The sequence below is a fragment of the Borostomias antarcticus genome (genome assembly GCF_949987555.1).
Source record: "Borostomias antarcticus genome assembly, chromosome: 28".
In the NCBI taxonomy this organism is placed as follows: Eukaryota; Metazoa; Chordata; class Actinopteri; order Stomiiformes; family Stomiidae; genus Borostomias; species Borostomias antarcticus.
In genome coordinates, this window is record NC_140261.1 from 4787600 (window position 1) to 4848547 (window position 60948).

Below are 60948 nucleotides of genomic sequence, written 5' to 3' on the forward strand. Positions count from 1 at the left end.
AATGATGAATGTCACCGAATGTTTAAACTGCACCTAAGAACAAAAATCTGTGTTGAATGGATAGGCGGCTGCCATGCAAAGGCGAAATATACAGGCAGCATGGAGGATAGCGGACCGCGGACACACACACACACCCCGTAATGACAGCCAGCTGTTTCTGAGTGTAGCCTGGAAAACAAGGCGGCGAAGCAGAGACGACAACACACGCAGCCTGCCTCCAGCCCGCTCGCCGGTGTCTGTCTGCTGTCACGGCCCTGGGAGGCGGCGCTGGCGTGACAGAGCCTAATGAAGACCGAGGTAGAAAACGTCACCTCTTGCACAGGCTTTCAGGGGGAGAAATGGAATTTAATCTGATCTCTCGCAAGCCCTGTACTTTTCCACTCCGCCCTGGGGGACCCGGAGCACGGGAGAGGGACGTGTAGACGGGGTAGCAGGAGGACGCATGCCCTCCTGGGACTGCTAATAGAGCTAACCTGCTAAGGCTAGCCCTGAAAGGTTGACTTCTAAGTGGATAAGAGAACGCTAAACAAGCATTCCTATGTTAAAACCTCTCTTTAAACCAATCAATCGATCAATCTTTATTTATATAGCACAATCCATACACAGAGGTAACACAATGTGCTTCACAGAAAAAGGGGGTTGGGGAATACATATACTGTGTACTAACTGACACTAATTTTCCAAAGGGAAGCAAAAAATCAGCCAATTTGAGCCAATATACTGAGACTGATACTAAGTGTAAAGAAAATCCCTGACCTCTGGCAACAACAACAAGTTCCTGGAAAATGTTGACTACTGTGTGAGCTACTGTATATCATATTACAAAGCACATATACATAGCATAAATACTACATTAGAAGAAACATCCATCTTTTTTTATGCGTTACCTGAATGGTAGGTGACTGTACTGTATGTTAGCTATACGATAGTAACACATTATAGGACACATACAACATTATACAGTAAAACATATTAAACATTTATCAGCAAGCTGGAAAATGTTGAACTAACTGGCCTATATACTTAACTGCCTACAGTATATGGGTCTATATACTGTACTAATCTGAAAGTTATGTTGACTGGTAGTATAGACTATTATATCAATGACAGCAGCGGTAAAGAGAAACACTACTAATATATATTACTAAGAGCTGCAAGTGCTGCTGGCTTCTAAAGCTCGCTTAGCAGCCATGATAAGAAACACTACAGACTACAACATACTATAGAGCCACTACAGACTACAACATACTAGAGAGCCACTACAGACTACAACATACTATAGAGCCACTACAGACTACAACATACTATAGAGCCACTACAGACTACAACAGAGCCACTACAGACTACAACATACTATAGAGCCACTACAGACTACAACATACTATAGAACCACTACAGACTACAACATACTATAGAGCCACTACAGACTACAACAGAGCCACTACAGACTACTACATACTATAGAGCCACTACAGACTACAACATACTATAGAGCCACTACAGATTACAACATACTATAGAGCCACTACAGACTACAACATACTATAGAACCACTAGACTACAACATACTATAGAGCCACTACAGACTACAACATACTATAGAGCCACTACAGACTACAACATACTATAGAGATACTACAGACTACAACATACTATAGAACCACTACAGACTACAACATACTATAGAGCCACTACAGACTACAACATACTATAGAGCCACTACAGACTACAACATACTATAGAGCCACTACAGACTACAACATACTATAGAGCCACTACAGACTACAACATACTATAGAGCCACTACAGACTACAACATACTATAGAGCTACTACAGACTACAACATACTAGAGTTACTACAGACTACAACATACTATAGAACCACTACAGACTACAACATACTATAGAGCCACTACAGACTACAACATACTATAGAGCCACTACAGACTACAACATACTATAGAGCTACTACAGACTACAACATACTATAGAACCACTACAGACTACAACATACTATAGAGCCACTACAGACTACTACATACTATAGAACCACTACAAGACTACAACATACTATAGAGATACTACAGACTACAACATACTATAGAGCCACTACAGACTACAACATACTATAGAACCACTACAGACTACTACATACTATAGAGCCACTACAGACTACAACATACTAGAGAGCCACTACAGACTACAACATACTATAGAGCCACTACAGACTACAACATACTATAGAGCCACTACAGACTACTACATACTATAGAACCACTACAAGACTACAACATACTATAGAGATACTACAGACTACAACATACTATAGAGCCACTACAGACTACAACATACTATAGAACCACTACAGACTACAACATACTAGAGAGCCACTACAGACTACAACATACTATAGAACCACTACAAGACTACAACATACTATAGAGATACTACAGACTACAACATACTATAGATCCACTACAGACTACAACATACTATAGAACCACTACAGACTAGAACATACTATAGAGCCACTACAGACTACAACATACTATAGAACCACTACAGACTACAACATACTATAGAGCCACTGCAGACCACAACATACTATAGATCCACTACAGACTACAACATACTATAGAACCACTACAGACTACAACATACTATAGAACCACTACAGACTACTAGAGAGCCACTACAGACTACTAGAGAGCCACTACAGACCACTAGAGAGCCACTACAGACCACTAGAGAGCCACTACAGACTACAGCAGAGCCACAACAAACTACAGCGAGTTTCTGCAGACTGCAGAGCCAGAACAACACTGCACAGACTACAACATACCATACTACAGAGCCACAACAAACACCAGTGCACTACAGCCACTCCAACAGTCCCACTACAGACCACGATTACAGCCTACAGCCAATAGGTTCACTACAAACAACAACTTGCACAATAAAGGCAAGATCAAAAAGGTACGTACGTCTTAAGATCTTGCTTAAATATTTCCACAGTTTCAGCGTTCTCTGGGAGGACATAAGAGCTGGGAGCTGCCTACTCAGAGCCATACACCTCATGTTCACAACTGCTATCGGCAGTCTCAAAACACACATTTGACAGGCAGGTTCCTTCTAATCTCAGCATCTTGAAATTTTTTAGATTTGACAAAATAACCTTAATCCACATATCATGGCAATGCATAGCCAGCAAAATAGGCATGGGGGAGGAGGGGGTTTAATCACACATTTCTTTTGAAAGAGACAAAAAAAAAACGCCCAAACCACAAACTGACCTGTGAATCATGCAGTCACAGGAAATGCATCACTGAGCAATGGGTTTCTGCTACTTCCTGTCTGTTAAACCACAATCAGAGGCAAACTTCTCTGCAAGAGTGGAAAGTTCTCAAACTCCCCCTCCTTCCTTCTAACTCTCTAAATTGGTCCTCCACTTGTTTCTACCCACAATGAAAAGATGACTTTAATGTTGATTATGCTCAGTTTAATGGCCTTGTCCTTTTTGAAAATCCACAAAAAGAAGAGACTCCAGAAATAGACCAGACCCTCTGAATCAGCAGAAACGACGGTGAAGACCACCCTTCTACCACAGAGACATCCCACGACTTTAATACACCTTATAACGTGTGTAAAGATAAACATGTAGCTCCGACGACAAGGTTACTGTTAATGACAGCATTGGTGAATTTAAATGGAGACAATGGGACCATTTTTAGCCTGCCATTTTAAGATCGGCACCCACCCACCCACCAAACACACAACCACACACACACGCATGCACACACGCATGCACACACGACCTATTCCTGCCAGAGGTGTCGCATCAACACCCCACCACCGCAGCGGGGCCCCATTCATTGGTTCCGCACCAATTCTGAGAAGAACCGCAAAAGATGTTCCTGTCACTATGTACTCAAAAGAGGTCCTACAGCTAGTTCAACAACATGATACTAGTTTTTCATGACAGTTAACAGATAGTTATCTGTGTGCAGAGTGCAGGCCACCAGCTTGTTTTACGAGCCATTGGTTTATGCAACAAGAGGAACTTCCCATGAGCAAGAACTTTACAAGACTCACAAAACTTCTACTCACAGTCTCGCAGCGATCGCCACTAGAAGCGGAGTAGAAACAGAGGGGGAAATAAAAATCCAGCGGCGCTCACATCTCTCAGTTCCCCAATGTGTAACAGCCAAACCGCCTAGCCCATTTCTCAGGGTGCAACCCATATTTCACATAAGCAGATATATTTAAATAAAGGCACACATACAAGACAAAACGATGACGGTACACATCCACGGTCAACATAATCGCTGTTCTAGGTCGAAAGATATCAAGGTTTCCAATAAAGATCTCACCTGGCGGCAATGTCCTCGGTCAAAACTACTCTGATAGTAATAGGGCCAAACAGAGTGTGGGTACTTTACCCAACTACCCCCAGCAGTCTATTTCTACTATGTGGCAAGAGGCCACATGCCACAGATAGGAAGAGCCATCAACGTTGAGAAAAGAGGAAAGGAAATTGCAACAAACGCTAGAAAAGACATCAGTCCCTCAAAGAGCTCGGCTCATCGCACACAGGAGTCGACACGTGCTGTTTTTTTCCAAACAGGTCATTTCACCTGTCAATCATGAAGAGTGATTCACGTCAGCGATGTCGCCAGGAGGTGCTCTGTATCCATCGCATCACGTCTACACTACAGATATGAGTAAATATGAGTGAAAGAGAAACCTTGCACGCCCCTCGTGGAAGGTCTGAGTTCACTATGGCCCCTCAATCGTTCTGGTACAATGTATTTACGTTGTATTACTTGTATTTTGCACTGTCCTGTCACATTGCACCTTGCACTTTGTTTAATGTTACACCGGCAGACCAAAGCAAATTCCTAGTATGTGAAAACAATACCTGGCAATAAACCTGTTTCTGATTCGCTCAGGAAAGCAAAACAGTCAGTGTGGATCAGTTCCTCTTCCATTCCACGTACAGTATCAGGCCCACCATAGAGAGCCTGTGCCTCAGAAAGAGAAGCATCTTTCATGGTTCGCTAACATCATGGATCTGAGTTGATTATTGACTTCGGATCTGTTCAGGTCTCCGTCAGAGCTTTTCGGGCTTTCAATGTGACTCGATGGTCTCAAGCGGAGGAACGCACAGAGATGACAGACGGCAAAAGTACGCAACCACCCTCACCCCAAGCCACCCACCCCCCTCCCCCACCCCCGACACAACCCACCCCACCCCACCTCTACCGCTCCTAACTTTCTCCCCTGAATATTTAACATGCTTGGGGTTGAAGACGCTCCCGTTGTTTGGGCTGCTGAGAGGGAACAGTGTGTCGCATGACCAGACCGGAGCAGCAGAACGCCTATTAACATCCAAACCACTCAAGGATTCACTGAACGCATATACGTTCTCTCTCTCTAAAACGGTGCAAGTTCAAACGCCCTCGCAAAGTGTTTTATGAACTATGCTACCTGGTGGCAGATATGTGAGGTTTTGAGAGAGCACCACCCCCACCATCTTACACACACACACGCACACACACACGCACACACACACACATCTCTGATGTGTTTACATTCATACCAATACAGACATGTCACAGCACAGGTCGGCAGGAGGAGGAGAACAAACTACCGTGCCTGAGAGGCATACCAACACACACACACACACTCACACACACACACACACACACACTCACACACTCACTCACACTCACACTCACACTCACACTCACACTCACACACTCACACTCACACTCACACACACCACACACACACACACTCTCTCACACACACACACACACACACACACGCGCACACACACACACACACACACACACAGCCTTGGAAAAAAACTAAACCAGCTGCGGGATTCCTGGCTCTTCACCTCTGCAATACACTACATACCTCCAGAATGTGGTGTGCATTCACCAACAGATACCAACCAAAACACCCAGGTCTACAAATGATGCAGGACCTCCACCAGGAACACAAGGTTTTCGGATTACAATTCCATAGAGTGGGCTTGGTAATATCTGAGTGGGAGTGAACACAGCCCAAATACTCGTGATATTCCATTGGCTGCTGGAGACAAAATGACATACCATCGGCACGCCGAGCACGCATGTTAAGAAGGAGATTGTGCCCTGGGATCTCTGTCATCTGAAAAGCGAGGCTGTTGGGAGCGGGGGGACCGGGTGTCTGGGATCCCCGAGCAGGGCGCATACCAAACAGGTCTGGACACAAGCAAGCTGGTGTGTCCACCCACCACCGAGGCGGACGAGCTGCAGTTCACAACACAAAGCACGCCCAGCGACCAGAGCTGCAATCATCTGCCTCCACCGTCTCCACAGACTCGAGTCCAAACCACTGAAATTGGGCCCTGCGTTACGCGGAGTCAGCACAAAAAAACCAGCCCTTGTCAAACTGAATTGTGAAATGGTGGCGTATTTGCTGGCGACGTGAGTCACTTCGGTTACGGCGACCACAGATTACAGTTCAAACTTAATTTGTAATTTAAATAGAGATTTGGAGGATTAGGACAGAGTGAGCTGTTGGTAAACACCCAAACAATCACCACACCACCTCCCACAATCTGATCCCCTCCAAAGCTCCACTGATAGGAACTTCTCACCTTGAGAGCTGAGAGGGGAGCTCAGTCTCTTCAAGTGGGCTTATCTCATTTCAGACGGCTAAATACCAGGTTAGTAGGGTATTAAATATCTTCGGTCCGGGCCTCAATCTAATCAAGGAGCCAGTAAAAGTGTGTCCCATGCCCTCGTTTCACGATGAGCATGACGGGTCATTCCTGAGTGACATAAGAGAGAAAAAATCCTGTTTGAGTGAACTAACCAGCTCAGAATACCAGCAGCGCCATGCGTCTACCAGGGCCGTTTGGTATTGCTTGCTTGGAGGTGTTACAGCATCAGTGGCGCCGGCAGGCGTTAAGCACTGCCGTCAGAGTCACGTGACTCTATCAGAGGCACGACAGCGAACAGTTAAGAGTGAAGGTCAGTGTTGCATAAACGACATAAGCTATTTTATAGCTTCTTCACATCAAAACCTGATCCCACAGACGGCCGACCTTCCAGCTCCTCTACTCCGGGCGTTGTTTGGGGCGGTGTGCTGCGCAGGTGAGAGAGACGGAGGTTAACCAGTACGGGTCAATATTTGAGAAGCAGCATGGCGCTTTATGAAACGAGTCGTTTGTTTATGATAGCGGGGCGATGGGGAAGGCGGCCCATTGAAGCAGGAGATGAGGACAATAAACAGCAAGGCCATAGAGACGGACGGAGCAGACCTGGAGTCAAGAGCAACGTCACAAAGTGCTATTGTTCGTGCGCTGAAGGTGGGTCGGAAATGTTAGGCCACATGACCAAGCGGTTGATCGATACCGGTCAGAACAATGTACCGTTTCGGTTGTTTGTTCTGTGGCTAAACACGGAAGAAGGCAGAGTCGAAACGCGTCTGTCAGGTCTGTCCACCATCATGTATTAAAAGAGCATAAACATAGTTTGAGTGCGGACCCTTCTTTATTATTGATCAAAGTTTTTGTATATTGATCCTGCACCGGTTCTGAGCGTTGTGGCCCCGATTATTCTCCATTTCTGTTGTTTGGAATAATACGTACTGTTTCACAAGATCCCAGATCCAGAAATGGTTATTGTACTGTAGCATGTGGCACCTAATTTTACAGCAGGCATGGCCGCCGCTTGGCTGCTACTTTGAGTAAAGACAACAGACGAGGATCTCTGGGGGAGGGGGGGGGGGGGGGGGCTGTGACTTCTCCACCTGAGGTTCACAATGCAAAAACACATAGGTAAACAATGAGCGCCTGTTGCTTAGGAACAGGGCCAGGGAGAGGGTTCGTAAAGCAGACGTAGTGATATGACAAGCGAGCAGGGGCCTCATTGACGGGCCGTGCGTTTTAGAAGACACACTGCAGACCAAGCCAGACAGAGAGGAAAACGAAAACACACACACACACAAAACACACACACACACACACACACGCACACACGCAAATCACAAAGAGAGAGAGAGAGGGGGGAGGAAGAGAGAGAGTGAGAGAGAGTGAGAGAGAGAGAGAGAGAGAGAGAGAGAGAGAGAGAGAGAGCATGACTATAGAGAATGAGATTATAGTGAATGACTCCCCTACGCTCTCAAAAAGCTACTCTCTGTGAGAAGAACTTAAGTGGATACGGATGAATTAAGGAAGTGACTGAGAGACACGCATGTTTTCAAGCTCCCAAATACCGGCATCCATTTCCTGACTTAATCTCACAGAGAGGCAGATAATGATGTAAACGGTGTCATTATACACAGTGACGTGAGCTCAGACACCCATTTTAACAATTGAATGCTTAGACAGAAAAGGAAAATTACTGTTTTGCTGCCAATGGAGTAGAAGTGATGTGAGTCACGTGGAAAGAGGTCGTCGTGAAGGTGAAGAGAGAAAGGACAAAGCTCCTCTGGGGATTAAATCGATGGGCAATTTTTCAGGGAAAAGAAGTGTTACAATAGAGGTTAAAATACAATAGGTGTTAAAATACTGATGCTTCGGTCCAAATGTTGGAAAAAGTGTGTGTGTGTGTGTGTGTGTGTGTGTGTGTGTGTGTGTGTGTGTGTGTGTGTGTGTGTGTGTGTGTGTGTGTGTGTGTGTGTGTCCTCTTAACCTGCCCTGAAATACTCGCTTGAAGGATGTGAGCCTCAGTGAGAATGTGCCGTCATCCTCACTCTCCTCTCAACTCTGTCACTATCGATCTCTCCGCCAGTCTGAGCAGCATTACACTATTAGCAAGGCCACTCTAGAAGACCCTACTGTCTCTCATGCTCCGGCAGCAGCTGCACGCCGGCCGACCTGTGATGCAATGTTCTTACTGCATTAACATTGAACATCGCTACGTGTCTAGAGCCGTGCAGTTCCCACGGCGATATTTCTGCAGCAGCACTTCTGCTGTTGGGTGCACCGGAACTGCCGACAACATCGTTTGTTCTGTCTAGAAACAGCTAGAAACAAGGTCTCAAACTATTTTCAGCACAACACACAACGCAGTCACAGGAAAAGGGTTGAGAAGACTTGCTAAGCTTCTCTCTCATTCGGTGTTCGCGCTGTGTCCACCACAGCCTGTGACATCTCTCACGTTGTCTTGTACTTGTGATTCTTCAGGCTTGGCTTCGCCACAGAGCTTCTGAGCCGGGGTCCGCAGCTGAGAGAACTCATCTAGTCTGAGCGAGGAGCTAACGGGGCACACGGGCGGTTTTCCACATGGCCGACTACCGAAGCCCTCTCTCCAGACACAGATGCCGGTATAGCCGGGAGTCTGGGAGCAGAGCCTCTGAAAACCGCATGCAGAATCCATTTCTCCCAGCCGGTGGCTGGTCTAGAACGCCTGATTGTATTACATGGCACTGCAGCCGGTATGTTTAAGGGTGTAGTGTGTGGACGTGTGTGGGAAGGATCTGTGAATCTATACTGGGTAGTGAATTGAAGTCAAAACTGGATTTGGGAGGGCCAAACCAGCACCAGCCCTCCACAGTTGAGGCCCTCCAATGGCCTTTTGAGACACGTTACCTCATGAAGGGAGGGACTGATAGAGCTGGAAAGAAAAACATGATGTTGCGCGTGTCTAGAGACGCCACAGGATCATACAGCAGAGCTCTGGAGGTGTCAGCTGGAGTTGGAGGAAACATAAAGGCAACCACTTAACATCTCACAGAACATTTAAAGTTACCATGTCGAAGTAATGTGAAAACAAACCCGTTTTCACCTCTGGTAAACTTGTCGGTTAATGCCCCCGTATTTAAAAGCTGAGAAAAGGTCCCGACTCCACACAGCCTCCTACTTACAAGTAAATGTGATGTTTCCAAGACAGTTAGCACATCACAGCTCTGTTGAATCATTCGGGGTTTCAACGGGAAGTGGAGTGAGATATCTTTTATCTTTACCAAGTCAAATTCGCCGTACTCATACAGCATTACTGTCGCTATTGGCTCCCCAACAAAGGACCGAGCATAATTATGTATACCATTGCTCAACAACACTGTCATCGACACCCAACTATTTGTCATCGCGCTAACATCCACGGAATTTACCGGAACGGTTGGTCCCGCAGGTACAGCAGGCTGGTACATCGGCCCGGATCCTGTTGACAGTGTCAACCGACCTGGCAGTTTGCTGGGCTGGTCTGTACCATCCCCACGCAACCCTGGTGTTGCATAACCGCAAGCGTTATCAAAAGAGAAGGTGTGACTTGATATTCCACACAAACGTTCCATGTCTCTCCCCCGGAACCCGACTCTCTCTTTTATTACAACCATGCCTGCCTGAGGGGGGGGCACGGGAGGGGTGGTGGGGGGGGGGGGGTGATTGGAGTCGAGCACACCTGCCCACTCCTGGGGGCTTTTGGGTGTGGTAGGGGTGGGGGGGGTTGAGTAGCGTTTCCTCAGGTGGGTTTTACGGGTGGGGGGAGGAGATAAAGTGTCAGGTGATCTCACGAGGCTGTGTGGGAAAGCTAGGCCGGATCGAGCGGGCCTTAACTTAAAAGAGAAAACTATACCAGACATGAGAGCTCGTTGTCCTTCATAACCGGATTAAACTGATCCATGCCAGACGGCAATCCTGCGACGGAGCCAAATAAGATAGGGGAGCATCGGTCCCGGGGAATGAAATCCCATCTCATCTCAATTGTCAGGATGAGCTGCGATCTCTCTCTATGGTCCCAGGGTTGGGGTGAGGAGCTGCGAGCTCATATCTCTGACTCCTTCTCTACCTGTGCCTAAACACAATGAGGCCTGCCAGTCCCAGCACGTTGGTGTGGATCTGCTGGTTGCAACACAAGTGTGTGTGGGGGGGGGGGGGGGGGGGGGGGGGGGGCCTTGGTTGCTCAATGGAAATGGGGAGAGGAATATGGAAAGGTGATGCAAATCCCCCCCCCCCCCCACCCCGGGTCAAGACAAAGAGCCTTCAGCCGGTCAGGAACCCCGCAGGAGACCTGAAGCGTCCACGTGACCACGTGTGTCCACAAATGTGGCGGGAACAAACACATTTTTCCCCAGCGATAATTTGCGACAACGTACAAAGCTGATGATGCCACCGGGTGGCTCTCTGGTCTGTCTGGATGGATGGATGGATGGATGGATGGATGGATGGATGGATGGATGGATGGATGGATGGATGGATGGATGGATGGATGGATGGATGGGGGGATGGGTGGATGGGTGGATGGGTGGATGGATGGATGGATGGATGGATGGATGGATGGATGGATGGGATGGAGGGATGGATGGATGGAGGGATGGGGGGATGGGGGGTGGGTGAATGGGTGTTCCATCCCACCTGGCTTGTTTGGCCTGAGCTCTGTGGCATAGGATTACAGGAGGGTTTAGAACTGGGGGTGTAGAATTCAGATCCCCTCTAAGCAGCCTGCGACCTTAGATGTCTAAAAACCTCAACCCTGAACTATACGGCATGAGACAAAAGAATGACGCGGGGGGGGGGGGGGCACAGCCCACCCTAGAGTTACCTACAACCCCCATCCTCCCCCAGCACCAAAAGGACAAACTCAACCCCCACTTACTCCAGAGAGTGACAGAACAGCACGAGTGACATACCAGGCACAAAACGTTCTTATTTACCCATGGACCCAGCTGCGGCCCTCGGCCGTTCAGTGCCAGTCACCAGCCTGAATAGAGACCCAACCCTCTACTGTTCCATAATATGCAGGCATGCCAAACCCAGCGCTGATTAAATCCAACCCTCTTCCTCCTCCTCCTCCTCCTCCCCTTCTCTCCTCCTCCTCCTCTTTGGCCAGGCCTAATTATCTAATTACAGGCCAAGACTTGTTCACTGTATTGTGTGTGGGGGAGCCAGCCTGACAGTCGCCCTCCTCCATCCCCCTCTCTCCATTTTGATATCCCTCTCCGTGTCTCTATTCCTTTATCTATTTATCCCTCTCCTCATATCCCTCTCTCTCTCCCTTGTATCCCCCCCCCCCCCCCGATAGCCCCTCACAAAGACTGCCCTGGTGTGTTCATCTCATGGCACAGCCAAACATCATCCATCAAGCCGCATTTACAAGTCAAAATAGGGGTGAGGTGGGCTACGGCTGTCATTAGAAAGTTACGTCAAATGCAAACTCCTATATTATGGGCACAACAGAGCCATTCACCAACGATGAAACTTAGCCGGGTCATCCGCTCAAAGAATTACAGGTGTGTATTACTTGATGTACATCACACTGTACCTCTGCTATAATAAAATAATCAACATTCGCTAGCTTGTGCTCGGGCCTGGTAATGCTATCATCACCGTGGCGTAATCAGCATGGATCAGGCAGACATCCAGTGACAGAGATGATAAGATCATCGTACAAGATGTAGCGCATGCATCTCCCATGGGCATCAATATGGCAGCAGGAGCATTCAGTGAAAAGGGCTTACATGTCTATTTACAATAGATCTGCATGTACAACAGAATGATTCGGCACCCAGGACTCTATTATTTCTGTGTAGCTCTAATGGAAGAAACTCAATAAAGCCTTCGAATGATGTATGAACACTACTCAAACAGTCCCATGTTTGTTCAGTGGTAAACGCAGGCTCACAAGAGTCTGATGTGGAACATGGTACATGTGTGCGGCTTTCGTCAGTGCAGAGCGCGCTTCTAGCGAAACAGGAAGCGCGCCTTTATCTCTCGTGCTCTGGGGGAGCTTTTTAGAGACAGAAAGCCACCAAGTTTAGGCACAGAAGATTAACCCTTTACGAGCGTCGGAGGCGGGGGTGTTGTTGTGGAAGAGTAGAAAGGGGGGATGGAGATGGCGTGACCCCGGTTTGTCCTCCCCCACGCGCCGCCATCGAAACCTGCTGGTCCTCTAGCCTACAGGATGAACGACATTCATTCAGAGCTCCGATGAACAGATCAGAGCTGGATAAGCAAGCCTGGAATTGAACAGCACCTGCCTGCTGCCAACAACATGGCCACAACAGGTTCTCGGCTCCTTGGTACTACGGTATTTAGGTGTTTTTGGGAGGTGAAAGACAATACACCTCTCAACCACAGACAGGAATGCGTTTCTCAGCATTGTTCTCAGACTAGTGTCTGTTCACCGTGACAGATAATCACTGGTATTTCTACACCATGACAAGCTGAAAATCTTTCTGTGGGCTTGGTCAGGGGGCTTGCAAAACATCGGCCAGTTCCCTCCCTTGCAGAAGCACGCCATATAAGGCAATGATCCTTAGGAGAGAAACAACAATCAAACATGTGACAACAACAACAACAGAAGATTCTCACAACACAAGCGTGAGTTTGAATACTGCAGTGTGTGGAGGGCCTGTCTTGAGAGAACAAAACCAAACCCATTTCTTGAGCTTACTTGGAATACCTAAGCATGCGCACGCAAAGTATGTCAAAGGTGTGTCATGAAAACTGAGCATCATAAATTCCCGAAATGTGAATAAGAACACCACACCACTGTCTAGCTAGTAAAGAACAATAGTTACTTATAAGAGCTATAAATGGTGACCTGGTTTCTAGAAAGATGGTAAAGTTTTAGTGCAGTCGAAAGTTGATAAGAGTATTGTGTTGAGTTTTGCTTTCTCCATCAAACATCAAATTGTGTCATGTGTGAGCCGAGGCAAAGTTTACCATGAATTGTATCAGTGTACTTTTTTGAATAGCCTACTTCTGCTTTTTACTGGCCACACTCACAGCATCCAAAAGAAAACTATAGACAGATATAATCTTGATCTTAGGTTGCTTTAACATCAGGCCAGGGACAACAGGTGAAAATGAATTCGCTAATCCTGGCACATTTACAATTGTAAAATTGTTGATTAATGTTTACATGATGATTACAATGTCCCTGAATCAAATAAATCAATAAAATGATGAAAGCACAAATACATGTTTGAAACAACTTGTATGTCAACAAAAAACAACTGACTCAATACTAACCTCAAAGACAGGATAGCTCCATATCAAAAGGCAGAAGTGTCAGATCTGAACGCCGCAAACAAAAAAAAACTACAGAAGAAAAACAGACAACAGCCATGGAAAGAAAAAAGTATCCAAGGGAGTGTCGACGGAGAAGAGGGGACAGAGCCGGATAAAGGTGTGGGACACAAACCTGCTCTGTACCTCTCCCTCTTACAGCCATAAAACACAACCGAAAATGAGCAAAAGGAAAGGCAATGGCTGCTGCCCGAAATTAAAAAAAGGAGAAGTGTAGTGAAGCAACTTGCCCTCTCCCCATGAGTCACGCTGCACAGCAGCTATTGGCAGGGGAGCCCTGAGGCAGGGAGCCTGCACCTGGCCAATCAGGGGCCAGGGTGGGACCTGTATGCAAATCCCTTCAGGTAAGTTCTGGCCGTGGTGGAGACTGGCGGGGGTTGGGGTGGGGGTGGGGGGGGAGAGCAGGGACCAACAAGCAGGCCACACCTTGAGCAATGTGAAAGACGTCAGACTAGTTTCTGCCGCGAAGGCGTGCCCGGTGCGAAGGAGTGCTCGGTGCGAGCTGTAAACGCACAGTTGGAAGGGTACGGGTTTGCTTGAGGACTTTGACCCGGTTATATAGAGCAATATACTCACAATGGTCCAAATCTGTGTGTGGAAAACGAGTGATGCAATCAGAAAAACATCGTTTTGAATCATTTATAATGAAATTTTGATCCTTTACATCCCGTTAGGCAGTTTAAAATTCATTTACGTCCCTTTAGGCAATTTAAAATTCATTTACGTCCCTTCATTCGTTTAGGTGAGTGAATGAGCCTTTTACAGTGGTCATTCCAGGGGAGCGGCAATGGAAACCTCCCCTAGTCTCAGCTTTACAGTCTCAGATGGACAACAATGGGAGGTTTAAGAGTTGAAGGCCATAAAGACCAGAGCGTCTACCTGACTGCATTGACAGATATCCCACTGGCTGAATACAGCACAGGTGGGTTAACCAAGGCCCCCCATCCTAAAGACCCCACTGGGATGATACGGCTTATTGGTGGTAAAACTGAAGCTCCTATCCAACCGGCAAGAGTTTAACCCAGGAGCAGGTGCACCGATCTGAGGGTAGGCTATATCACTATTCCTGACGGCAGGATTCTCCCTGTTCACTCACCCTTTCACGCACGCACGCACGCACACACACACACAGAGCCGGAGAGACAATTTACATCAATCTCGCCACGAGTTCCAACCCCATCTATCCCCCTGCAGGGGGACTCAAATACAAATCCTAAAGGTCCACCAATTTCCCCCCCAGTAATCCAAAGGTCCGTCATTTAAGAAAACAATTATAATACAAATCACCATTTCCCCACAACCCCCCAGCAAAGGTGAATCAAACCCTTTGAAGTCTCCTCTCCTATCTCCTCTCCTCTTGTCTCCTTCATTTCAAGTCCAGTCTCCTCTCCTCTCGTCTTATCTCCTCACCACCGGTCTCCTCACCTCCTGTCTTATCTCCTCACCTCCTGTATCCTCTACTCACTTCCTGTCTTCACCACCGGCCTCCTCACCTCCTGTCTTATCTCCTCACCTCCTGTATCCTCTCCTCTTCTCCGATTTCTGGAAAGGTCGCTTCAAAATGACTATTTTGTTTCATAGTGGCGTTTCAAACTGATACTTCACAAGAGCTACCATTTCGTGGTATATTAAACACATCAGTTTGGTGCTCATTGGAGGGAGGATGAAGGCATATTTTTCGATCCATTCATCTGAATTGCCCATTTTCATTGTCGACTTTTCTTTTGGCCACCTTTTAACATGTCGGCTACACTAGAAATAACTGAGACTACAACTAATGTCAGGCTAGCTACTACTGCGCTGTCACCTCATCAATCTGGGGACACTGCCGACGTCAACCCCTGAAAGCAGAGGACAGTCGAAGTGTTGCTTGCAGCAGAGAAAGCAGAGAATTTCGATAATCAAAATAATACTTTGAGGATGGATGCCTCCCCCTCAACCCCTCCCCCAGCCCCTGCATGTGCATGTCTGTGTGTGTTGAGATAGCTGACGCCTGACAAGCATCTTTTTCAAACATGATAGGAGAGCTGACAAACAGGATGTCGAGGTCTGTGGTGATGACTCTGTGTGTGTGTGTGTGTGTGTGTGTGTGTGTGTGTGTGTGTGTGTGTGTGTGTGTGTGTGTGTGTGTGTGTGTGTGTGTGTGTGTGTGTGTGTATGTGTGTGTGTCTGTGTGCATTCACGCATGCGTGTGTGCTTCTGGGTGTTTGTGTGTGTGTGTCAGAGACGTTTCTGCTACATGCTTTCATGGGGGGCTGAATCTGGAGGGCTTTAGCCGAACACCTTTCACTAACCCTCTTTTTTCTTCTTTTTCTTTTTTTTAAGCAGTGCACTAGTTACACTAGAGGGAATAGCATTTTTTATCCCAGCTGGCTCAGGCCAGGTCCACTTCAACATACTGTATAGTAGCAGAAAGAGAAATTGTTTTCAGAAGCGCCTCTGGCCTCCAACCGAGGAAACTCACCAAACAATACTCATTTATCACTCCCTGTGGAAGTACTGTGTCCACACAGGCCACTGTTCAGGAGACCACACCCCCTTCAGACTCCAAGCTGCTGATACCAGCTGACCTCAGATGTCCTGGAATCAAGGGTTGTTAAATGGCAATAGGGGTAAACACACCAAAACACAAACACAAACAGGCTTTATACACATTGCTCCCCTTATCTAAACCTCATGGATAAACCATCCCTTGTCAACAATTAATTACTGAACCATAGTCGAGGCCCTGTGAGAAGTTCCTCGCCTTCGTCATCCAGTAGATATCAGTGATGAGCTGGTTATTTTGGAATCATTTATAGATGATGTGCGATGCACGTGGTCTTCTCCTGGGTAGAGCTTGGCGGTGTGTCTCTCTCTCCCTGGAGAGAGCTCATTGAGGCACGCAGACATCGCCGCAGCTGACAGAGATCCCAGACAAGCTCAACACCTTCTATGCGAGGTTCGACGCACTGAGCACCAGCACACTAGCCAACACGGTCCTACAGCCATCTGTGGCCGAGGTGCGCGGGTCCTTCGGGAGGGTGGATGCTGGCGAAGCCGCTGGTTCCCGATGGCATACCACCCCCGAGTCATCAAAATGTGTGCCACATAGCTGACTCCTGCCTTCACGGACATCTTCAACACATTACTGTCACGGCAGGTCATCTCCACATGCTTCAAGATGACTACCATAGGTGCCAGTACCCAAGAAAACCAAGGTAACCTGTCTGAATGGATACCAGCCAGTGGCATTCACTCTAGCGGAAGCACATGGAGAAACTAGAGATAAAACACATTGACACCGTCATTCCAGACTCACTAGACCCACACCAGTGGATGTGGAGCTATGATACCATCTCACTGGCCGTCCACTTCGTGCCGGAGCACCTGGAGAAGAAAAACACCTACGTCCGGATGCTATTCATTGACTACAGTTCTGCCTTCAACACCATATGCCCATCAACCTGGTCCTGAAGCTGAGATGCGCCCGAGATGCGCCACATGTCGGCCTGAGCAGCTCCATACAGTATGCAACTAGACTCTGGACTTCCTCAGTGGTCACAATAGGCAGCAACACCTCATCCACACTGAACATCAGCAGGGGTCCCACAAGGCTGCTGCCTGAGCCCCAGGCTGTACTCACTGTGTACACCCACCTCAGCCAAGCACAGCAGCTGTTGAATCATCAAGTTTGCGGACAATAGGGATGTGCATAACTCCCATTTTTCATAGTCGATTAATCAGTGGGTAGTTTGAACGATTAATCGATTAATCGTTTTTTGGCCGACATTCGAAAGATTTGATTCCGACATTTTATAAGTGTTTATTTGAAAGAAAAAAAAGGAAAGACCACAATTCCATTGATTTTAACAGTAATTTAGCCCCCATTCCAATCAATATAGCACTACGTAACAGATGATTTAAGTTCAGTTCAATTTGTAAAAAAAAAAATTTAAAGGACAAGTTTATTTGAATGAAAAAAATCGATTAGTGACCAAAAATCGACTTTGACCAAGAACGATTAATTGTAATCACCAATAGCGGACTACAACACTGTGATCAGACTGATCACAGTGTTGTAGTCCGCTATTGGTGATTACAATGACTCATCTGAATAAGCCTTCCTCTGGGAGGTGTCAGAACGGTGTAAACAACCTGACCCTGAACACTAGCAAGACAAAGGAGATGATTGTGGACTTCCGGAAAGGAGGAAAACGCTCTACTTCATCCCCATCATCATCAACGGGGAGGAAGTGGAGAGGGTGAGACACTTCAAATTCCTACGGACGCAGTTCTCTGGTGACCTGACTTGGTCACCCAACACAAAGGCAATCCTAAAGAAGGCACAACAACGACCATCTCGCCGGAGAGACAGAGGATGGCTGAGCATCAAGACTGCAAAGGGGAGGTTCCACAACAGCTTCTTTCCTGACGCAGTCCACAAGCTCAACGGCCATCAGCTGCAGTAGACTGCCATTGAAGACCCTTGGACAGACCCCCCCCCCCCACCCCCATTATCCCGCCCCTCCGCCCCCACCACCCCTCTGCCTGGACCATTAACCGCCCCCACATGACTGTTCCGTTCTGACGGACCAGTCTCTCAAACCCCCACCCCCCTCTCACCGCCCCTGGACCAACAACTGATCACTTGACACATTGAGCACCTTGCACCTGTATACTTGGATGTCATTTAATAGCACCGCCTATATCCTGGACACAGACCCTGTCATCCATGATGGGATAAGTAGATAAGGATGACACTGATAGACTGCAGATAGTAAACTGATAGTTTGGGAACCTTTAAATGTCTAGCTGTGTACCTAGGACTGCAAGGGGGAACTGATTAGTACTGATAACTGACCAGCACTTTGGTCAACTTTGTTGTTTTTAAATGTGCTCTAAATAAAGTGGTATGGTATGATAAGATACTGTAAGGACAAGCAATGACAAGAATTCCAATGTACCTGTACCTGTACTTGTTACACATGGCAAAATAAACTTTCTATTCTGTACTATTCTATTCATACCAAAGTGGCCAGTGTCATCATACAAAATTATGAAGACTTTCCACAATTATTACTTCTCTGAAGACACTTTATCCATATAATAGGTAAATCCTCTGTTTCATGGGTCATTCATATTGATTGTCTGTCCAAAATAAAAATCAGTCCACAGGTTCTGTATACTTCATTTATATTTTATGCTTAAAATAGATTATGTGTAACTAAACTTTAATATCTCCAATTCTGCATTACTGGGAAAACTAACATTTCTGTGTTCCCTCCAACTTACCCTGACAAAGAGCCCAGTTCAAATGGCATAAAACTACATTGCATTTTAATTGGCTGTTAATTGCTGCAATTTGTGCAAACACTAATGGTTGGTAAGGATGGTTGACTTAACTGACAAAATGTCTCTTTAAAAAGGCAACAAAACAAACGAGGGGGCAGCTTCAATTGACACTGAGCTCATGGTTGGCACAGATAGCGCGGCATTATTCTCTCCAGCAGTCTCAGTGAATACTAAGGAGCACATTTTGTTCTGCTTGCTGCCAGCGACCGTGCCAAAGACTACATTCTCCCTGTGATCCCATTGTCAACCCAGAGAATAGGATGACTAGAGCGGAGGATGTACTCCTCAAAAGCATCGCCATTTCATCGGCTCAGAGTGGATCTATGTCAAAGTCGTCTGTGGGCTGATGTCAATGGATAGGTTAATTATTAAAACTTAACTGCCGTAGTTCACACCTCGTACTGTATAGTGGCTAGAATCATCATACGCTACATGGAGTTTGGTATAGAAAACCCATGAGGCCGTGGAGAATCTACAAATGAAATATAAAAAGGTTAATTGTACTCATACGTCAATACCACTGAGGTAAAAAATATGCCCAAACCACTTTGAACAGAGACATACTAATGCTCTCTCATGCAGCCCAGAGCATACCTTCGCCTTTCCCCCAGAGTGGCGCATTAGCGAGCGCTACAGCCTTGATGTGAGCAGAGCTGCGCCACGTGACCCTGCTGACTGCATGAGGAGACACACCTTTCCTTTATGGCCTAAAAATAAAGGCTGCTCACTCTCATGTAGTGCTGTTGCATAGCAGAGTCCAACCCAAACAGAGCACAGCCACAAAAAGGCGTCATTTTCTGCAGCGCACGTCCCCTTTAGAAAGGCAGACGCAGCAACACAGCCGCACCACCAAGCTGGTGCAGAGCTCATGTCTGGATGAACTTTTTTGATTCTTTCAACCAGGAAAATAGCATAGCAAACTTCAATAGGCGAGGCACAGAAATGACTTTAGAATCTGATCTGATGAAGATCGAATAAGATCGAAACGTCAATATTTAATAAACTATTAGGAATATTCCATTTTTCGATATGCTCCAGTGTGCAGACTCTACTCTTTGTCTCATTCACACTCCGGTTTGTCCTGCACCTGGTCTGCATAGTGGATGTGCAAGCCCTTTTTTCTTTACAGAAATTACTTTAACCACAATATTATATGTCAAAGTTTAACTAGGTCTGGTGCATTTTCTGCCGTGTTTTCTTCAGTTCAACTTGAACAACCTGACATGATTATCTTGACCTGAGAGTACAATTCTCCCTATGGCAGCCACATAAAGGCACTGCCCTCATTGAATGAGAGAACTCGCTAGCTAGTTCAGTTCTGTGGTACTCCAATAACCCAACAATGACTATCTCGGGGCCAAGAAAAGTCTAGAAATAAGTCTGGCCTTGAGGGTGGGAGATATGGAGTCTTTGGAGGACAGACAGAGCTGTTTGTGTGGCTCCAAGGTCAGGTGATGGCAGCTCTGTGAGTCACTGGGAGCCAGGAAACCCCCCAGACTGAGCAGACAGGGGCAGGATAGCAGCCCTAATGGGGCACTTGGATTCAGGGGAGTTAAAGGGCAATAAGATGTTTTAATTAGCCCCGCTGCCATGGACAAAGAGGTTTAAGTAAATATTGTAAAACAAGTTGTATCTGGGATGCCTGAGTCGTGCCCATGCAGTCAGGCACTTGTCAAACCTGACCTACTATGGACAACAGGGGACGATAGAAAAAGTCAAAGAATCTCTTGGGATTATTGTTTTTTTCTTTCTGGAAACTCCAGTTCGTTTAAGGCCTACCTTTTCTTTTCCAATGACTATTCCATTAGGAGCAGACAATCCCTTTTGCTTTCACACTGTCAAACAATCAGGCCTTATTGCCAACCAATGAGATGAGGGATTATGCTGCTACGGTCACTGATAATACATGAACATCCTCAGACGGTGACCAATCAGAAATGGCCTATGGTAAAACTTTAGTCACAGCAATGAGTGATGATCTCAACAGCACAAAACTAACAGAGACTCATGTAGGCAGTCAGCTACATCAACATGCATCCGCTGCACATAGTATAGCTGATTCACTCCTTCATCTGCCTTAGAAATCAATGGAGCGATGCAGTGACCATTCGACCTGAGCTGGTAACAGTAAATATGAGTCATACCCTCAGTCTGGTATTCAAAGCTAACCTGCTGATGTTTTGACCAGAGAGCTGAGTTGGAAAGGTTAGGCAGAGAATGAGGAGGTGAAACTGCAATCCACTGATTTATATTCCACAGAATATCACTTGTTACTGGACATATGCTAAATAATATGCTAAATTATCATCCAAATTTTGGAGGGAGGCCTCATATGTAATTTGTACAGAAATTAGGGCAATGTTACCAATTTGTTAGCTAACTATGGCTAACTAGCGTAAAGGTACTCAAACTGCAAAACATCAAACCTGCTATCCAAAACTAATTTTTCATTTTCATTTTCATTTTTGGAAGCATGATTTTTCTTTAGGAAGATGAGACATGCTGCTCCACACCAGCACTCTTCACTCGCAATTCACTGCTGCTAGCAAATCCACCATGATTGAGGGCAGGTACATTTCATGTAAATGAAGGGGGGGGATTAGGCTCTCTGGATGTTTACTTTTGGCCAAAAACAAGAAAGAAAAAAATAAACCATTAATTTTATTAATACACTGTAAAATAACTATTCTATTAATTATGATAGGTTAATAATTTAATATTGAAAAAAGTGTACCTAATGTTCTAATAATTTTTATGGCCCCTGTCAGTCACAGGCCCCTAAGAATCATCCTAACTTTTCTCCCCCATAAGGCGCCCCTGCACACAAGCATACACAAACGATCCGTCACACAAAAGGAATCCCATTAAACATTAAACACAGAACAAGGCTAACATTCCAGACAGTCCACATCACACCTCTGTGAACAGTATCAGCTACCTGCAGACTGGACAACCAGGCAAAGACCATCCACACTAACACACTCACTGTCACCTGGAGACAACCCCTTCCTGTTCAGATGATAACATGTTTCACAGCTCTAAACATTTAAATATCTAATAGAACAACATACAGGATGGGTTGCAACAATACAGTATGCCTGACTGGGCAATTATAGAACAAAGTAGCCTATTTTGTCTCCAGCTTATTCTTTAGGAAACGCCGGTGGCATCGGGAGCATATTATTCACATAATATAATATGAATAGCTGTGTCTGTGTAGTTAAATAATTCAAAAAATCAGCCCTGAGGGATGGACAGCCTGTCACTCTCTCAGTCCCAGCTACGAAAACCCCACTAATCCTTCTAGCTTTCAGAGAGGGTGGTGACAGAAACCATAACTGTTTTTCTCTGTATGTGACGACCTGCTAACTTAACAACTGTAAAGACACTGTCTCAACGTTCATTCATGTGTTGACACTGTAGACAAGCTGAATGAGGCGCCGTCATCTCATCCCCTCCCCTGGGAGACACTGAGTTTTAGTTCGATCTCAGTATCATCTCTGCACATCAAGCCTTAATTGTATTTACACAGGCATTAGCATAGACTGACATTTATTTAGATGCATGGCAACGCATAAAGCATCAATTCACAGTGAAGGCAGAGAGTGAAACACTGCTATTTCAGTAAAGGCTGCTATGTGGTCACCTCCTGGCTGCTTGTCTGAACATCACACTAGTCAACCCACCCTTAATCTAATCAGCCAATGGGTACACAGTGTGCTTTCTACATCTCTGAAAAATAACCAGACAGACTTTGCATGGACCACATCGGTCGTAACAAAACTCTCCAGGCAGGCAGGGTGGTGTAACCTTGACATTGCACCAATTAAGTGGAGCCAACAGATAATGACACACAGTAGCAGAGACAACAGCCATTTAAATCAGTTCTGGATTCTCGTCATTGTTGTGCCAACGACTAGCCTAGTCACTGCAACTATCTGTAGTCATGCATGCTTTACTACAGAGTAATAGCAAACATATGATAAAGATTAAGTAATGATTCATATGCAAAAGAAAAATCTTTAAGATTGGTGGCTGGTTTACAGCTTGTAGTCAGTTGTTCAGAGAATAACAAACACTATATGAGTCCAGCCTCTTCAGTATGACATAACCTAAGCAACCAGCTAACGCATTTTGAAGGAATCCACACTGAGTTTATGGTATGATGTGATAATAATGCAGATTAATGTAAGAATGTATGAATTAAGTACAGTCAATACCACAGGAGTTGTCATATGCTTAACACTGTGAGAGGCAGCATGCAGGTGGAATGAGGTTACAGGTGGAATTTCCCTAGCCTCTCCCTTCTCTGTCGTCACTCAGCCAGTCAGCTTCAGAGCTGCTGTCTGGCGACTGGAGACAGTAGTGTATCAGAGGACATGAAACTCAGGTGACGGAGCCGTGGCCGGTAAAATGATCTCAGAGAAAATACGGAACTCTACAACGCAGTTCCCCCTACTTTGCTTTCAACACTAACAGACATTGTTATGTATTGTTTCTAAAATAGGAAGTCAACAGTTTTGTTTCTTTAGGCCGTTTTTTAAAGTGTGTTCCTTTATTTTTGCTCAACATTTCAGTGCCCCTGCACATTGTTTACATGTTATATAAACATTGCCATCTTGTGGTTACTTGTGGGGTGTCAAATTACACTTATTGTGTCCAAATGAGCATACTGTATACTGGAAATGAGGAATACATACTAGCACAAAATGCTATGCAACTCAAGAGAGACATCAAGATGTTTCGCAAATATTCAGTAAACAGAACACCTAACTTAACCAGTCAATCAACTGACAAAATAGGATATTGTCCTTGCATTCACTCACGTGTTTCTCAAGGCCACTGTGTGTAGTATTGGTCCATTGTCAGCTCTAGTGGTGCTTCAGATGCAGCATAAAAGCTGACTCCATCTCCAATATAGTGCCACCAAATCAATATCCAGACGCCCATTAAAGTTGCACTTGTGCACTGAAAGAGGAGCCTCAGACTGAGGCCAGGACATTGATAGCAGCCCTCGACAAACGAAGCACAAAGAAGCACAGCGACCCATTGTCCATGGTCATCGTCACCCTCCTCAGCTGCTCAGACTGCTGATCGTGACATCACTGTCACACGATAAGGACCAGGGATTCCATAAGCCCCGGCCGCAGAGACCTCTGTTCCCAGTGCGCAGAGATACACTACAGCGGACTGCAACCTAACGCCTGTTTTCATCCTCTCGTCCTCATCCCAGCCCTGTCTCGTGAGAGGCAGGGGAGTTCACTCTCTAAACGTCCTTTTGTGCAGACCAGGGGGAAAACTCCCTCAAGCAACAAGGTTCAAAGCAGAGTTGTGGAACATGACTGTGAAGGCAGAGGGAAGGAAGTAAGGGAAAGATGGAGGGATACGTCGAGGAAAGAGTAATCAGGGGATTTTTCTAAACACAGGAGCCCGGACAACAAGTAGGAAAACACCACAGCAGCAAACTATATTTAGAAGCTCTTACTGAAGATAATTAGTTTCAGAAGAACCTAAATGTCCAATTAAGTACTCCCAGCCTGTACAATGAGGGGTTGGGGTGGAAGGGGCGAATGGGACCAGCTGATCTCCTCTCAGTGGGCTGGACTGATACCCCACCCCCCATAAGTATCCCCCTGCCTTGCCCCTCCCATGCTCTGGACGACAGCAACCACTGCTAGCCAATGAGATGTTTCAGCTTGTATGTCCCTGAGGGCGAGCATCTTAACCCAAAAATGTAAACAGCTGGCAAACATTGAGATTAGACACAGATGGCTTGATCTCGAGTTATTTGAGGAAATCCATGTTTTACACTCTCTTTAAGGCAGTGAGAGCCGTTCAATCAATGTTTGCTAATCCCCAATTAGGCTTTTCAACAATAGTTCTGGGGACTAAACTATGTGGACCTCCTCTTTACATACATAAACAACACATGCTTTCAGGGGCTATATAATTGACCTCTCACACTCACATAAATCACAAATGACCCTGGAGACAAACTAGCTCTGTCCTCACCATACAACAGATAGCTACAAACATTGAACACAGCAGCACCCCCGTCACATGACAGCCATGGTAGAGTCACAATGAGTAGTAAAGCAGTGGGTTAGTTATCCTGAAGGCTGCTCACATGTTCATGGTGCGTCTTGTTGTGGCATGGCACAGTGCACTCGTACTTTTGAGTTTCAATTAAATCCTAATATGTAGGCCTATCTAATGAAAAAGGATGATAGTCTGAGTCAACGTTATGTTTGTTTGTTTTGTTTTACTCTGTACAGTTTCGGAACTTTGTAAACCAGGCTACAAGCACTACAATCACCTCCTTAGAAAGGGAACAACCCAGATAGGCTGTAGAGATGTCAGGAAACTGATAAACGCGTTAATTAGCCTATCCATCTATTTGTAAAGAAAATGCACTTGAATGATAAACGTAGGCGTGTGCTTACCTTTAGTCCTTGTATTAGGCTACACAGCCACGCAGACTATGCTCTTTAAAAACAATTTAATCGAAGTCGATAACAAGGCAAGTCTGCATAGCAAAACAAAAATATTCCTCTTTTTGGAGCTGGAATTGGGACATCCTCTACACAACTGAGTCTCCAGTGGTTTCACTACTTTCGTAGTTCCACTTTTTCTCTCTCTTACCGAAAGCCGATGCGTGGGGAATTCCTAGCGGTCACATTTTCCCTTGGAAATGATTGGTCCAGCAAGGGGTTCTCAGTTCGCCCAAACAGCATAGACCCACTGCTGGATGACAACACATTAATACTGGTTCTAACCTACTGTCAGGTGAAACTGGGTAGTTTTGAAACACAATTAACAAGTTTAGGCTTAATTGAGGAATTAAACCGTCTGGTCCCAGTACTGTCATGTACTAGACCTGCTACTCCGCCTATGAGGTGGATCCCGGGTGAGCGCAGTTTCGGTCGGGCTGATAGTCAATTAAACGTGGGAGCTATTTAGTCGACATGCGCTGTGGCAAATAACCTATATTACTAAATAATTTAGAATAGGGGAGTTGAGTTATTTAAAGCGATATGAGAAAGCTTTGAACGTTGAATACCCAAACTTAGCTGCGCTTCCTATTAATAGGTTATGGCTAGGATATTTGTTATTCCTGAGAATCGTGACGGACACTGCTGGGCAATTCTCATGGGTAGGCTATTCATCCCCAGCTAGTGTAAAACAGTGTTAGACTGACACAGCAAATGAATTGAAACAAGATAAGAGCATAGCCTATCATTGGAAAAAGGTCGTTGGCAGTGGCAGGGCAATCTTATGAGAAATTCAAAATACAATATTATATTAGAGTTTAGTCAATTAGACTGAGACATACAGGAAAATACAATTCTAAACTTCCCTGGTGAAATTGACGACGTAAATTCACCCAAATGTGGATTCTAAAAATGTGACGTCTTTACTTTGATTCGATTGAATTCTCCATGAACAAAAAGGCTTCCAAGTCCTTGTATCTGCGAAATGCTTTTAAGGTCTTTATGTAATATGTGCTTTTCCCCTGGTGTATTGTGTTTTGTTTATGTGTATGTATGTATGTATGTATATATACATGTGTGTGTGTGTGTGTATATATATATATATATATATATATATATATATATATATATATATATAGTTATTATATTTTGTATACATTGTTCGCTTTCTATACTTCTGCATCTTTGAATAAAAAAAAAAAAAAAAAGTGACGTCTTTTTACAGGAACGTCACAACTTCTCAAGATCTCACAGTCACATGACATGTTTCTTCAAACATTTGGAGTCAGAAAGGTCGAAAATGTGTACATATGTATTGCTTAAATAAAGAATATCGGTATATTTAATTTAAAACAAATATCCATGTAGTAACATATATTTAACACATTTTTGAATCGGGTTCACGAATGAATTGTTGTCCCTTGGTAATAAAATCCCCTTCTCTGGAATGGTATCGCCCTGTAGCGGTGACAGCTGTGAATAATATACAAGATAACAAGCTAACTAGCTAGTAGCCTAACTTCGACAGCTTGAAAGGAATATATTCACCGTGAAAATAAGTTATCCCCAAACTTAGCCTTCATAAACATATGTTTATGTTTTCGGTGTCCCTTTGAACATAATGTCAACACCAGCAAGACGACGTTTAATGAGAGATTTTAAACGGTAAGCGATGAAGAGAAAGCAGACCTCGGGTGGCTAGCTAGCTGAGTTAGCTCGACCAGGCTGTTGAATGTTTGAGCAGCTTGGTGAGATTGCTCTCAATATCTAGTTGGATAAGCAAGACTACTTAACACGTATTTCTCTGCTGAATTCACCTTGTATCTACATCTAGACATCTTAATTGTGATTCCCAGGCTGCAGGAGGATCCCCCAGCTGGGGTGAGCGGAGCCCCATCAGAGAACAACATCATGATGTGGAATGCTGTCATTTTTGGGTAAGTGACTTCAATATAATTTATAAAGCTCAAGTGTCCAGGTACCCTGGGATTATTGATCTTAGTTCATGTTTTACTTAAATGTATTGGGATTTATTTTGCTCTTCTAGTTAACACAACTTTTCTTTTAATCTTACAGGCCAGAGGGAACCCCTTTTGAAGATGGCAAGTCCCCATAAATCTATTATCTACAGCCTTCTCTGAGCTTTTTAGCTCTTCTAGTCTCACTGTGTTAGGTGATGGTGATGAAACTAAGTGATAATACGTCTTGATGATAGGAAAGGGCAACAATCCATCTTATTGACCTTGAATATGTTGATGGTTGTGCTGAGATTGTTGCCTGCCAGCTGGTGATCTTACCTGAAGCTAGAAATACAAACATGTCTTTTGGGGGGGTCAAACTATAGGCCATTAACCTGTATCCTGTTTCGTTGCAGGCACGTTCAAACTTACCATAGAGTTTACAGAAGAATATCCTAATAAGCCTCCAACAGTGCGCTTTATCTCCAAAATGTTTCATCCAAATGGTAAGTTGTTTACCCAGTGTCCGCAGCACCATGAGATAATGACCCTCGCTGTTCTATTCCCCCCGGAAAAGGCAGCAGTCACAATATCATTTTTAGGGGGGTATTGCAGTGCAAAATAACTGAGCATATTGTCTGTTTTGGGCAGTCTATGCAGATGGTAGTATATGCTTGGACATCCTTCAGAACCGCTGGAGTCCTACTTATGACGTTTCTTCCATTTTAACTTCAATACAGGTACGGTTAAAACAATGTTGATGTACTTTTTCATTAACTATGCCTTTGAGCATGAATTTACTTTCAAAATAAAGTAATGGTGCTAAGAAGTCACCATCATTGTGTATTGTGTTCCATGTCCTAGTCTTTATTGGATGAGCCTAATCCAAACAGCCCAGCCAACAGCCAGGCAGCTCAGCTGTATCAAGAAAATAAGCGGGAGTATGAGAAGAGGGTATCTGCCATCGTTGAACACAGTTGGCATGATTGTTGACCTCCCAACTGTTCACAAAGTATGAACAATGTCCAGCCTCAGATCAGAAGAAACAACAGAACAAGAAAAAAAAATCTCACAAAGAAATAAGAAACACGTTTTGAATTCTTCTCCAGTTTTGATTGTCTGCTCCATAGCTATTGCCGAGTTTGTATCCAGTTGTTTTGTGGTATCCGCTCTTGCTGATCTCATCCTGGAAGAGTACCTCTTTGTCAAAGTAAATGTACCTTGTTATATCTGGGTTACTTGCAGCAACATGTCACCCACTATTTTTGATCTTTTTTTCTTTGGTCCAAGAGTGTTTGTTGGTTGAATGTTGAATTGACACATACCGGTAGATGTGATTTGCGGTGTATAGCCACATCATAGTTCTGAAGTAGTGCTTAGTCTCTTTTTTATAATCTGTTTCTAGCTTTTCTTTTTTGCCTAATTACGCTTTGGTGTGGGAAAATAAAGCAAAAAACAACTCTTGGACATCCCCCCCCCCCCCCCCTTGATCAATCACTTGTTGCCTTTTAGGGGGTACATCGGGTTGGCAGTAGTTCAACATGTAAGCGATGCCTTTGTTGGTGTTTTATTTATCAACTGTATGGCTGTTTGTTCATGAACATGGCTGAGAACACACAAGGCCAGAAGGGTTTCAAAGTGTAAAGAACCACTAGTGCTCCTTTAAAACTGTCCTGTATTAAGCACAGACTGTCCACACAGAAAATCAACGAGCTCTTCCACCGTGTGCAGAATGTATGTTTTGATGTATTAAGTTGTATGAGTAAAGTCAATCCTGTTACGTTTAGACCATAAATACTCAAGAAACTGCATTCCATTAATGTTATTTTTACCCAACATTTAGTTAACACTACTGGAATTGCTGACAACACTGCCCTGGTGTGATGTTTTTTGTGCAGTGTCCTCTAAATTGCACAAGGCTCAACTGTTTTAAGATGATAAAATGCACTGGTAACCCATGTAACAAACTGTACATTTCTTATTGTAAATAAAATAATTATACATCCAAAGTGTTTTTATTCAAGGAGAAAAGGTTGGGGAGGGAGGTTGCACAATATTAAACAAAGATGATACTCCACTACAGAATGATTTCTAATACTAGAATAGATTTAACACTGGTACAATGGTAAACTGATAATTCAGTCAAATCCAGCCAGTGAACGATTATCAGGTTCCATTTATTCAGTTATTACAACTGTGAAGACAAGCAGAAGAGTTAACTGTGCCCACATTGAGTAATACATCTGACATTTCATACAGGCATAGATCACAGCTTGCCCATTTTCCATGGGAAGGAGATTGGATTTCCCACTCAAGGAGCCAACTAATAATTTTAAAGATGATCTCCCTCAATCCAAGGTTTAAAAACAACACAAGTATTTGTTTTGTGTAGCATCTTGAACTGGTCTCCATGTCATAAGCTACAGTATGACAGATGCGAGCAAACAAGTAACATAGATGTTTACCTCATATCTTGCCCGTTCATCTAAGGTGATCTATAAACATTGTTCAAGCAAAGAACCAGTGAAATAGTAAAGTCCGCTAGAATAAGTTTGGAGTCATGAAAAAATTGCTGATACATTATTGTCAAATGCAATAGCCACGAAGCCTGTGGACAGCAAAAAGCACCTCCAGTCAAGCTAGCCGTGTTGAAACGTGAATCTGACAGAAGAAACAGTTGTGGAATGACGAGAGGCAGCAAAACAAAGACACCGGAAAATATGTACTTGTATTCAAAAGCTGAAGCTAAATAGGCTTAAAACTATTCATTATGGGAAAGGAATGCAGAAACCACTGGATTGTTTCCCGGTCTACGATCGATACATTTGTACAGTATCACCCAACAAAAGTATAAACACTTAGATGAAGTGTATGTTATTTGTTCGGTAGTAGCAGTTATTTGAAGTTTGTAGGAAGTCTGCCATATCCACTCAGTGAGAGGCCTGAGGTTTCACAAGTTCATATCGTCCCACCTGCCCTTCCTGCAGAAGCTGGCCAATCAGCTGGTCTTTGTGCACTTTGCGGCTGACGATAAGAAACCGTTGCCTGCCCTGTCCATATGACTTGCTCCGTAGTCCATACTTCTGCGATATCTGGTGAATCTGCTTGCGTTCCTCGTTGTTCAGCTCAGTAGAGAAGCGCAGGTCATCCTGTCGTTCCGAGCTGGCATAATTGCGGATGATGTCCTCAATATCCCGCTTGCTGAGCTGATGCCGATGTACCGCTCTGTCCGTATCCAAACCCAGCCCCTCTCTGGAAAATTGCTCTTTGACTTTAATAGGCTCTGAAATGCCGTCCCCTTCACGACCCAGTCCGCCACCCTTCCAGCCCATCTTGCGGAGTAGCTGGTTCCCGATGTTGTCCTCCTTGATCTCCTGTTTCATGGCCTCCTCGCCAGAGCGGGCCAGGATTTGGTTACGGGATATTCCGTCGACATGACCCTCTTTCCTGAGGTTTGATTTCACCACAGCCTGTGTCTGTCTCAGTGTGGCTAGTGCCTCTTCTGCTGCGACGTGCTTCACCGTCTTCTTGAGTCCTATGCCTGCAGCTACGTATTGGCCTTCCAGGTACACCTCACACCTCCAACGGTGGTCTGGCAGCACGGTAAACTTGTAATCAGCGGACACCTTATTAAATTGAGCTGTGTCATTGATGATGCAGATGGCATTATCGGAATTCTCTAGGATAACTAACTCGCTCAAGTGCTTCTTTCTGACACCAAAACGCCCAGTCTGGGGGTCTGAGTGATTTCCTCGAGAATATTGTTGTAGTTGTTGTTGTTGTTGCTGCTGCTGCTGTTGCTGCTGCTGCCTTGCTGCCTGGTTCGTACGGAGTTTCCTCAGAGCCTCTTCGGCCGCTGCGTGCTTGGAGGTCTTCTTGCTGCCCCTGGACTGGGCCACCAGCTCGTCCTGCAGAAACACGCTACACTGCCACGCGCTGCTATTGGGGACTAGGTCAAACTTGTAGTCGATCTTCATGCGATTGAAGGCTGCAGAATTGTTGAGAATGCAGATGGCGTCGTAAGCGTTGTCGACTATGACGAACTCTGTCCAGTGCTTGCGCTTGTCCGGCTCGTACTGCCCCTTGGAGCTAGGCGTCGGCTTGTCTTCTGGATTGCGGAGGGCCGGTAGAAAGGCGGGGGTCGGGCAGTGCATCTGGCATACGACTATATCGCTGACCAAAGAATGTTTGTATTTGCGCTGCACGGCACGCACCTCCACCGGTTTCAAGAAGAGCTTGACCGCCTGCTCGGACGCACGGTCTCTGGCTCCATTTTTGCTGCCAGAGTATCCAGTAGCAAGGTAAACACACTGGCATCTCAACTCACAGGCGTAGCCGTCCGTCGGTACTTTTCGGTTCTTCGGGAGGTCTGCCGGAGGAATATCCTTGAGGTTAACGTAGATGTACTCTGGGTTAGTCTTACAGGCCTGGATGCTACGGCTTAGGATGAAGTTGTAGTTCGGACCGTCGGATCCGCTCACGAACGCAGGGTCTCTAGAAGTGACAGCGACAGAGGCTGCCACTCCGGAAATCAACCTCTGCTTCTCCTCCAATGTCGCTTGGGATATAGCGAGGGGCTGGGACGACCCAGCGAGAGCGGAGGGAGTAGGACTGCTTCTCCCCGGGCTGCTGTACACCCTGCTGAACGGCCTACTGGAGGAGGGTCTGTCCTGTTGCCCGAAGCCTAGCCCTTGTCGTCCTGCGTCCCAGCCCCCCGAGCGGCTCCCCGCTCCATATCCGTCCGATCTGTGAGCCTGAGAGTAGGAATCTGAGCGCCGGGCGCTATGGGCCTCATATCTAGCCGTGTAGTTCTGCTGCACTTTTGTCATGTAGTTTGAGGTGGAACCCCTGCTCCCATAACCCCCTACACTGGTCGAGCTACCCGTGGGTATGTCTCTGTCCCTGTTCCTATCCCTGTCCCTGTGGTCAGCCCAGGAGTCAGAACCGTAGGACGAAACCCTGTCAAATGCAGGTCTTGCTGTGGACGAGCTCTGAGCCCGACTGCTGCCGTAAGAGGACTGGGCAGAGTCCCTCTGCCTGGTGCCGCTGTATGTGTCACCTCTTCTGCGCTCCTTGTCATTTTCCTTCTCATCATTGCCGGCCCCTCCACTACTGCCACCACTGACAAAGTGCACAGGCTCAAACCTCGGTCTTGTACCAAATTTGGAAACAGGCATTTTCCTCATGGGCTCTTCTCCTACATTGAACAGACACAAGGAACCATTGTACATTACTTTGTCAGCCCCGAATACATCATTAGTCCTAAAATAACATTGCATATCTCTTTACTTAATCCCATGTAATCTAAATAGGTGTGTAGCTAAAATGTGGCCAAATCTATTGCATTACTCACTGCCATCTGATGAATTAGGTCTCTTTTTTGCTTCAGAACTTGGAACCGGCTCAAAGGAGGGCATTTCGCCTATGTCAATCCCTTCTGCCATCTCCAGCTCCTTCCAAATCAGATCCGGCCCATACCTGCACACAAAACAAGCATCATCATCAGTCGATCAGCTGCATATAACTCACATGGGGTGGTGTTAGCGTGCTACTTGTATCAATTAAGGTCTTAAGTTAAAATATGAATTAAGTGTACAGGAGCACTACTTCCAGTGGCCACAATACCCCTCCGCCTGGTGAATAAACCCTAGGTTCAAACGTTAGGTTACTATAAGATAGATAATCTAATATAGGACCCCCGGTGGATCATACTTGCTGTGAATGCAGTCATGTTGCAACATGGGTTTCCTGGCATTTCTCAAACCAAGAACTTGAGATTGAGAAGAGATTGTTAGCAGTAAACCTGCTACATGAGTGACGCACGCTGCAGTGTTCAGTCCTTTTCTCATAAAACATCCCCCATCAACGACGTTTAATCATTTAACTCCTAGTCGCTTCCCAGGGAGGCGTCTGCACACATGAGCACGATTAGTTACCGACCAACTAGTTATCAAAACAAATAACGACGATAAGTAACCACGTTAGCAGTTGACGCAGCTAGCTCACGACATGGCTGTGTGTGGAGATGGCTGCTGAAAAACGACTAGCTAGCATTAGCTAGCATTAGCATTAGCATTAGCTAACATCGATTACAATGAGGAATAGCGCTAGCCAGTTAAAGCTAGCAGTACGTTTATATGAAGTATGAGATAAAAACACTCTTACTACCTCCAGTTTCGATGTTTCTGCCCCTGGGTCGGCCACTGCGTGTTTGGTGAACGGCCCGTTATTGGGACTAGCTTGCTCGGTAGCCTCGGAGAGAAGCCGTTTCCTCGCTAGCTGCTAATGTTAGCCAGCCTGCTAGTGCGCCTCGGTTTCAGTCATCGTGATGATATCCGCTGACACCCAGCAGGGACTCTAAACATTACTATCCGGTTCACTTGGGAAGACGGAATTGTTAGGTTGCATTAATGGTGCGTTCGTTTAGAACTGGGAGGTGGCAAATTGCGACTTGCTACTAGGAATGATTAAATAAAACACCTCATGAACTCGCACTTCCTCGTCGCAAATTCGGATATGTTTCTCAGCTCCCAGTTGCTCGAATGCACTAGATATAACTAGGTAACTGTGATATAATGATATATAGATATAACTAGGTAACTGTGATATAATGGTATATAGATATAACTAGGTAACTGTGATATAATGGTATATAGATATAACTAGGTAACTGTGATATAATGGTATATAGATATAACTAGGTAACTGTGATATAATGGTATATAGATATAACTAGGTAACTGTGATATACTGGTATATAGATATAACTAGGTAACTGTGATATAATGGTATATAGATATAACTAGGTAACTGTGATATAATGGTATATAGATATAACTAGGTAACTGTGATATACTGGTATATAGATATAACTAGGTAACTGTGATATAATGGTATATAGATATAACTAGGTAACTGTGATATAATGGTATATAGATATAACTAGGTAACTGTGATATAATGGTATATAGATATAACTAGGTAACTGTGATATAATGGTATATAGATATAACTAGGTAACTGTGATATAATGGTATATAGATATAACTAGGTAACTGTGATATAATGGTATATAGATATAACTAGGTAACTGTGATATAATGGTATATAGATATAACTAGGTAACTGTGATATAATGGTATATAGATATAACTAGGTAACTGTGATATAATGGTATATAGATATAACTAGGTAACTGTGATATAATGGTATATAGATATAACTAGATAACTGTGATATAATGGTATATAGATATAACTAGGTAACTGTGATATAATGGTATATAGATATAACTAGGTAACTGTGATATAATGGTATATAGATATAACTAGGTTACTGTGATATAATGGTATATAGATATAACTAGGTAACTGTGATATAATGGTATATAGATATAACTAGGTTACTGTGATATAATGGTATATAGATATAACTAGGTAACTGTGATATAATGGTATATAGATATAACTAGGTAACTGTGATATAATGGTATATAGATATAACTAGGTAACTGTGATATAATGGTATATAGCTCGAATGCACACAGGTCGGAAGTAGGTATTTTGCCACTTGCGACTTGCCACCTCCGACCACAAACGAACGCACCATAAACATTACTTTATCCGGTTCACTTGGGAAGACGAGATTGTTAGGTTGCATTAAAAACTGGTTTAAACAAGATCGGTGCCAATCTAGATGCCAATTACTGTTTGAAATGTATGTTATCTTATCATATTAACGTACCTAGATATCAGCATGCATTTCAGGTGTTCATGTCATTATATTATATCACAAAGTCATGTGTATACTGGGGGATTCATAAATTATATAATTATAATCCGGCTCCTGAATGCCTAACGTAGTACCTAGTAGTATAGTGCTACCTACTATACTACGTATAGTAGTATTTGTTTCTTTATTCTTATTTATTCATATCCATATTAGCACGTACACAATCAATCTTATACTAGCCTATATAGAAAGGGTACTTGTGTAATTAGTGCTAATTTGTAAAATTGTACATTTGGAATTGAGTTTTAAGAGTTTTTCTGTATCAAACATAATATTTGAGCTAGCAGCAACATTTCACTGTACACCGTAAGCTACATTACATGTGACAAATAAAGTAGCCTATTCTAGAATCTACTGTATACAGATTTCATAGATTATAGATTCATTACACACAAGGTAAAGTAGGCCTATTGCAAGTATTTATTTTTTATGGCTTCCACCTTATATAAAAAATAAAAAAAAAACTAAAACAGTATTTCAAGTAGGCCTAATTACATATCACATAAAACCAATCAAAATTGTATTTTCAAAACCGAAATGTCAATCTTCTGAAAAGTTATGTTCGTGCCTGCACTCAATACTTGGTCGTGAATCATTTTGCATGAATTACTGCCTCAATGCGCCATGGCATGGAGGCGATCAGCCTGTGGCGTTGCTCTGGAGTCATGGTAGCCCAGGTTGCCTTGATGCCAGCCTGCAGCTCCTCTGTGTTGTTGGGTCTGGTGTCTCTCATGTTCCTCTTGACAATACCCCTTAGATTCTCTATGGGGTTCAGGTCCGGTGAGTTTGCTGGCCAATCAAGCACTGTTATAGCATGGTTATTAAACCAGGTATTGGTTGGGCAGTATGGGCAGGTGCCAAGTCCTGCTGGAAAATAAAATCAGCATCTTCATAAAGGTTCTCAGAAGGAATCATGAAGTGCTCTAACATCTCCTGGTAGAAAGTGGCAGTGACCTTGGACTTGAGAAAGCACAGTGGACCAACACCAGCACTTGACATCATCACTGACTGTGGAAATTTCACACTGGACCTCAAGCAGTTTGGATTCTGTGCCGTTCCAATTCCTCCAGACCTTGGGACCTTGATTTCCAAATGAAATACAGACTTTACTCTCATCTGAAAACAGGACATTGGACCACTGAGTAGTGTAGCGAGCCCGAATGTAATTCACAAAGATGGACTGTCTCAGAACAGAGGCGTTAGGGTCAGCAATGATAGACGGGAAACGGAGGAGCCAAGGTCAGGGTCCAGCTGGACTTCACACAGGAGGGGGAGGGCTGGTTATCTGCATAGGCCCAGGGAACAAGGACGAGAGTATGGGAGAGAGTGGAGCAGGGAGGGAGGGCAATCAACTAGATCAATGGTTGATATGCTGAGACATAGCGGATACGAAGTGACCCCCCCACATACCAGAGGAAGATGGCAATAAAACGAATGAAAGGATCCCTTTTTTAAGCTAAGTCTCCCTATCAGCCTCTAAGCCTGGGAAGGTGAGAAACAGCCCCGGTGACCCCCCTTAATAGGATAGGTCTGGCGTTTATCAGAAGCGGACAAAGAAGCTTTTTGGAGGGAACTAACTGTCCCTAAATGTGTAATCATGAAAGTAACCATATAATCCTTGAGTACAAATACAGTTGAATATCATTTATTAGAAGTATAGATGCTTAAGACAAAACTGACTATTAATCAACATGTATGTGTTAGTAGAAAATCAATTATGTAACTTTGTAGAAGATATGACAGCATGTAATAGATAAGAAATGTATTCATGTATTAACTGTCTGGATATATAAGTTATGCTTAAAACCAGAGTTTAATAAGTTGTTAGTTAGACAATTCAATCTAAAGAATGGTAACTTGTAATTTTCCATGTTGTGGGTGTGAGAGATAAGATGAATGCAGGAGGTATTAACCAATAAGGAGGGAGGAGTGACGAAAGGAAAGTGAGAGCTAAACATGGGATTAAAAGGAAGAGGTAGGGGGGAAAGAAGACACTTTTTTCCTTTCCATCGGAAGAGGAGTGGAAGAAGTCAGAAGCTGAGAACCTGGGATTCGCTTTTCTTTCATGAACTTTTTCTTGTAACTTGCATTTTTTCCATGTAAACTGGATTATTTGTATAACCTCACAAAAGTTTTATAAAGATTCTTACTTCAACACCAGATCATTTCTTCTTGCTTTTATTGATTTGGTGAGTATATAAATGTTTTGGTTGAGTAAATTAATCATTGATTGAAATGTAAATAACAGGTTTACAGCAGGGCAATTGGGCCCCAGCCGAAGCCAGCTACAAGGAGCCAGGCTTCTGGAGAAGGTCGTGTCTCTGCATCTAAAGGAATTCACCTCTAAGCTGAGAGAAAAAGCTTGAGCAGAGGTCTGAATTAAAATGGTAATGCTCTGAGAGAGAGAGCATATCACAAACTCATGTGGGAGATGCATTCTAAGAGAGGCTATGACTGTTTGACTCATGTGATGGTAGTTTAAAACAGTAACATATTAGCTTCATGAGCCACGGATAACGATAAAACCCGGTGAGAGAACGGAGTTGGTAATAAAGGTTGAATAAGCCGTGGCAGGGAATTTACATAAATAAGCCATCACTTTGAGATCAACAGGTCAAATAGCCTACTCTTCAACAAGTAGCACTCCAGTCCTTCTTCTTAGCCCAGGTGAGACACTTCCAATGTTGTCTCAGGTTCAGGAGTGGCTTGACTGAAGGAATCCGACAGTTGTAGCCCATGTCCCAGATATGCCTGTACATGGTGGTTTTTGAAGGATTAAGTCCAGCCTCAGTCCACTCCCTGTGAATCTCCGCCAAATTTTTGAATAATATTTTCTTGACAATCCACTGAAGCCTACGGTAATCCCTTTTGCTTGTGCACCTTCTCCTGCCACATTTTCCCCTTCCACTAAACATTCTATTGATCTTACAAATTGTAATATTGGATATAATACAATGATAAAAAGGAACCAATCCATGGGAGAGTCAGCATTGATTTCAGGTGTTCATGTCATCACATTATATCACAATAAAGTAGTTTGTAGACACTTGTATCCAGGAGTACTTACATATTATAATATAGTACCTAATAAAATGGGGGAAGGAAATCATACCATGGGAAAATGTTTTAGGGAAAAAATCGACCTCTCTGGCAGAAATGAATAGAGCAAGCCTTAGCTTCTGATGGTGATTGGCTCCCAGGCCTAGGCCAGTAACTTATTGGTCAAGTCTCATGGAGGACAGTTGTGAAGATTGGGGGGTGGAGCCAACTGCATAGGAGAGTCCTCCAAAGGCTGGGAAGGTTGCAGGGGTCCATGGGTAGGCTTGTTGGATTCAAGGGGCCGGGTTGGAGTCAGCATGCATTTCAGGTGTTCATATCATTACATTTTATCACAATATAGTCATTTGTAGACATGTTTATCCAGCTCCTCACACCTGTTCATGACCTTGAGAAAGTAGTGGTATAGATAAAAAATTAATTTCCAATTAAGGACATCGGATACAAAATGCTGAATCTGCACATTGCATAAATCTGAAGTAGCCCTACCCCCACCCAATTCATAAGGTGTGAGTGAAATAGGAACATTTATTATTATATTTATTATAACAAATACTGCACATCTGATTAACCACATGGCAACATACATTTTCTGCCATTGTTGGCATCATCTGGCACCTTCCACAGGAACACCTGCAAGTAGCCTAACGTTCAATTAGTCACCAATATGCAGCCTACAGATCCGCCGCGTTCACACAGAGGATTTTCCTCATATCACACTGCCAAACTACGTTTGTACTTCACCTACACAGATCAGCACCAGTTACAACTCACAGAGAGGAACCAGTGAGTGTGGCAACTGGGAAGGCATGGTGGCAAGATTAAAGATTATGAATATTTGAATAAAATAAAATAAATAAAATGTCATAATAACACTAGCTAATGCAACAAAGCCATTATTCTGTTCTCACTATTGCGTTCAGAGCAAGGCTAGACAGATGGCGCACAGAATGAAGCTCCAACTTCTTCAGTGTGGTTTACTTGGTGTTTCAACATTGTAAAACTGGAAATACAAACAAAGGTCTAATTAATTCTAGCTGAGCAGCACTGGGTTGGGGCCGGGTGGAGGAAGAGGAAGAAGGAGGAGACTATATGAGGGTTTAGGTGAACACATATACAAACTGTTGCTGGCATGTTTTCCTGTTAACTGCTACAGTTAGGAGATGGAACAAGATTTGAGGTTGTGACGTGGTCACAGCTTTTTTCTGTCCTGACCACACAGTAAACTTCCCACCGTCATCAGGACTGCTCATATTTCACCATAGGCTCAAAACTCACCTCTTCAAGAAGTACTACCAGGATTGTCCTTCTTAAGCACCTTTTTTTTGTTATTTACTTTTGGACTTTACCTTAAGCACTAGATTATACTCTTAGTCACCTGTTTAGAAAGGAGATACACTTGTGAGTTTTGGTGAATAGTAGTACACTAACTTCCTGTGTTAAATGCAATTATTGTAAGTCAGTTTGGATAAAAGTGTCAGCTAGATTAATTAAATTATTAATGTAATACGAACACCCAAATACAGTGTGCCATGCTGTTGCTAACTAGCCAAATAATAAATCTTAGCTGTTGGTTCAGTCAAAGTACCATACATGAGCACACATTTTGTTTTACATGAAAACATGATTGGATTTTGATTGAATACTGTGGCAACTCGGGGCCCTCACAGCCCAAAATGTCCGCCTGTGCTACAAAGTGACCGATAGCTGTGTGACTACAGCTCCCAGAACCCCACAGGCTGTGGGCTAGAGAGCTGAATGACTACCTGGGCTGACTGTCCACACCTGCCTCAATCAGCCACGTCCCCTCACCAAAAACCCGAAAAGGCTTGGGAGAAGAGGGGTGAGGCAGACCGCATGCTGCCTTGTGTGGATTTTGATTGTTTGAGATCTTTCATTTGTAACACTGTGTTTATTAAAGAGACATCTGACTATTTTCTGCAACTTACTTCCCTTGTCTCTGTGTGGTCTTCCCTGTCCCCTGGGTCGCCACAATACAAAGAAACTATGGGGAAGTGTGCATGAGGTAGAAGAGGAATAAGACGAAGAGACAATGACAAACACATGAGAATGTGCTCACGTATTTGCCCAGACCATAATTTAAAACTTCTTTAATTAAAAATATAGTTTAAAAAAAATCATGTGACAGCACATTGCCTCGGTGTGCATTAGCATTTCTTTCTGCATCCCCCTGGGCTCTTTTTGAGCTACCTGCCATGTGAGAAGCCATAGATGGTTTCACAATGACAAGCAATCAAGGCTTGTAAATGTCACAGGTGAATGTAACGTGGAGGTCTCATCAGTTTCCATCGAAGTTTGCCCTTTCAATAAGTTGCTATTGCGCCCCCCTGTGGCCAATCGATGTAACATCGATTCCATGGCATCCTGGCATGACCCTTTACCATGGTGTAGTTTCGTAAAAAGCGAGCAGTCGGGTATAGGTGCTGCCATAGACTTCCATTGCATAATAATAATAATAATATAATAGGAAAACTACCAGTTACAAAAGGGTGCCTCGCACTTTCATGCTTGGTCTCCTAATTAGTTTATTTTGAAAAGCCACATCAGAATGTCCTGAAAGTCTCTGGGTGACACTGAGGTGTTGGACTACCACTCTGAAGTGGAATTGGTGTGGCATCATGGGAAATATAGTTTATACAACATTTTAGAGGGTCTTTATTTTATAATCTTGTAATCCTTTATTTTGTCACATCAGAATGTCCTTTCACTTCCTGAATCAAACCTAGTTAGTTGACTCCACTAAGTAAATGAACGCAAAGGTAGCAAACCTTATTCAGTTCCTCCAAGGGAATAACGCTTTACCATAATAACACTAGTGTATGCGCAAAAGGGAATAAACAACGCCCCACTTGACTTGCATTTCTGAATTGGCGGCTGGCTTGACTTCAGTGACATCCCTGGGTAAAGTGACAGGCTTGACTTCAGTGACAAAATCATTAATGTCACATTTCCAGGTAGGCCTTAAAGTAAAACAGCAGACCAAAATAAGCTGTAAAACAAAGTTCTCTTCATAATTTTATTGAAAATGTACATCAATGGAATCAAACTACAATCAGATAGGCTATTTTATGAGTACTTTGTGGTGTGGAACGGCTGGGGACTAGAGGAGCTGATTATGGCTGATGCTAGAAAAATGTATGTCAATTTCTTACACCAAAATGTTACTTTACACAGAGAGTCACGTTCAAATAGCATATTTCATAAACAACAGGTCTCCACTTCAATACACAAAATATATCCTTATAAATGATACAAATGCATGAGTATCTGTATTTCTGTATCTGGGATTTAACTCCATCTCGTTGTAATATTTGGCAATAGGTGCTAAAATTTGTGGATAGACCAAAACAGCACAGGCCTATTTGAAGAACACACAAGATAAGCACCAGTCCAACAAAAAGAGGATTAAATATGAGTGCAAAATAGTCGTTATGGGAGAAAACAAGAGGAGGAAAAGTCAAATCACACAGGATGAAATTAAAAAAAGCATATAAGACATGCAAAATACAGAATAGGCTGGTGATTGTTAATGCACAATGTGTAAGATGCATTAAATGTGACCTACATGGTATTCAAGCATGGCAAATGTTTTTTGTTCACTTAGTATGTGCAAGACATAAACATTGCTTTGGCTCTATCAAGACACAGTTGTCTTAGCAGTCAACAGGAGGCGTAGTAGGCTATGCTTATCTATTCATTTTGATGGAAATTATTGTCCAAAGCTTAAGACAAAATTAACTAAAATGGAATGTTTATTTAACATATTTCTAACAGTAAAGGTGAGATTTCATGCTTTGTTTCTCAATAAACAAATATATAGTAAATTAATGTCTTTGTGTATTTGTTGCACTCCGTGTATTGAGAGCAAACTCTCCATGTGAGACTATGGAGAATGTAAAATACAGGTCCCACTGCAGAGATTACAGTAGTGGTGAATTGAACACTGCAGTACACTGTACACTATCCAAGAAATATATATAATTATAAATCCATCAAGCCCTTGACTAACATAATAGTGTATGACCATGTGTTATTTGCAATGTTTCTCCTCAAACGGTTTAGTCCTACATGGGCACAGCCATGTTAATATTCACCATGAGTATAAACATATTTGTGCAGGCCTCCCACATGCCATAGTGTACATTTATTAGGTGGCAAAACATGAACTTACACTTCAAAAATACCATGTGAAGCCCACATAAAGCCATATTCAACAAAGCAGATGTGATGGAAGTTTTAAAAAAGGTTGATGCAGTGAGAAAGACAGGAAGAGGTAATGGGTGCTTAGTTGTTGTTGAAGCTGCAATCCCCTCTTCAGAACAGGTGGCCAAGACAGATTAAAAGAAGCTAGAGAGAGAAAGAGACAAATACAGGTCAGAAAAGATGCTCCTAGGCAGCCAGCAAGATCAAGTGTGCCTATGGAGAGGTCAACGATCAAAAAGTGCACAGGATTCCAGGGAGTTCAGGGAGAAAGACTGGAAGTATTTGGCTTTTCATAGTATATGAAGGCATTTGTAGTTGCCAGCAGCACTATAACAACTTTATAGAAACCAATCACTCTATCAGGCTAGCAGGTGTAGACTAGAGTATGACAACAGTATGCTATACATTTTATCTGACTCAAACCATTGAATAAATACTGTAGCTTGATCCCCTTTCATAAGGATACGTCTTAATGATAACAGCTAACAGCACACGGTGCAGTGCCCTGAAACTATATTAAGTAAGTCAAGACAATGATAAATGTGAAAGTGCTGGGGGAAAAAACAAGTGCTTAACAATAGTCAGGAAGTGTCTCGCCGCACAGGAGCAAAGATCACCGGACATAATGGTCAGTCAGAGTCATCACAGCAAAAACATTGCAGGACAAACAAGCATAGCCATACGCAAAAGACAATATTAGTCACGCAGCACATATAAAAAGGTTAGAGCAGCAGTGAAATACATATACACTAGTCTTTGGTTAATACATATTATGCAGAGCAGATGATATTTAGAAAACCCAGTAAGGGTGGGATCCACATAGCCTCTCGTCAGCATTGGGGTACGCGATGTACCCACAAAGCCCGGTCCCTTAGAAAAGCTGGGGGGTGGACGACCTACTCAGTGCAGAGCCAGGGATTACTGCAAAGGAAAGTGAATACACAGAGCAATGAGCAGAGGAACTAGAGGGAGGCATGAGACACCCATTAGGCACACGCTGCCACCACGTGGCACTACCGAGTTTAGGTACGACACCCGTTCCCCCCCAAAGACATCTGAGAAAACGTGAAATGTGAAGATGAGAAGCTGCACACCACACCACACCCTGTGCGAGAATGTGTAAACATGCATGAGAGGACAATGCCTCTATGCAAGCGACACATTTTAATAACGTGGAAACAAAATGCAAATACCTTCAGACATTTGACTCCCCAGACTCAAATGTCCTATAGGGAAGTACAGTGGTGATTTGCAGCATGGACATGAACAGACATGGTTTTAGTGGTCGGTGGTTCTGAGAATCCCTATTTTAAAATGTTGAGTTTATGACAAAATATCTATTAGCACTGACACTAATACTAACACTAACACTGATATAAAAATCTATTAGCACTGACACTCATCACTCATCAGTGCACGTATACTGTTTATCTGACGGACATTGGTACTAGTGGCTCAGAGCTGGAAGCAGAGTAAGATATGATGATATCTTCAATTCATGATCAAGTATCAAAGCATGATATGTATCTTATATTGTCTAAATGTTCATAGAAAATAACTGTGGCCACAGTAAAAAAAAAAAAAAATTTGGTGACATTTGGCCTTTATTTCCTTCTGAGATAAAGTTTCTTGATACAAGTGCAATACTGATTCCCACATGATTGTTATTTGGTTAGATAGCTAAAATGTGCTTTATGTGCAAAAAAAAAAAGAATAAAAGTCACAATATATAAAAGCACATTTGTAGAAAATGTGCAAATATAAAAGCTTTAAAAAGTATGCAGATAGAATAAACATGATTGAGGTATGGCAGGAGATGAGAGAGAATTAGGCTAATATCTACACATGCATCATGCTAAACTCAAAGAATAGTTGAATACTACCACTAAAAGTATAATGTTTGTATAATGTATAGCTTACATATGCATATTCAAAACCAACAATGGTCACTACATATGAAGGGACTTGAGCAAGTGGAGTGGTAGTCTGAAGGTTGGCTGGCGCATGCTGTCCAGACAAATCTATGAGTCCATTTCCCAGTCCAAAGAATATCCATCCATTAAAGATGGATTTCTAGTCTCGGATTAGGCCTCAAGTTCCAGGGAACTGGACCCTAGCACAGACACAGTTCCAGGGGACTGGACCCTAGCACAGACACAGTTCCAGGGAACTGGACCCTAGCACAGACACAGTTCCAGGGAACTGGACCCTATCACAGACACAGTTCCAGGGAACTGGACCCTAGCACAGACACAGTTCCAGGGAACTGGACCCTAGCACAGACACCGTTCCAGGGAACTGGACCCTAGCACAGACACAGTTCCAGGGAACTGGACCCTAGCACAGACACAGTTCCAGGGAACTGGACCCTAGCACAGACACAGTTCCAGGGAACTGGACCCTAGCACAGACACAGTTCCAGGGAACTGGACCCTAGCACAGACACAGTTCCAGGGAACTGGACCCTAGCACAGACACCGACTCCACTGGCTTTGTCTGACTACTGCTGTGTTTGACCTTAGCCTCCTGCCAATCACAACAGTACTCACACATGTTATGTTAAAAGAACACTCAGTCATGCATAACAGCTACACAAACACAATAAAAGAGAGTATAGGTACTTTCCATAACAAAATATGAATATCGTCTCGCCATACAAAACCATACCAAAACAAAAACAAACAAGCATTTGATGCACAAAAAAAGGATGCGTTCCATTCACAGTAATGGCTTGGTTCTTCCACAGAGCAGGGGGCATGGGTGGGGTTGGGATAGGGGCAGATTGGGGGGCAGATTGGGGGGCAGGGCAGAGCTCTGCAGGGAGGGCGGGGTGGGGAACTCATTCACAGCTGGTTGAGGGTGCACTGTTCTACAGGAATCCTGAACTGGAAACGAGAGAGAAGGAGGGTTATTGCTTTCTACGGGTCGACATCAACGCTAGACATTCTGGAACATCAATGACACGAGCACATGTGGGTTAGCGGCGAGCGCCGTGTGGAAAAGAACATGCATACACAGCACAGCAGTAGGGTTGATGGCGGTTTGACGTGATGTGAAGAATTGCGGCTTAATAAAAATGTGCTCAAGGGATAAAACTAAGGGTAAAATATATATATATATATATATATAAAACTTTATATTTTGAAAAAATATTTAAAATATAGTTGACCTCTTCTACACTAGGGATTTCCCCAACTCCTTACACCACAGTTGTGGTTTCAACTGTCAGTTCATCTCACACTCCGCTCATTTCCTCTACAAGCACCAGTGAGACAACTGGCTGTTTCCATCACTGAACAGGGCAGAGCTGGCCTAGGAGAGGGAGTTTATACAGACTTCAAGACCGTTGTCTTCCCTCTCCTGGCCCTCCCCCTCATGGGTGAATCTGCATGAATCAAATACTGTAAACTCTCGGTGGACTCTACTATTGTATCTGGGGGGGGGGGGGGGGGGGGGTAGGCGGTGGCTGAGAATCAACAGTAAACAACACTGGTGCATTCCCCATAGGGAAGGATGGGCCCTGAGGATGAATAAGGGTCCGGATGGTGTCTACCGTGACCCTGCAGTCTCAGCTCGGCCCTGAATGGCTCTTTGTGTGCCTGCTGGGCGGGGCAGGCCAGGGGAGGAGCGCAGCAGCAGATTGTTGTGGACTCAGAGGGGCAGATGGGACAGAACATCGGACCGGGGCTAATAAATAAAGTGCCTGATGCAGAGGCTGGCACAGGCAGCAGCCAACCACAGGACATGATCTACTGCTGCGGCAGTACTGTCACCTCCGGCTCCGCGGTGGGCAGAGGAGGGCATTAATAATGGATACCAGCACTAAAAAGACTATATATGGAGTCTGAACTTGAAGGGGAGAAACTATGCAATGGTTTAAAATCAACAGCCTTTTGGAGACAACATACATTGTATTGCACTAAAATACAGTACTGTGCAAAAGTCTTAGGCCGCCTACGAATAATAATAACAACAACAATAATAATAATAATAATAATAATAATAATAATAAAATCTGTAATCCTGCAAGAAGCTTGGGAAGCATTAACCACAGGACTAGTAAAATGACACAGCAGTGTCCCAATGCACATTTTGTGTTCTAAGGGAGGCCACACAAAATACCAACTTCTTAAAAACAAGAAATTCATATTTTGGTCCATGATTCAATAAGGGTTATTTTTTAATTGACAAAGTGCCTCAGATTCTCTTCAGACTGACAACCTACACCAGGGACAGCTACTGTTGTTTTTTATTCTTAAGATAATGTCTGTGTATTACTTTTTGTATTGTTTATTTGTGTTTATTCCAATGTTTTATATAGTGGTTTTACAATCGAATTAAACACTTAATGCCCAGATATATAGCTTTAAGCATTATTTTCTTTGGTGGCGGCCTAAGACTTTTGCACAGTACTATATGTTTGATAAGTGTCAACATTCATGAATATTTTGAGTTTTAAAGAGTTGAGTGCTTGCATTTTCTGTAATTAACTCACATTAGATGAAACTTGTGTTGTCATGTTTTTGTGTGTGTTTGTTATTGGTTAGTGGTTACCAGGGGAGGAGCTAGGTGAACATGCCTTACCAGGATAGGGTGTCTCATGCAGCATGCAGCAAGTGAGGGAGGAGTTAACTGCAAGACAGTATGGATGCAACATAGGTCACACATGCACAGACAGGACACAGACACATATACACGCCCCCATGTAACATCAATACCACAGGCCAAACATGCGATGGTCTGTCTTGGTTACTGAGAAAACGTATTTGGTCTGAACTATATTTGCTGAAATACATCAGAGACCAAGACACCAAGGAAATATTCCTTTTGGTTTTCTCAGTAACACACAGACGAGAGGTGAACGGCGGAGAGAACGTCACAGCTGCATGCTGGGATACGAGGTCGGAGACAGCGGGTAGGAATGACAGAACTGTGAAGAAAATAATCAAGAAACCCAAAAAATAAAAGAACCTTCTCAGTGCAAGTGTCTTCTTCTTTCTAACGGGCGGGTGACAGGGGTCACATCAGCTTGAATACACAACCAGGAGGCGTTACAATCATGAGGGGATCAACAACGTCAACATACTGTAAACTCTGCTGGAGCCGACGGGGCCTGTCCAGCTCTGCACAGCTAGCCTGTCACCTGGCCACTGATACACACTTAGCTGACCCCTACCAAAGGCCCATAGCCACCTTAGTAGTGTTTAGCATACAGACACTTAAGAAACTACAGATTATTTTAAGTGTAAAAGCTACAATTACAAGTTTGTCAACCTCTCTACAAGAGTTATCTCAGTCGCACAGAGGTGGCATTACCATTTTTGGGGGCGAACTATTTCATAGCACTACAAGGACGGCTTCTGAGCCTGGTTTCTGTAAACACGCTGCATCTATCACTCCATTTCCACCTAATCAGAGTCAGCTTCAGTGGATTATTGGTAATCCATTAGAGGGAAAAACACTCAAGTGATTCAGACGTTAATGGGACCAAACCAAAGCTGTGCTCCCGGTTCCTGGAACGCATCAACGCAAGGCAAACGAAAGCTTAAGGAGGTTGTTGTTTTGAGTGTGTGGCGGGCTTCATATCTCAATAAGTGCAACAGCATACCGTGTGGTGCGCCAGTACAGTGGTCCACATAATAACAAATTCAAGAAAATAAAAAAACACATTCACATAATTGGCACACTGATGGTAAATATGTCATACAGTAGTTACATATTATATCAGAAAATGGAATTAAGCATTGCTAGAAAACCTCTGGATAGAGTAGTTCATGTAGTTGGGCTTTGCTCCTCTTATTAAGTTGTAACCTCCAGGCTGCTCCATGTGAGTCTTCAGAGACCTGAGGCACCTTTACCTGCTGCTGTGTGAGGAGGCAAACAGAGAGGATGATGATGATACTTACTTCTTCCTCTCCTTGTCCCTCTTGAGCGTGGTGGAGCCCCCTGCCTGCTGCGCCTGGTTCAGCAGGAGCTCGGCGGCAGTCTTTTTCTGCTTGAACATGTTGAGCTCGTCGTCCAGGGACTTCTTCTTGTCCTCCAGCTTCTTCTTCTCGTCCTGGTGGAGCTTCTTCAGGCGGTCGAACTTGTCGTGCAGCTGTGAGGGCGTGTGTGTGGGGCGAGACGAAAAGATGACACGCGTTTCGTAAGTTCCCTCATTTGGACACCTAGACATCCGGAGCTTTGAGGACCAGCGCAGTTACGCCTAGCCGTACTAGCTCTGATCACACTGGTACACACACACACACACACACACGCGCAAACACGTACACACACGCACGCAAACACGCACACAAACGCACACACACACGCACACACACATACCTCTTTCTCTGCCTCTTTGAGCTCCGCCTCCTTCTCCTTCACTCTCTGGACGAACATCTGCCTCATCTCCTCCTCCTTCTTCTGCAGCTCGCCCATGAACTCGTTCCTCTTGGTCTCGTACGTCTCCTGCAGACTGGGGAGAACAAGGCCAAGCTTTAGCATCAACATACAGTATTAACGCCATGTCAGATTAACCCACCCACCAAATGACTAAAAGGCCTGCCGGCTAAATGTCTAACACCGTGTCCTAACTACACGCGACGCGAGCGAGCGTCAGCGACAAAATGCGTTCCATTGCTTTGTTTTCTATTGTTATGTCCTAACTGGACGCAGCGGCGCGACGTTTTAACTGCCCTTTTGACGCTCGCCCTGTTCCTACTTTCCTGCTGTCGCTCGCGTTGACGGGCGTTCGTTTTTTAACTGTCTTCAGTTGGGAATATAGACAAATGACGTAACAGAACAGGAAATGTAACGGTTTCAGTTAGGACAGCAAGCATGCGATGTCGCGTTCTGTTGCTCGCGTCGCAAGCAGTTAGGACACGGTGTAAGGCCTGCCCGCTAAATGACTATAAGGCCTGCCGGAGGGGCCAGCGCGAGGGAACAGCAGGGGAGGTCGAGGTAAAAGGGACCGGGGGTCAGAAGGGTAACCGGCAGAGGTCGACAGGAAGACGGATGAGTGAAGACGGCGAAGCACAGAGGAGGAGGAGGAGGAGGCAGAAGCGGAGGCCCGATCCCCACCTGATGGGTTTGCAGTCGGGGTCCGTGTCCTTGAAGCCCATCTCCTCCAGCTTGCAGCGGCGGTAGAGCTCGTAGTGGCGCGTGTGCGTCTGCTCCCGCAGGTCCTCCATGTTCACCCGGATCAGCATCTCGCGCAGCTTCACGAAGTCACAGTGGCTCTCGTTCTCCACTGCGCCCACCGCCGCCGCACACAGCACAGTGACGCGCGTCAGAGCCTGGCTCCTTGTCCCACCCGGCGTCCCGCGTCCCCCCCCACCCCCACCTCCGATCGGGTACGGACCGAAGCAATGATTGTGACGGATCAGAATCCACTGATAATTTCACATACATTAAGGACCCTTTCACACCTACGTTGTTTCGTCCGGACTTTCAGACTTTCCAGTTTGATCCGAACCGAAATTGACCGGTGTGAAACCTCCCGGACCGACGGTGCGCGGGTCAAACACTCGCTCTTTGGTCCGACCTCAAGAGGTGTGGTCTCGGCTCGAACCGAGGTTCGCTGCTGCCTAATGTGAAATCAAAGGTTCGCACTTTCGGATCAAACAGACGCGCGTGCGTCCACAAACCAATCGGTGTCAAGTATAGGGAGACGCACCCCCATGCAAGCGATGACGACATAATGTAGGTCTGCCGCCAAAAATCCTTTGGTCCGCTGGTGTGAAAGCGAAAGTTATGGAACTAATCAATAAAAAATAACAATTATGCCAAACGAGATTCTGGTTCGGACCTTGGTCTAGACCTTTAGGTGTGAAAGCGCCCTAAGTGATGACAACCAATACTAACTGCTGCATGTTTGCGAGCATGTTTATACAGTATATACGCAAAGGTTCATAGGCCCGCTGATGCGTACATACACACATATAGCATCCATTCATGCCCAGCGGCATTGGCGAGTCAATTTGGTTCCACTCTAAATCGAGAAGTGAGCCGGAGCTTCAACGAGTCACGGCCCTTGGCATCAAGTGCACGCTCGCACACACGCACACACGCACACACACACACACACACACACACACACACACACGCCTTGGTGCACAATGTCAGAGACTGCTTGAGGCTAGCTCTATTGTATTTGTGTCCCATGAGTTGTGTAGGGCAAAGCTCAGAGTTCACAGCCACCCCCCCCCCCCCCCCCCACTAGACAGTAGACCAAGAGAACAGCAGATGGGGTTCGAGCATCATGTCATCTTACACTCTCACCATCTGTGGCATGCTAGCCGTTTCATTTGTATAACGCTGTGGTCTAAGTGACTGTTCCTCTGCTGGTTTCATGATCTATAAACATTCAAACGTTTCTTTCATGTTTGGTATTGATCTGTTCAAATACAAAAAAATCGATGTGGTCCTAGTAGGTGACATGTATGTGCTTTTCCACATCTGGTCACCGCTTACTCTTGTCAGCTGACGGCTGCTCTAGCTCATGCATGGAATAGGGCAGCTGATGGTCTTAATCAGACACACATTCATGAGATTACATAAGCATCTACTTCTGAGCTCTCTGCTGATTGGCTGTGCTCTACTGTGCTCTCTGCTGATTGGCTGTGCTCTACTGAGCTCTCTGCTGAGTGGCTGTGCTCTACTGAGCTCTCTGCTGATTGGCTGTGCTCTACTGAGCTCTCTGCTGATTGGCTGTGCTCTACTGAGCTCTCTGCTGATTGGCTGTGCTCTACTGAGCTCTCTGCTGATTGGCTGTGCTCTACTGAGCTCTCTGCTGATTGGCTGTGCTCTACTGAGCTCTCTGCTGAGTGGCTGTGCTCTACTGAGCTCTCTGCTGAGTGGCTGTGCTCTACTGAGCTCTCTGCCGATTGGCTGTGCTCTACTGAGCTCTCTGCTGATTGGCTGTGCTCTACTGTGCTCTCTGCTGATTGGCTGTGCTCTACTGAGCTTGCTTTAGTGCGTGAAGGAGGACACGGAGGGGAAATGGCGGTCGAGCGGGAGGATCCCGCCCCCCCCCTCCCATTTCCTCTTTGGGTCGTGACCCGGGCTTACCCTGCACCGTCCCCCAGGGGTACTGCCGCGCCTTCACCATCTTGTTGCCGATCTTCACCTCCTCCGTGCTCCCCACCACGGCGAACGGCAAGTGGCCCTGCGGAGCGGAGACATCAGACACGAGGGCCCCGTCAGCGTGCCATCAACACCCCTCACCACTCTTCCCATCTGTGTCTCTCTCTCACACACACACACACACACGCATTAACAACCGACACTAATCTGGCACTCAGTACACAGTCTGCCTCCTGTGATCACACATACTAGCAATCTACTGCCAAAGCATTTGTATTTTTGTATTTTTCTGTGTGCATTTTTTGGGGTTTTCATTGAAACTTAGCCCTAGTACCAGGCGCTAATCACACGCGGATAGAAGACACAGCAAATGAACACTTCTAGATATTTAACCGGCGGCCATGACATTAAGTTCAAAGTGATATGATAAAGCCAGGGGCTTTCGTTGCAGTGGCCGGGGCCTGTGACCTTCTGTCGGAGCGGTAATCAGTCCGAGGGCGAGAGTTGAGCCCAGAGGTAATCGTCTATTATGTCTAATGCCGTCAGCCGAAGGCCGCGTTTGCACCTGGACCTGCGCCCAATGCGGCGTCCCCGGCTTGTTTGTCAGCGGATACACTCTCTCCCACACTGAGAGCTTCCTGCCGCAGCCAGGGCTGGCTGACCGTCACCGTAAGCTCCGCCCCCTCGCAGCTTCCTGAGACCACGAGTGGGCACAGATGGTGCTGCCCCCCCCCCCCCCCCCCCCCCCCCCCCCCGCTCTAGTGCTGCATGTTGTTTTAGCGTTCTGGGAATTTTAAACTCGCACAGATACTAGCTCAGTGGCCTTGTGGTTAGAGTGTCCGCCCTGAGACTGGGAGGTCGTGAGTTCGATCCCCGGCCGAGTCATAACAAAGACTATTTAAAAATGGTACCCGATGCCTCCCTGCTTGGCACTCAGCATTAAGGGTTGGATTGGGGGTGAGTCCCTGTGACATACTAGCGTCATGTCCAGGGGGTGCACTTGTACATCAAGCTGCCTCACGCTAAGGAATCAGGAGATAGGCTCCTGCCCTGTGGGCCACTAGGCTCGAGAACAAGTTCTCAAGGCTACTTACTTACTTTTTACTTTTAACAGATACTATCACTCGTGGGTGAAATGCTGCTCACACGAGCGTGAAATGAAGCTCCGCCCTTTTTGAATCCCGGCCTCCTCAGTCCTCTCACTGTCATACTTATACTTATATAAGTATGATAAATGTCATACTGTCGTACTTATTCTTGCTAAGAAATCAACAGGAAGCCCTCTGGGTTTTAGCTCACGTTCATGGTGGAGTTGATCTCGGCCACCGTCTCGTCGTCGGTGGGGAACTGGTAGATCTGGACTCCGTTGCTGACCAGCTCACTCGTGATCTTGATCTTGAACTTGGTCAGCTCACTCTTGGAGATGGCGTCCGACTTGGCGATGATGGGGATGATGTTGACCTGCGATTTGTAGATGCAAGAATTTCGTGACGGAGCGGTGACAAGGCACAGATAAACAGCGCCCGGACAAAAGGGGCAGTTCTGCAGTTCAATTTGCCACATTTCACTTCTAACAAAAGCTACGGCAAGTGGAAAGCAGGCTATAAATCTGTAAGTAAACCATGCGAGAGTTACGTCTACAGACGTGCATGCATAGTCTCAGCATCTCTAATGCATCCAGGCCATTACATCACAGCTTAGCACGTTAAGACAACTGGGCAACATCTGGCCAAGACAGGATATAAATAGACTCTTGGATTTCCCCCCCTTCTTCCCTGCAAGCCTTTGTCTGAATGAGGGACATAATCTGTGCTTTACGGCTGGAATATTAGCATCCAGATTTGAGAGCTGAAAATACTGTTATTCTTTTTGTATATCCTAGCAGAGGTGTCTCTATTCCCAAACAGAGCTCTCTCTCTCTCTCTCTCTCTCTCTTTCTCTCTCTCTCTCTCTCTCCCTCTCTCCCTCTCTCTCTCTCCCTCTCTCTCTCTCTCTCTCTCTCTCTCTCTCTAGGGATGCTTGTGAGTAAGGCGCTTTTCGACGAAATCAGAGCACGTGCATAAAAATAGCACATAGTAGTGTAGCGGTCAGAGAGAGAGGGCAGTGGACCTCCCACACATGCCCACTCCATAGTGGGAACAGCTCTCCAAACATGCTATGAATGATCAGAGAACTCAGTGATAGCGAGCTGGAACACTTTTCCCAGCCCGCCACGGTGCTAACGGAACACGGAACAGGGGGGAGGAAGAGAGAAAGAGAAAGAAAAGAGAGAGAAAGGGGGTTGCTGACAGTGGAGGAGGAGGTGAAGGATGTATTTCGACTCTCCGCTTCAGCGGAGCCTGACTGAGAATACGAAAGTCTTCGTCAAACGTCTCGGTCCACCTCTCCGGGCTCGTGAAGTCAAGAGACCTGCACTCCCGCGTAACAGGCATTGTTTCACCGTGGCCCCCACATCCCCCCACCCCCCCACTGCGCATAAGCTCCCAGAGCCCCTGTAGGGGCCCCTCTAGCCATCAGCGAGGACGCTGGGCTGACGCTAGGGGCCGTGTGTGAATGTGTACACAGGCGAGGTTCTGCTCTGGGTCACACTGCGGTGCGAGGCTGCTGGGGTGGGTACAGCTGCTCTGGCAAACAGTAAAGGAGGGCCTTTGTTTCCCAAACCCCAGGAGGTCTATGCAAATAAGGCCTTTCAGGATGGGCCTCCGGAGCACGAGCCAGCGGTCACGAGACGACATACAGCCCTCACGCCGGCGTCTTCACAGTTGACCTACACCAACGCCTTAACTAAACTGGAGCCCATCTGTGTTCTGAGCAAAATGGCACGGAGGGAGAGTTTACGATCCATGACTAAGGCATAATGAAACGCTTTGTGACGGCAAAGTGGCCTGGCGTGACTGCGAGTCTCCGACGGTTCTCGATTTTCCTTTCACCATAATGATAAGACAGTTCTCCGACACCGTTGTGTAAATCCCCGTGCTTTGATGCGAGACCGCGGGTCACTCAAGGGCCGAGCGAACAGCCGGCATAGAATACCGCGCCTCACCTTGCTGTCCAGTTTCTTCATGGTGACCAGGTCCAGGGACTTGAGGGAGTGTCCCGTGGGGGCGATGAAGTAGAGGCAGGCGTGGATGCGCGTGTCGTGGTAGCTGTGTAGCGTGCGCTTGATCTTCAGCTCCTCCTGCAGGTACGCCTCAAACTGGGTGTCGATGAACTCCACGATGGACTTGTAACTGCAGAGCGGAGGACATACATGTGTGATGGACGGCTTAAGACACAGAGAACACGTCTTAACAACTGTCCACATAGGGTTTCCATATAATCAGGATTTGAATGCATAGTCAGCTCAAGGGATTATCGCCACTGATTATCCTGGAGGATTATCTCAACTGATTCACAAATGAGATCTTTTGCACAGAACTGAGGAATTTGTTCGCCCCACATTTTGAACCAAGATGTCTACATGTGTCTGCCTCTTTATTGCGTGGAGAAGAGGATTAAGCAGTCGGGCGCAGCTACGTATGACAAATCTGCTGAAGAACTAGCCTCGTATTAGCGGAGAACCCCTGGGCTGCACTCGGGAGAGATTTGGAAGAGCACGGATCAGGGAACAGATGAAGCATCAAAAGGAAATACCGCCGCCCCGCCGAGGCCGGAAAGATGCTCAGCGCGTCCGGAGGTCGATCTGAGTCAGTGGTTAAACACAGCTACCCGCCCCACAACACGGCTAACTTGTGAGAAGCTGCCAGAGTTCTGCTCACATGACTGAGAAGGTCGCAGGCGGCTCATTCGATAGTGATGTGCAGTCTGCCTCTGAACCTGCAGCGTTGACCTATAAGAGAGGGTTCCTGGAACTAGCACAGCCTTCCCCCTCGGGGCCTAATGGAGCACAGGCCCGGGACGGAGGTTAGCGCCGGCGCTCACATGACATCATCCTCCGTCTGATCTTCCGTGAGGAGGAGGGGGGGGGGGGGGGGGGAGGGGTCGGATGACGGGGGAGAGAGACGATGTGATATCCCATGTTCACTCAGCGCGCTCCGTCATGCGGGGAGCGACAGGGCCTCGTCCACTCTCACCATGAGAAGCATGAAGATGTAACCGATAACCTCCGCTGGGCTGAACAGCCAGGGCTGCTAGTCGTGTTGTATGACAACTAATACCCGAATGACTCACTGTATTTAGATGTTCTTTTACACACCGAAAGGGATGAGTTTAAGTCTACCGTTTACAGTAGAAACCCACACACTCAAGCGATCACTTCTCACAATCTGGCAGTACGTTCAAAGGTCATACGCTTAGCTGTCAATCAAACACTTGGCATTTGCAATGTTGACATTATTGCCGCCTGAACACGACTTTCATCCGTGTTGCTGTCTCACCTGTCCTCTTTGTTGATCTGGTCCCCGAAGCCCACGGTGTTGACCATGGTGAGCTTCAGGCGCACGTTGCTCTCCTGGAGCTCGTAGGTGTTGGACTTGAGCTGGACGCCGGGCTGACTGTGCTGCGTGGGCTCGCCCTCGAACTTGGTGTTGAACAAGGTGTCCATGAGAGTGGACTTACCCAGACCCGTCTCCCCTAGGAAAACAGAGACACACACACACACACACCATTGAGCACTACGGCTTAACCATGTCACACATTATGCACACGATAAAAAACAGAAAGATCATTCCTGTTGTAGTTTCGGTTTATTTGTTCGGGGTTTCAAACACACTATGAATTCCTGTTGGAACCACTGCAGTTCTAGCCTTTGTAATTGGGAGTGAAGATGCTGCATATTTCGGTAAACCAATTATACCAACATTTGCCATTTGTCACTTCCTCATAAATTTAGCAGTATGAGCCTCTCGTCTGCACCTCCTCTGCTGCTTTTGGCTAGAGAGGAGCTACTTAATAGTTACGATAAAAAAGATAAGCTGGATAAATCTGTGATAGCTTGGAGCCTCTTTAGGGGCGAGTACATTAAATGTGGCATCTTGCAGCTTCACAGGACCACAGACAGGAACGGTGCTGTTTCCATGTCAACAACAAGGGGTTCTTATACCCAATTCAGTTGATTTCTAGAGCAGACCGTCGCAGGTATTGCGTCAGAGAACTGACTCACTGACTCTCTGATGTACTCTGACAAACTCATGCTGTTGGAAGATGTCAGCTGACTGAGACGCTGCCGTTCCTCTGCCTGTGAGGAAACCTATTTCTGTTCATGAAGGCTCCATGTACACAAACAGCACGCCAACAGTGCTGTATACTCACTCTTGTGTTTCCAATTCCCTTTCACATTCGAGCGCACACAACAGTGTTGAGAGAAATGGAACGGCTCAGCCAATTTCTCTCCTCCCATTTCCTGTGTCGGAGTCCACCTCGGGTCACTGTCGAGAGGTTTCCGCGGTCTCCCGTCCCAAAAAGAAACTTGGCAGAGCAGGAGCATCTTGCTTAAAACAAACTCCAGCCTCATACTGAGACTGGATCCTGCCTTCCATCGGGGGTTGGAATGTCAACGCACCTCTCAGCCAATCACAAAACAGCAAGGGAATCCACTCGAGGAGAGACGGAGGCCATTATAAACCCTAATGGAGCCATGCAGCTTCAAGTTCTTGCTCTCGTCTGACTTCTCGCTGTTTTGTTTAGACCACAACCACAAAACTACAGATCGCATTTCTGGGTTCCAAGCTACGCTTGTGTGCTATTTTACAACCGTTTGCCTTCCAACCCACACACCAGACTTCACTTCACAGACTGAAATAAGAGAGGCTGTTTAGCATCTTGCCTCTTCAGTACGATGACGCCGCTGATACATACGATCTGTGATCTACGATCTACGACACTGATCTAACTCAAACAGTTGGAAACACAAGCCAACAATCCTCAAAAGCATTACATGTAACCATATCACCATTCAACTATGTAACAATAGTGATATGGCAGCATATAAGCAGAATTTGGCTGCCCTGTGGTGTGACTTTCTGGCTGTTAAAGACGAACTGTTAAAGAAGACCTGGAAATTAAATGAATTGCATTTGACTGGAATCATCTGATGGAAAACAGACCATATCTTTTAACGCACGAGTGTGAATTTCTCATGGTAACCAGGGCTGACCGGTGTGAATTCCTCATGGTAACCAGGGCTGACCGGTTAGAAAACATCTAAGTGGGTCAGTGTCACTGACTGTGAGTGAATTGGTTTACAGCTAGTGGAAAAACCTGACATACATTGAGGTGAATGAGTCCCATTTTGCCTTGAGGAGAAAAAAGGTTTCAAGCACACACACATACACACACACACGCACACACACAAAGACAAACACACACACACACACACACTCACCAACACAGAGGATGTTGAAGCAGAAGCCGTGGTTGACAGACTTGTTGACCAGCTGGTCAGGCATGCTGTCAAAGCCAACATGGCCAGCGAGAGGGACGGAGCGAGCACCTTCTCCCTGCAGACAGAAGAAGAAGTCGCTGTTATTGGGTAGTTAATAACAACTTAATGAGATTATTATTCTCACTACATGTTACGTTCACTACATGTTACGTAGTTTTTTTTTCTTCAGTTAACAAATTCTACTGTTCAGTTGCTCTTGCAAATGCACTCTGTGATTCACTTCCTGTTTCCTGTAGTGACATACAGTATGTGTTAACTGCCTAGACAGTGTGAAACCACAATGTACATAAAAGGAAAGTTACAGAACATTCTGCTAAAATGAAGCACAGCCATGCAGAGAAACAAAACACATCCTTAAGGCAAAGACTCTCATTACCACATGTACTGCACACAGTTGGCGGCATAAAAACAGCCCAGATGGAAAACGTGTTGCTTAAACCCTGTCATATATTGCCACTGAACAACAGCATGAGTTTAATGTTATTCATAGGTGTGTGTTTTTGTTTGTTTGTGTGTGTGTGTGTGTGTGTGTGTGTGTGTGTGTGTGTGTGTGTGTGTGTGTGTGTGTGTGTGTGTGTGAGTGAGTGAGTGAGTGAGTGAGTGAGTGAGTGAGTGAGTGAGAGAGAGAGAGAGAGAGAGAGAGAGAGAAAGAGAAAAAGACAGAGACAGAGACAGAGACAGAAAGAAAAATGAGTGCGCGTGTGAGAGAGAATGTGTGTTTGGACTTGCAGGTAGGTGAGTGAGTATCTCTAGTCTAGTTCACATAGGCTACATCTACACCGGGTGTAAGGTAAAGAAAAGCAAGTAATTTAGATAACAAGACAAAAGAGCGCTAGCCTCTATGAGCCAAGCTCAGCAACCCAGACCTTTTACATGGTATAAACAAACAAAAACTTGCTCTTAAAATAGTCTGTGGACTGAACAAACAGTTAAAACCCTTCAGTAAAAACTATTTGTCAATCATTTGGATAGATCGATTTGGGTTTTAACAGCTGAAAGCTTATTAGGGACAGCAGCGGGCAGTCCTTGACCACTACTCCTCAGCTGGCCTACATGTGCAGCATTCCACAACCGGACGCTTGGACTAGCTAGAATACTTCGAGTGGACATACTAGACACATATCTTGTCATAACATAGCTAGACTCATGCTTGTCATTCATTCCGCCATTGAGCGATTTTTTTTGTGACAAAGTAGATGATAGCTGTCTTCTGAGTGCAATCAGAAATCCAACTGTCGTACAGTCAAATAAAACGTAAGATATATTATGACACTAGCATAACGTTGCTGTTTTAGGTTATTATAAGGAGATTGCTTATTTCCACTCAAAACAGATGATTTCCTTATCATTAGACAACGCCCGACACAAATAACGGGATTCAACAGAATGCGATCTAACGGAATCGACCACCAGACCAGGTACAATTTGAAACATTGAGAAATAATTAAACAGACCCTTGATGAGCTTACATGGGTAGGTCAGCAATACGGAATGAAATTAAATGTGTAACATTTCAATTTGGACCTGCAATATATGATACATGTATTATCTAATGAGAATAAAGCAACGCGCACGCGGGCGATCAGACCGAATAATGCCTAATATCAGGCCTATAATGCATAATAACATCGCATTTTTGTAGAAAACCTTATAAACTACTGTAAACGATAGTGCATAGAATAGAAATGTGATATAGCCTTAAGGCTAGGAAAAAGGATAGCATAAAATGTTGCATAGGGAAATGATTTCCGTCTCACGCACATCAGTGATAGGCTACTCGTATTACTTCTGTTTCATTTCCCCAATGCTTTTCAAACAACTGCAGCAAACATAACAGAACACAATAGAATAAGCATATTTTATGATTATACTCACCGCTTGTCTGGCTATTTCGGTGGCCGCCATGGTGCTTTCAGAATGAAGACCCTTCACCAGCCCAGGAAGCGCCACACTCGACGGACCCACAAGCGAGAATGTACCACTTCTCAGATCAGATTCTCACAATCACACGAGATGGCACTCTTGTTAGATTATGACCACAACTATCTGCTATTAAATATGGTATATTAAAAGTATTTTCTATTAATATAACGCCTAAAATGTTTTAACTCACACCCTGATTCATATTGATCCCCCCTATTTCCTTGATGGATCATTCTGGCTGGGCCAGTATACTATTGTAACTACCATTATAACCACTAGGGTTAATTTTGGTCCAAATTGTTAGTTCAATTGAAAGGAATATATGAAGAAGTTGAATAAGCCTAACACACAACAACAACAACAACAACAACAAAATAGCCTATTTATAAATAAAAATGTGTGAGCAGGCAATAGGCCTAAGTGTTCGCTTATAGCCTATAGATCGATCAGTCATAAACATAAACACGATTTAAGATCTGTTTATTAGCTATGTATGGTTCACACATGGTTCACACAGGGTTAGGGCATACGCTGTTGCAGACGACAAGGTGCAGAACAGGACAGGACAATGCAAAGACATGACAGTGCAAAAAATTACAAAAAACAGGCCAAACAAAATACAGTGCAATGTACAAATTAAAGGTATAATATGTAATATGTGGATTATTTCCCCCATCTAGTGTCTAAAGATA

The 60948-nt window shown here is 44.9% G+C and overlaps 3 protein-coding genes across 6 annotated transcripts; 1 reads left to right on the forward strand and 2 right to left on the reverse strand.

Moving 5' to 3' along the window:
• The first annotated feature begins 27350 nt into the window (after positions 1-27350).
• LOC311326498 (ubiquitin-conjugating enzyme E2 A-like) lies at positions 27351-29801 on the forward strand. 2 transcript variants are annotated; one of them, XM_084459398.1, is made up of 6 exons: positions 27351-27520; positions 27712-27792; positions 27932-27957; positions 28230-28319; positions 28465-28553; positions 28678-29801. In XM_084459398.1, exons 1-6 carry the CDS (start codon positions 27477-27479, stop codon positions 28804-28806), a joined length of 459 nt encoding a protein of 152 aa, XP_084315524.1. In that variant the 5' UTR covers positions 27351-27476; the 3' UTR covers positions 28807-29801. The 2 variants fall into 2 exon arrangements, with proteins under 2 accessions (XP_084315524.1, XP_084315525.1); XM_084459399.1 differs by having other exon boundaries at positions 28474-28553.
• A 67-nt stretch (positions 29802-29868) lies between these two features.
• On the reverse strand, positions 29869-34107 carry nkrf (NFKB repressing factor). 2 transcript variants are annotated; one of them, XM_084459623.1, is made up of 3 exons: positions 33982-34107; positions 33167-33291; positions 29869-33010 (listed from the first exon to the last, which is right to left on the reverse strand). In XM_084459623.1, exons 2-3 carry the CDS (start codon positions 33255-33257, stop codon positions 30744-30746), a joined length of 2358 nt encoding a protein of 785 aa, XP_084315749.1. In that variant the 5' UTR covers positions 33258-33291; positions 33982-34107; the 3' UTR covers positions 29869-30743. The 2 variants fall into 2 exon arrangements, with proteins under 2 accessions (XP_084315749.1, XP_084315748.1); XM_084459622.1 differs by lacking the exon at positions 33982-34107 and adding an exon at positions 33526-33841.
• Positions 34108-41692: 7585 nt separating this feature from the next.
• Positions 41693-60307, reverse strand: septin6 (septin 6). Of its 2 annotated transcripts, XM_084459413.1 has the most exons (11): positions 60209-60307; positions 58274-58388; positions 56328-56523; positions 54995-55181; positions 53251-53412; positions 51937-52033; positions 49948-50116; positions 49210-49342; positions 48792-48982; positions 47470-47517; positions 44588-45770 (listed from the first exon to the last, which is right to left on the reverse strand). In XM_084459413.1, exons 1-10 carry the CDS (start codon positions 60236-60238, stop codon positions 47514-47516), a joined length of 1284 nt encoding a protein of 427 aa, XP_084315539.1. In that variant the 5' UTR covers positions 60239-60307; the 3' UTR covers positions 44588-45770; positions 47470-47513. The 2 variants fall into 2 exon arrangements, with proteins under 2 accessions (XP_084315538.1, XP_084315539.1); XM_084459412.1 differs by lacking the exons at positions 44588-45770; positions 47470-47517 and adding an exon at positions 41693-43029.
• Positions 60308-60948: the final 641 nt, after the last annotated feature.

Bases quoted from the DNA above. Each gene is read 5' to 3' on its own strand.
- nkrf (XM_084459622.1), bottom strand. From the start codon at position 33,662: ATGAGAAAAGGACTGAACACTGCAGCGTGCGTCACTCATGTAGCAGGT. The intron at 33,292-33,525 runs GTATGATCCACC...TTTTGTGTGCAG, and splicing joins CATGACTGCATTCACAGCAA to GTATGGGCCGGATCTGATTT. The intron at 33,011-33,166 runs GTGAGTAATGCA...TGTTCAATGTAG, and splicing joins ACCTAATTCATCAGATGGCA to GAGAAGAGCCCATGAGGAAA.
- septin6 (XM_084459412.1), bottom strand. From the start codon at position 60,238: ATGGCGGCCACCGAAATAGCCAGACAAGCG. The intron at 58,389-60,208 runs GTGAGTATAATC...TTCTGTCTGCAG, and splicing joins CCGAAATAGCCAGACAAGCG to GGAGAAGGTGCTCGCTCCGT. The intron at 55,182-56,327 runs GTGAGACAGCAA...TCCGCTCTGCAG, and splicing joins CAGATCAACAAAGAGGACAG to TTACAAGTCCATCGTGGAGT.
- LOC311326498 (XM_084459398.1), top strand. From the start codon at position 27,477: ATGTCAACACCAGCAAGACGACGTTTAATGAGAGATTTTAAACG. The intron at 27,793-27,931 runs GTAAGTGACTTC...TTAATCTTACAG, and splicing joins TGGAATGCTGTCATTTTTGG to GCCAGAGGGAACCCCTTTTG. The intron at 28,320-28,464 runs GTAAGTTGTTTA...TGTTTTGGGCAG, and splicing joins CAAAATGTTTCATCCAAATG to TCTATGCAGATGGTAGTATA.